Below are 72,089 nucleotides of genomic sequence, written 5' to 3' on the forward strand. Positions count from 1 at the left end.
AGGTGCGAGGACCCTCTTGTATCTGCTTTGTTTTTTATTATTATTATTCTTCTTCTTCTTCTTCTTCTCCCGAATGAATCGCATTTTTGAGGGCTTTAACATGCTCAAAAAGTCATGAAACTTTGCACACTCGTCAAACCTGGTGAAAATTTTCGTCTGATATAGGATTCAGAAGAGGGTGTGGCAAAATGGCTCGACAGCGCCACCTATACCAAGAAAATCAACAGCCTTCCAGCTATGTTTCACGTACATGCACGAAAATTGGCACACATATGTAACACACCAATACCTACAAAAAAGACTCTTGGAGCGAAATTCTAAACCCAACAGGAAGTCGGTTATTTTTAATATTATGAGCATATTTTGTGTAATTTTGGTCATTTCCATGTGTTGTATTTTAACGAACTCCTCCTAGAGAGTTCTTCAAATCAACACCAAATTTGGTATGCCTAATCTAAAGGCCTTTGTGATGTTAAATTGCGAAGATCCTGACTTTTCGTTGAAGGGCGTGTCCGTGGCGGCCTGGCGAATTTCGATGATTCGCCATGAAAAATGAAGTTGCTATAACTCACACATACAATGACCAATCTGCCCCAAACTTCACATGTTTGATGAGACTCCGAACCTGAACAGATTGACATGCCCATATTCAGTTATAGTCATAGCGCCACCTATTGGCAACAGGAAGTGACATATTTTACGCTGCGACGAACTACTCCTAGAAATTTTATGACATCAATGTCTTTTTTGTGGTCAGTCTAATCTAAAGGCCTGTGCGATGTTCAGTTGTGAAGATCTTGAGTTTTCGTTAAAAGGCTTGTTCATGGCGCCGCGACGAAGTTCGATGTCTCGCCATGCGAATAAAAGATGTTATAACTCAGGCATAAGATGTCCGATCTTCCCCAAACTTCACATGTGTGATAAGAGTCCTGGCCTGAACAGATCTTCAGGCCAATATTCCACCGGGTGTGGCAGAATGGCTCTATAGCGCCACCTATACACTTTCAACGGAGTGCGCCTCGAGCTATGTTTCACGTACATGTACAAAAATTGGTACACACATGTAACACTCCAATACCTACATAAAAGTCTCTTGGTACGAAATCCGGATCCCAACAAGAAGTCGGTTATTTTGAATTTTCCCTTCAAAATTGGTGTTGTTTTTGCCATTTTCAGGGGTTGTACTTTAACGAACTCCTCCTAGAGATTTATTCAGATCAACACCAAACTTGGTCAGTGTAATCTAAAGCCCTTTGCGATAATAAATTGCGAAGGACTTGAGGTTTCGTTAAAGGGCGGGTCCATGGCGGCCTGACAAATTTCGATGTTTCGCCATGAAAAGGAAGTTGCTGTAACTCAGACATACAATGTCCAATCTGCCCCAAACTTCACATGTTGGATAAGACTCTTGACATGAACAGATCTACATGCCAATATTCAGTTATAGTCATAGCGCCACCTATTGGCAACAGGAAGTTACATATTTTACACTGCGACAAACTACTCCTAGAAATTTTATGACATCAATGTCTTTTTTGTGGTCAGTCTAATCTAAAGACCTGTGTGATGTTTAGTTGTGAAGATCTTGAGTTTTTGTTAAAAGGTGTGTCCATGGCGCCGTGATGAAGTTCAATGTCTCACCATGGGAATAAAAGATGTTATAACTCAGGCATAAAATGTCCGATCTTGCCCAAACTTCACTTGTGTGATAAGGGTCCTGGCCTGGACAGATCTGAAGGCCAATATTCCATCGAGTGTGGCAAAATGGCTCAATAGCGCCACCTATACACTTTCAACGGAGTGCGTATACACTTTAAACGGAGTGCGCCTTGAGCTATGTTTCACGTACATGTACAAAAATCGGTACACACATGTAACACACCAATATCTACGAAAAAGGCTCTTGGTACGAAGTCCGAATCCCAACAGGAAGTCAGTTATTTGGAATTTTCTCTGCAAAATTAGTGTTGTTTTGGCCATTTTCAGGGGTTGTTCTTTAACGAACTCCTCCTAGATATTTATTCAGATCAACACCAAACTTGGTCAGTGTAATCTAAAGCCTTTTGCGATCTTAAATTGCGAAGATCTTGAGGTTTCGTTAAAGGGCGTGTCCATGGCGGCCTGACAAATTTCATTGTTTCGCCATGAAATAGGATGTTGTTGTAACTCAGGCATAAAATGTCCAATCCTCCCCAAACCTCACATGTTCGATAAAAGTCCTGCCCTGAACACATCTGAAGGCCAATATTCCATTATAATGATAGCGCCACCTGCTGGCAACAGGAAGATTGGCACATATATGGAATAAACATTGATATATTCTACTTATATTTATGAGTTTAAACGCATATTTCTCACCGTTCACCTATTAACTAAAGCCACTCGCTGCCGGTGAGCCCGGGTGCGAGGGCCCGTTCATCGCTGCTTGCAGCTTTAATTATTATTATTCTTCTTCTTCTTCTTCTTCTCCCGAATGAATCGCATTTTTGAGGGCTTTAACATGCTCAAAAAGTCATGAAACTTTGCACACTCGTCAAACCTGGTGAAAATTTTCGTCTGATATAGGATTCAGAAGAGGGTGTGGCAAAATGGCTCGACAGCGCCACCTATACCAAGAAAATCAACAGCCATCCAGCTATGTTTCAAGTACATGCACGAAAATTGGCACACATATGTAACACACCAATACCTACAAAAAAGACTCTTGGAGCGAAATTCTAAACCCAACAGGAAGTCGGTTATTTTTAATATTATGAGCATATTTTGTGTAATTTTGGTCATTTCCATGTGTTGTATTTTAACGAACTCCTCCTAGAGAGTTCTTCAAATCAACACCAAATTTGGTATGCCTAATCTAAAGGCCTTTGCGATGTTAAATTGCGAAGATCCTGACTTTTCGTTGAAGGGCGTGTCCGTGGCGGCCTGGCGAATTTCGATGATTCGCCATGAAAAATGAAGTTGCTATAACTCACACATACAATGACCAATCTGCCCCAAACTTCACATGTTTGATGAGACTCCGAACCTGAACAGATTGACATGCCCATATTCAGTTATAGTCATAGCGCCACCTATTGGCAACAGGAAGTGACATATTTTACGCTGCGACGAACTACTCCTAGAAATTTTATGACATCAATGTCTTTTTTGTGGTCAGTCTAATCTAAAGGCCTGTGCGATGTTCAGTTGTGAAGATCTTGAGTTTTCGTTAAAAGGCTTGTTCATGGCGCCGCGACGAAGTTCGATGTCTCGCCATGCGAATAAAAGATGTTATAACTCAGGCATAAGATGTCCGATCTACCCCAAACTTCACATGTGTGATAAGAGTCCTGGCCTGAACAGATCTTCAGGCCAATATTCCACCGGGTGTGGCAGAATGGCTCTATAGCGCCACCTATACACATTCAACGGAGTGCGCCTCGAGCTATGTTTCACGTACATGTACAAAAATTGGTACACACATGTAACACTCCAATACCTACAAAAAAGTCTCTTGGTACGAAATCCGGATCCCAACAGGAAGTCGGTTATTTTGAATTTTCCCTTCAAAATTGCTGTTGTTTTTGCCATTTTCAGGGGTTGTACTTTAACGAACTCCTCCTAGAGATTTATTCAGATCAACACCAAACTTGGTCAGTGTAATCTAAAGCCCTTTGCGATAATAAATTGCGAAGGACTTGAGGTTTCGTTAAAGGGCGGGTCCATGGCGGCCTGACAAATTTCGATGTTTCGCCATGAAAAAGGAAGTTGCTGTAACTCAGACATACAATGTCCAATCCTGCCCCAAACTTCACATGTTGGATAAGACTCTTGACCTGAACAGATCTACATGCCAATATTCAGTTATAGTCATAGCGCCACCTATTGGCAACAGGAAGTTACATATTTTACACTGCGACAAACTACTCCTAGAAATTTTATGACATCAATGTCTTTTTTGTGGTCAGTCTAATCTAAAGACCTGTATGATGTTTAGTTGTGAAGATCTTGAGTTTTTGTTAAAAGGTGTGTCCATGGCGCCGTGATGAAGTTCAATGTCTCGCCATGGGAATAAAAGATGTTATAACTCAGGCATAAAATGTCCGATCTTGCCCAAACTTCACTTGTGTGATAAGGGTCCTGGCCTGGACAGATCTGAAGGCCAATATTCCATCGAGTGTGGCAAAATGGCTCAATAGCGCCACCTATACACTTTCAACGGAGTGCGTATACACTTTAAACGGAGTGCGCCTTGAGCTATGTTTCACGTACATGTACAAAAATCGGTACACATATGTAACACACCAATATCTACGAAAAAGTCTCTTGGTACGAAGTCCGAATCCCAACAGGAAGTCAGTTATTTGGAATATTCTCTGCAAAATTAGTGTTGTTTTGGCCATTTTCAGGGGTTGTACTTTAACGAACTCCTCCTAGATATTTATTCAGATCAACACCAAACTTGGTCAGTGTAATCTAAAGCCTTTTGCGATCTTAAATTGCGAAGATCTTGAGGTTTCGTTAAAGGGCGTGTCCATGGCGGCCTGACAAATTTCATTGTTTCGCCATGAAATAGGATGTTGTTGTAACTCAGGCATAAAATGTCCAATCCTCCCCAAACCTCACATGTTCGATAAAAGTCCTGCCCTGAACACATCTGAAGGCCAATATTCCATTATAATGATAGCGCCACCTGCTGGCAACAGGAAGATTGGCACATATATGGAATAAACATTGATATATTCTACTTATATTTATGAGTTTAAACGCATATTTCTCACCGTTCACCTATTAACTAAAGCCACTCGCTGCCGGTGAGCCCGGGTGCGAGGGCCCGTTCATCGCTGCTTGCAGCTTTAATTAGGGCCCGAGCACCGATGGTGTGAGGACCCTCTTGGAATTGCTCCGTTTATTATTATTATTATTATTATTATTATTCTTCTTCTCTAAGATGAATCGCATTTTTGAGGGCCTAAACATGCTCGAAAAGTCATGAAACTTTGCACACACCTCAGAACTGGCGAAAATTTACGTCTGATATGGGTTTCAGAAGTGGGTGTGGCAAAATGGCTCAACAGCGCCACCTATACACGTTCAACGGTGTGCGCCTCGAGCTACGTTTCATGTACATGTATGAAAATCGGTATACACATGTAACTCTCCAATACCTACAAAAAAGTCTCTTGGAGCAAAATCCGAAACCCAACAGGAAGTCGGTTATTTCTAATATTATGAGCAAATTTTGTGTCATTTTTGTCATTTCCATGCGTTGTATTTTAACGAACTCCTCCTAGAGATTAATTCAGATCAACACCAAATTTGGTATGCCTAATCTAAAGGCCTTTGCGATGTTAAATTGCGAAGCTTTTGAGTTTTCGTTAAAGGGCCTGTGTGTGGCGGCCTGGCGAATTTCGATGATTCGCCATGAAACAGGAAGTTGCTATAACTCAGACATACAATGAACAATCTGCCCCAAACTTCACATGTTTGATGAAACTCCTGTCCTGAACAGTTTGACATGACCATATTCAGTTATAGTCATAGCGCCACCTATTGGCAACAGGAAGTGACATATTTTACGCTGCGACAAACTACTCCTAGAAATTTTTGACATCAATGTCTTTTTTGTCGTCAGTCTAATCTAAAGGCCTGTACGATGTTAAATTGAGAAGATCTTGAGTTTTCGTTAAAGGGCGTGTCCATGGCGCCATGTCAAAGTTCGATGTCTCGCCATGGGAGTAGAAGTTGTTGTAACTCAGTCATAAAATATCAGATCTTGCCCAAACTTCAAATGTTTGATAAGAGTACTGACCTGAACACATCTGGAGGCTAATATTCCATTGGGTTTGGCAAAATGGCTCGATAGCGCCACCTATACATTTTCAATGGAGTGCGCCTCGAGCTACATGTCGTATACATGTAGGAAAATCGGTAAACATATGTAACACACCAATAGCTACAAAAAAGTCTCTTGGTACGAAACCCGAATCCCAACAGGAAGTCGGTTATTTTTAATTTTCCCTGCAAAATTGGTGTTGTTTTTGGCATTTTCAGGGGTTGTATTTTAACGAACTCCTCCTAGAGATTTATTCAGATCAACACCAAACTTGGTCAGTGTAATCTAAAGCCCTTTGCCATGTTAAATTGCGAAGGAATTGAGGTTTCGTTAAAGGGCGTGTCCATGGCGGCCTGACAAATTTCGATGATTCGCCATGAAAAATGATGGTGCTATAACTCACACATACAATGTCCAATCCGCCCCAAACTTCACATTTTTGATAAGACTCTTCACCTGAACAGATCTACATGCCAATATTCAGTTATAGTCATAGCGCCACCTATTGGCAACTGGAAGTGACATATTTTACACTGTGACAAATTACTCCTAGAAATTTTATGACATCAATGTCTTTTTTGTGGTCAGTCTAATCTAAAAACCTGTGTGATGTTTAGTTGTGAAGATCTTGAGTTTTTGTTAAAAGGCATGTCCATGTCGCCATGACGAAGTTCGATGTCTCGCCATGGGAATAAAAGATGTTATAACTCAGGCATAAAATGTCCGATCTTGCCCAAACTTCACATGTGTGATAAGGGTCCTGGCTTGAACACATCTGAAGGCCAATATTCCATTATAACGATAGCGCCACCTGCTGGCAACAGGAAGATTGGCACACATATGGAATAAACTTTGATATATTGCACTTATATTTATGAGTTTAAATGCATATTTCTCAACGTACACCTTTTTACTAAAGCCACACGATGGCGGTTGAGCCCGGGTGCGAGGGCCCGTTCATCGCTGCTTGCAGCTTTAATTTATTATTATTATTATTCTTCTTCTTCTTCTCCCGAATGAATCGCATTTTTGAGGGCTTTAACATGCTCAAAAAGTCATGAAACTTTGCACACGCGTCAAACCTGGTGAAAATTTTCGTCTGATATAGGATTCAGAAGAGGGTGTGGCAAAATGGCTCGACAGCGCCACCTATACTAAGAAAATCAACAGCCTTCCAGCTATGTTTCACGTACATGCACGAAAATTGGCACACATATGTAACACACCAATACCTACAAAAAAGACTCTTGGACCAAAATTCTAAACCCAACAGGAAGTCGGTTATTTTTAATATTATGAGCAAATTTTGTGTAATTTTGGTCATTTCCATGTGTTGTATTTTAATGAACTCCTCCTAGAGATTTCTTCAAATCAGCACCAAATTTGGTATGCCTAATCTAAAGTCCTTTGCGATGTTAAATTGCGAAGATCTTGAGTTTTTGTCGAAGGGCGTGTCCGTGGCGGCCTGGCGAATTTCGATGATTCGCCACGAAAAATGTAGTTGCTATAACTCACACATACAATGTCCAATCTGCCCCAAACTTCACATGTTTGATGAAACTCTGAACCTGAACAGATTGACATGCCCATATTCAGTTATAGTCATAGCGCCACCTATTGGCAACAGGAAGTGTCATATTTTACGCTGCGACGAACTACTCCTAGAAATTTTTTGACATCAATGTCTTTTTTGTGGTCAGTCTAATCTAAAGGCCTGTGCGATGTTCAGTTGTGAAGATCTTGAGTTTTCGTTAAAAGGCATGTCCACGGCACCATGGCGAAGTTCGATGTCTCGCCATGTGAATAAAAGATGTTATAACTCAGGCATAAAATGTCCAATCTTCCCCAAACTTCACATGTGTGATAAGAGTCCTGACCTGAACAGATCTGCAGGCCAATATTCCACCGGGTGTGGCAGAATGGCTCGATAGCGCCACCTATACACTTTCAACGGAGTGTGCCTCGAGCTATGTTTCACGTACATGTACAAAAATTGGTACACACATGTAACTCACCAATATCTACAAAAAAGTCGCTTAGTACGAAATCCGAATCTCAACAGGAAGTCGGTTATTTTTAATTTTCCCTGCAAAATTGGTGCTGTTTTTTCCATTTTCAGGGGTTGTACTTTAACTAACTCCTCCTAGAGATTTATTCAGATCAACACCAAACTTGGTCAGTGTAATCTAAAGCCATTTGCGATGTTAAATTGCGAAGGACTTGAGGTTTCGTTAAAGGGCGTGTCCATGGCGGCCTGACAAATTTCGATGTTTCGCCATGAAAAAGGAAGCTGCTGTAACTCAGACATACAATGTCCAATCTGCCTCAAACTTCACATGTTAGATAAGACTTCTGCCCTTAACAGATCTACATGCCCATATTCAGTTATAGTCATAGCGCCACCTGCTGGCAACAGGAAGTGTCAATGTTTTACACTGCAAATAACTACTCCAAGAAATTTTATGACATCAACATTTTATTTTGGTCAGTCTAATCTAAAGTTCTTTGCAATGTTAAATTGTGGAGATCTTGAGATTTTGTTAAAGGGTGTGTCCATGGCGCCATGACAAAATTTGATGTCTCGCCATAGGAAGAGAAGTTGTTGTAACTCAGGCATTAAATGTTCAATCTTCCCCAAACTTCACATGTTCGATAAGAGTCCTGGCCTGAACACATCTGAAGGCCAATGTTCCATTATAATGATAGCGCCACCTGCTTACAACAGGAAAATTGGCAGATATATGGAATAAACTTTGACATATTCCACTTATATTTCTGAGTTTAAATGCATATTTCTCACCGTTCACAGATCTACTAAAGCCACTTACTGCCTGTGAGCCCGGGTGCGAGGGCCCGTTCATCGCTGCTTGCAGCTTTAATTCTCATTGTTTCCTTATGTAATTGGCATGATACATTCTTACCTGACAAATTAAATGTTACATTTGATTTATTCTGAACTATCCTAAATTCACTATTACTAGAATAATATGTGGATCCAGGACACACTGAAGGTCCATGAATGAATGGAGCAGTAGAAATGTCCTTTTGAGTCTATTACTGACTTAGCAAGTTGTATAAAAATATTTAAAACTACACTTTCTGTTATGATCAAGCACTAGACGGCCAATTTAATTTCTGTTTTTACTATCCTAGTAGGGACATTTGGTCCCCACGACGTAGAGAATACCTAGAAAACACACACTTCTGTCAATGGTAAAAAAATAAAGGTGACTAAGCTTTTTCAGTGGTTTTAAGTCATTAATTAAGACACAGCTGTATTCCTTGTGTTTTACATTTAAATGTAATCATTTAGCAGACGTTTTTATCCAAAGCGACTTACAAATGAGAACAATAGAAGCTGTCAGGTCAACAAGACAACAACAACGGTATACAAGTGCCATAAAAAGTCTCAGTTAGTCTAGTACAGAAATGCATAGCTGGGTGTTTTTTTTATTAGTTTTTTTTATATGAAAGATAAGAGAAGGAAAAGTGCTAGTATAAGTTGGTTAACATTTTGATATGGCATGTATGTTGTTCACATGCCTTATGCATTGGTCAATGCTGAAAACAAGAAGGAAACATTTTATTAATGTAGCTTTACAGATGAATACCTCACATTAACCAAAGGGGCAAAGGTACAACTAGCAGACTGAAAAGGAAATGCAAGTCAACCACAGATGTTCAAATATAAAACATTCAACCTGACTGGCATTACTCTAGACCAGTCTGTTGTTGTCGTCTAAGCTTGTATAAGTGACTAACATCAAGGTAAACATAATTGTCAGTTCCTGCATTTTTAAAGAATTGAAGCCATGACCTGCATGGATAGTGCCAAGCTAAGTTGAGCTACAGGAAGGCTAGCTTTCTGTTTAGTACAGATCTTGGAACCTCTCCTTACAGCTTTGTTTATTGTAATATGGTGTATTAAATATTGCTTATATGGCATGTGGCAGTTGTTATTAAAAGTGCTGATGATGAGTCTACTGTGGACTAAGTTCCTTGTTGTGCATAAAATATAAAAAATATGAATACATTAAAATTTTTGTTGTTTGAACATAAACACATGAACTGTCGTTCTATGAACATTTCTGATCATCAGTTATAGAAAACGAACCAAAATGACATGTGTACTGTCTAATTAGGTTGAATGAGTTCATGGTCTCAAAAGGATTTTTGCAACCCAAAATGGTTGAATTTACTGTGGCTTTTCTCATTTGCAATATTTTTTCTATATTTTTGTGTTGTCTTGCAGTGAAACCCCACAAATAATCGTTATGTATTAATGTTATTAGTGACAGAAAAAGTAGTTACCTCTAAATATTTTTATGCACAATTATTGAAATTATTGCACAAGCCAATAGTAACACCCAGCATGGAAACATAATTATGCTTTGGTTAGACAAAGATGCAAGAACACACTGATTAGTGCATATTTTATGTAAAGACTAATTGACGACGGGCCGTTGAATTATTAGAAAAATAATGCACACCTGAGTTCGCGTCGTGGCCTTTACACCTCGGGTGTGCATTATTATACTAATAATTTAACTGTCCGGAAGACAATTTTCCGTTTATACTAAGGTTACCACACCTCCATCATTGGACATCCATCCAATGATTTCTTTAAAGGGATTCATATTGTTTTTGTACTTAAATCGTTATTGTGAGTAGGGCTATTTCTTCCACATCTCATACACTGCCTCTTTTGATTGTTCCAAAACGTCATTTTAAAGCTGGTTATGGAAGCTTGAGCCGTTGATAGCATTCAGTTATTAATGAAGTTATTACAAAGAGAGTGAGAGCGACAGAGACACACACACACAGAGAGAGATAGAGAGAGAAAGAGAGAGCTTGTGTGAATTACACTAACCTCTGTGCATCTCTGAACACTCTGCTGCTGCAGCATCTCTAAACAGTGCTGTTATTACATCGCTAGTGTAATATGTCATGTATAGACTTTAAGTTGCTACACTATATGGGCTGATAACTGATAAAATCGAGCTGAAAACAGAAAAGAGCTGACGACACCTTTTTGTGCAAACTGTGTGTCTGTTATTACAGTTTTACTATGAGAAGTGATATGGAACATGTAATGCGGTCAGGAGAGATGCCTTGAACTATGTTTGCCATGCCTTTCCCAGAAAATAATTGCACACCTCAGAATGTTCGTCACCCAATCAGATTCAAGCATTCAACGGCCCCGTAGTATAATATTGTTTATTGTTGTTGTTGTTGTTGTTGTTGTTAGTAGTAGTAGCAATAGTAACAGTAGTGTTAAAATGTCAATGTATTCTCTATTTAAAGGGACCGAGAAACATTCTGCCTTGTTTATTTTGCATTTATATGTGCTTTGTATTAGGAAAGTGCTGACCCCCCAAAAAAGGAAAAAATAAAAACCTTATTAGCCCCTCCTTACTGTTACTGAGTCCAAACACACACAAAGATACGTCAAAAGATCTAACAGATGTCAACAAATCTCATTTCAGGTAAAATATTTTCTGAATTAACATCCAAGTTCTTTTTTATTATTTCGCTGTATTGTCTGTTTCAAACAACTGAATAGCGATGTTTTGACAGAGGTTATGTATTCATCAGGAATTTTTTTGTTGTTGTCTTTTTTAAATATACACAACTTCTTCTGTTCACATTTCTTAGTTAACTTGAAACATACCACAGGTGAAATTCAAAACTTGTCTAAAATGGAAAGCAGCAAGGTCATCTCTACAGACAAAGCTACAGTTTTTATCCAAATAAATCCACAGGAGACAAAAGACAGCGTTATTTTTGTTGATGGACAGCCGGCCATGGGAACAAATCTCAATACAACTCTTAAAGAATTTTTTAAACCACAACCAAAGGCACTGGGGGTAATGCACTTTGTGATGAATTATATATATATATATATATATATATATATATATATCTTCAAGATTGTTTAAAGTAAAAGAGATCTCTGATATTTAATACAATATTGGAATACAATATTTAATTAATTTAGTCTATGAACAAACATTGATACATCTTCTATTTTTGTGTATCGCAAAATACATTTTATGTCATCATGAATCATCTAACCTATATCTGCTCTCTAGACTGTACAGATAATGATTGGACTGATGGTCTTCTCACTTGGTATTCTACACACCACAAATTTCTACAGACACTCTGCTATAGTTGTCTATAGTGGCATCACCTACTGGGGATCTCTCATTGTAAGTTTCATTTGATGGATTTGTCTTATTTCCCTTTTAATTTTATTTTACATAATGAAATTCCTGTTTTTCTTTCTCAGTACATCAGCGCTGGCTCTCTGTCTGTTGCAGTGCAGAAAAAACGTAATCCATGTTTGGTATGTACATAGAAGATCACCCACCAATTTTAGCACATTTTAACTTTTATTTTGTCATGTTGTTTCTGAAAGTACTGATTTTGTATCAAAGCTGAAAGGCTGGGATGGTTGTAACACTTTTTGGTTTAACATCTGTAATTCATTCTTGCCCTATTTATGTCAAAGTTAGAATCAATTTTGTACATCATCAAAATTCATCAGATGCAAATAGCATCTGATTTTTAAATCAATTATACTTCAGTCCCCATTTATAAAAATACATTTTATTCTAAAACTAACACTTTTCATTATTTTGTTCTAAAAGATACAAAGCAAACAAGAAGAAACCATGAATACCAAAAAAAAAAACTAACAAAAAAAAAAACATTGGCTAACAATTAAAAAAAAGTCTGTTATTCATATACGTATATACATACAACATAAAATGTCACAATTGTCCGTGGCAGCTGTTCATTGTCCCATTTGTGCACTCTTTGTCCAGTAGAAGTAAATGGGAAAGCCATGTTTGTCACAGTTTCTCCCTAATCATCATCATCATCACAATCACAGTGTTCACCCGTCACTGACCTTCACTGCTTTGGATACTTATCTGTCATTCCTTGTAGTTTTCTCCCCTTGTTGTTCAGTAAATTCTACGTTTGAGTTCACCTCCTGTCTTGTTCACCTCCATTGTCTGTTACAATGTTACAACCCCCATTGTTTGCTCAATGATTCTAGATTTTATGCTTAAAAGTAATAATGCAAGCCTTTTTCAGTGATCTGTTCTTTAAGAAATTTTATGAAATTAGTCAATTCTGTTCCTGCAGGTGAAAGCCTCTCTTGGAATGAATGTGTTCAGTGCCATAACTGCAGGACTAGCCATTATACTGATGGGCATACAATTGAGAATAATATCAATGGAGCATCCACATTTTCATGCTGAGGTATTGCATGCATAATGTGCAATATTTTGTATTCATGTTTAATGTTTATTAATTAAAAAAATATGTTTTAAAGGCTGCTATTTATTGAAAAAGTTCATTAAAAAAATAAAAATTCTGTCATCTACTCACTCGTACATGACTCTAAACCTGTATGACTGTCTTTCTTGCATAAAACACAAATGGATAAATTCTGAACACTGGTCGCTCTGTAACAGATTTACAATGACTAGGTATTGGATATTTAAAGATATTACAAAAGAAATCCATATGATCACTGAACTATACTGCTGGTCAAAGCAGATCTTTGTGAGAAAAACATGCTGGGATTTTAGTCATTATTCACTGAAAATGATGACATCCTTGAGTAAATAAAGACATACATATTAGTCTGTTCCTAATATAAACTGAAGGAAATCTCCACATCATTTTAATTGGAAAACAGTCTTCAAAAGAAAGAAAGGCACATAAGTTTGGCAGAATTTTTTTTTTTCATGACCTGTTGATTGGATATTACGTTTGGAACTACTTTCATATATTTGTGCATGTTGAATGTTCTGCAGAAATTGCGGGTCGTTGGTATAATGCTGATATTCACCATCCCTCAGTTCATCATCTCCATCTGTATCTCAGCATTTGCCTGCAAAGCTACAAGCAACATCCAGTCTACAGTCATCAATGTTTTACTAAACTAGGTAAATGATTTAATGGCAGTGATGCTATTATTGCTATTAAAAGCTTGGGAATCAGTTTTATCATAACAATCAATAGTTATTTTATTTTTACCACCATTTATAACACTTCATCTCATATAAAATAAATAAATTGTGAGTCATAACCATTTATTTTTTTCATTTTGTAGTGATTTTATTGCATAATATAAATTGAAGGGGTGGGGGGGGGGGGGGGGGCTTGCTACTTGGACTGCGTTAGGCTAAACAAGACTTGTTGTTTGCACTTACATATTGTTGCTCTTTTGTTAGTTTTTGATTGCTCTTATTGTCCTCATTTGTAAGTCGCTTCGGATAAAAGCATCTGCTGAATGTAAATGTAAATAATAATAATATATATATTGTTTTTATATACAGCCAGTTATAAATATGAGTGTAGAACTAGTACCAGTTCTTACTCTGAAAAAAAAAAAAAAAAATTAGCAAATGCTTTATACAGTAAATGCAGATGTACTTACATTAATGCATTTAGCAGACTATTATGTCCAAAATGGCTTACAATACAGGGACATTTGTAATTTAAAAATTCTAAATTAATTTGTGGAAAAAAAAAAAAGAAAAAAAAAAGAAAAAGACAAAAAGATTTTGTGTGAGAGTCTGTGTGTGTTTGACTTGTGAACTGGTTTAGTGTATGTGTGCTTTTGATGCTCTGATCACACATTGTATTTATGCACAGACACATTTCAGTATATTTACATTTCCACACGCATTTACCATAATGTTGTGATATGCCTTGTGTATGTTACTATGTTTACTAACTGTAAATTGATCTGTGTATATTAGGTAAATGCAGTCAGGTCAAGGCAATTTTTTTTTTCTTTTTTTGATTATCTGCATGTGGTCCTTTTATATTGTAATTTGACTTATCTAAAATGTAAACAAGCTCTAAAAACCTCTAAACAAGCTGTTGCTGTTGTGCTGTCCACATACTGTACACCGTGAATTCTGAATTATTATTATTTTTTGGATCTGCTTCTTTTTTCATGCGTGTTTTGGTGTTTGGTATGAACTATATTAACTAATTGTTTATTAGGTGTCCTTTTGGAGTGTGAAAAGTATATATTTGGAAAGATACCTAAATTTAACTAAATAAAAGCTTGCAGAAAATACAGTTTTGTGCAAATCAGCCTTCAATATTATTGTTTTCTTTGCTAGATAGCAAGTTATTTAAATTATAAGTGATGTAAGCTTGATTAAAAATGTGTGATTAATCATTATTTACTGCACAAAAAGGGTTTGATTAATCACACACAAAAAAGATAAATAATAATAATAAAAAAATCTTTGATAGCTATTGTCTAAAAAAGGTTTTAGCACATCTGATCTCTTCTGGAAGCTGATTCCAACTGTGTTTGATATAATAACTAAAAGCAAAAGGATAACCTCTCTGAACTCTGGCAGGAACAGTGAGCGCTGTATGATGTTTCTTGTAACGTTTAACATGCTTTTTGTAGTTTACGGGACTCTCCATAGACGTAACGGTTTTCTATACTGTATATTCTATCCCCATACACTAACGTTACCCCTCCATGACGGAAAAATGCACGTTTAAAATTTCAAGTAAACACTCTTTAGTATTTTTTTAAGCCATTTGGTTTACAAGCAGTGTTGGGGTAGTTACTCAAAAATTTCTGTAAATTGTAATGAGATTACTTTACTAGTTACTGCTTTTGAAAGTAACTTCACTACTTATTACTTTACTTTAAAAAAACTTTTTTTTCCAATTTCCGTTTTAATTTTTTCTGTTTTATTCTTTTCTCAACTCCTTGTTAATGATTAAATTTAATTGTATCAATCAAAAAGCATGTCTAATTACTTTAAATCATAACACTTATACAGTTTCACAGCAATTCAGTAAAAGTTTAAAACAAATTACATGTTTTTTCTTCACCATATGTTAGATTTTTTTTTAGCATGTGTAATTATTTAAATGCATAAAAACAACTTCATTTATTAAATTCTTCTTAAAATAACCTTATGAAATGTTTTTTTTTTCCCATTAGAAATTCTAATGTGTATTTACATTTTTCTGGTTATCACATGAAGGCATAAAACATTCATTTAAATTTTCTTTTAAATATTGAAAATTAAGCAAACTTTTTTTTTTTTGGCAAACAAAGGGGATTTAATATTAAAAATAAAACATGGAAGAAATGTTAAGCAGGAGATGCTTTAAAGCACAAGAAATTGAGGTTTCCCCAATAACAGATGTAAACAAAGCAGTGCTGTGCTCACAAAGCTGCTTTATCAGGCATATAACATGCAAGCCTTCCTTCAGAAATACAGTGATATAAAAACACCTGTGTCTCTTTTTGATATTTAAACATATACATGTAAGGAATTATTATTATTATTGTTAAAAGTGCAGTACGTGCTCATGTTTATTCAACAAAGCCTTTAGGAAAATCGTTTAGTTTTAAAATCGTGGCGAGTCTCCAAAAATAAATAAATGTATGGGAATCACATCCCACATCGCAACCACCTGAGCCCAACTTCAGTCTACTCATCACCTTAACTATAACTGCATTTGTAGAAAGCACCGCAGCCAGACCGATATATACAAAACAGACCGGAAGTTAACTTCGGGCCAGGCCTGTGCACCTGATGAAACCGTCTATAAGATGAGATTTCAGCACTTGACAAACGGAGAGCGACTCCTACGTTGTACTTGAAACACAGCTGTGCGATTGCTTTACATGCAATGTTGGGAGATGCACGTCAAACAATAACGAACGATCATAAATTTACTCTTAGAAAACACTCTTAAGCGATAAGAGCAATCATTATCGGGAAACCCGTCCCAGAACTTTACACATTTGTAACGCAGGAAAGCACGTTCCCAGTAAAGAAGTGTAGTTACCAATATTATTAGTGTAATGCTTTACTTTACTTTGTTACCCAAAAAAGAAATATAATTACTGTTATCTGTTACTTTGTAACTCGTTACCCCCAACACTGTTTACGAGGGCACAGGAACTGTCCTCATAAACCATGTTTAGGTGCATTGTAATACATATGTCAGATATTTATAGTGAAAGTGAAGTGATATTCAGCCAAGTATGGTGACCCATACTCAGAATTTGTGCTCTGCATTTAACCCATCCGAAAATGCACACACACAGAGCAGTGAACACACACACACACTGTGAGCACACACCCGGAGCAGTGGGCAGCCATTTATGCTGCGGCGCCCGGGGAGCAGTTGGGGGTTCGATGCCTTGCTCAAGGGCACCTAAGTCGTGGTATTGAAGGTGGAGAGAGAACTGTACATGCACTCCCCCCACCCACAATTCCGTCCGGCCCGAGACTAGAACCCACAACCCATCGATTGGGAGTCCAACCCTCTAACCATTAGGCCACGTCTTCCCCTAATATAAATTTATAAACCATGTACAAGAACACGAACACACACACACACACTGGGGTGACCAGACATCCCGGTTCCCTGTTGCTGTAAAAGAACATCTATGTTTAGGAAACAGTCACGGCTCGTATCAAAATTTTATATGCAGTTAGTAGAGAGGGAGGGCAGTTAGGCGCATTCGACTTGAAGCTGCACAGCATGATCACTTGTTTGACATCAAAGTACTGCATTGCATTGGATCCGTGTGCTCCCTTATCTTTCTCGCGTTACTTTAATCTCATACAGTGATTCTTCTGTGCAGCGGTGCTTCAAGTCGTACGCGTCTATCAACTTTGTGCGATTGCTTCGGAAATCGGCAGGTCGTAAAATCGTGTCGCCCGCCTTTAATGATCTGAGAGGTCTGTTAGGTTTATATTCAGTGAGCATATCTGCAATGTATTTTGGTCCTAGGTTATTTAGTCATTTATAAACGTAAAATTAGACTGTACTTTTAATTAAGTACTGATCACAAATACTGGTTACTTACTAATATCGATATCTGATTATGTTGTATATCCTACACTTTCAGTCATTCATTAATCTGGGACCCGATGTTGCATTTGAGTCTCACATTGGCTGAACACCACATTGCCTCACGAGTCATGATTGCAAATTCGAAAGTCTCTGGTTTTAGTCAGAGGGTGTAGCTTGGCTAATACTTTTAAGTCAGCTACCTAATTATTGCTCTTGACAAAAAGTGTAGCTTACTTTTTTAATCTTTTTCCATACAACTTGCTAAATGAGAGACAGAAATGGCCATCTTGGCCAAAAATTTGAGGTAGCATCCACCTTCACATGATCTACTAGTCATAATGATTTCAAGAAAAGTTTAAAACAAATATAATATTTTGTGTGAATGCTATGGATTTATTTTAAATATTTTTATGTTGTTTAATGTCTCCCATAGTTTTTTTGTGGCTTCTTCTTTGGTTTTTGTTTTGTTTTGTTTTTTTGAAGTATCGGTTCATGCCCCATTTAGGCACCGGTACCGTTTTAATGCCTTTTAATCAATAAGGCACCGGTATCATAAAAAACCCCAATGGGAGGTCACGTGACGCTTTCATGAGCCAAGACGCACATTAGTTAAGCTCCGCGTATGTAGCCCTTATTTTACTGTTGTTCGACTTATTTTCTTTCATTAGGGGTAGTTTTTTCTGTTTGCCGTTAGTTTGTAGATGTCACACAGTCGGAAACTCGCTTATCTTTCACCATCATCCTTGCCAATTAAGAAGAAAACAAAATCAGCAGCCGCAGCAGGCCGAGCGGACATGGAAGACAACATGGCGATCACTATAAAGCGATTTGAGGACACTTTGAAAACTGAATTGGCATCAATGCGCACCGAATTCAATGCAAATGATGGTACAATGTTAAGCTTCTTCCCCGATTTCTCTCCCACGACGGCAAAGAAGCGGAGCTCTTTCAATATAATACGGAAGGAATTGAAAGAGGCAGGTCTGCAGACCTTTCTACAGTATCCAGCTACGCTGAAGATCGTCATGAAACACGGCGAGACTAAACTAATGCACTCACCGGACGAAGCGCGCCAGTTCCTAAGCTCGATTCCCGGTCCTCATTCTCCTGGGAAGGACGTGGCACAGGTGTTTGAGTGACTCTGATTCTAGTGTTTGAAAATACCAAGTTACTCTGATTCTGGTTTATTAATCTGGAACTTCCTGTGATGGTGGCCTACAGGCAGTGTTTTATTATTATTATTTTTTTTCATTTATATATATATATATATATATATTAGGGGTGTAACGGTTCACAAAATTCACGGTTCGGTTCGATACGATACACTGATGTCACGGTTTGGTTCGGTTCGGTTCGATACGTTTTAGATACAGCAAAATGTAAAAACATCTCAACTTTTCAGAATGCCGCAAGCGCACCGCAGGTCATGTGACAAGAACTAACCAATCAGCTTCATCCTTTCCCGTAACAACGTTGAGAGCTCAGCCAAGATGAAGGATCAGCTGATCATAGTTGTATATGGATTGCAATTTTGAAATAAATTTAGAAGCAGCGCTACTGCAAGCGATTTTTAGAGCTGCAAATCCATTTATCCTTCGCTGAAATTTCCGCGTCTCATGGAGAGAGCACGTCATTGTTGCTTAGCAAAGACAGACGCCTCATGAGCGCTTCTGCCCAAGCGCTTTGGAAAGGAGGAGAAAGACGCGCCTAGCGTTTTCCATGCGTTTTTAGGCACGATATGTGAACGGCCCCTAAGGCGCTCGCTCACTCAGCACGCGCTGAAGGCTCGTTGCAAAATGTCGAATGCCTTTAACAGACCAGAAATATAAGATCCTAAAATAACCAACAGGTCTGGTGTTTGGGTTGGATTCCCTGTAAGCTATAGTTTCTAAATGCTGCAGGGATAGTTTGCTGCGTGCATGTTTCTCCTTTTTTTCGTCTTTTCCCAGATAGTACTGACGCATATATCCCAGATATTCCCGCTGGTGTTTTATTTTTTATTTTTTTTTTCCCGCTGGTGTACCCTGTCATGTTGCAGATGTGACATACCGTTGTTTTTTTATCCACCACTCTCTTGCCATCACCATTATAGCTTAAAGGGAATCCAAAGTGCACCCAAACACCAGACCTGTTGGTTATTGGAGGATCTTCTCATTTCTAGTCTGTTAAACGCATTGGCTATTTTGCAACGAGCCTTCAGCGCGTACTGAGTGAGCGAGCGCCTGCTGAGTAGCCTAACATAAACATATAAGATGGTGTTTTTTTCTTCTTCGGGAGTGTCAGGGGCGTTGCCTGTTACGTTGTTTGGGTTATTGGGCTACCTTGTTGAACGCATATCATTATATTTCTCTCTCTCTCTTTTTTTTTTTTTTCAAATATAATTAATTACTCCAACGAACCGTTCGGTATACATAATGCGTACCGCGTACCGAACCGAAAGCGTCGTACCGAACGGTTCAATACGAATACACGTATCGTTACACCCCTAATATATATATATATATATATATATATATATATATATATATATATATATATAATTATTATTATTATTATTTTTTTCTCTCTCTCTTCCATGTGGGTTAGAAAACTTGACATCACTCATATACAGTTTTCGATGTAAATTATACAATAAAGTTTACCCCCTTGTTATGTAGAGCATGCATACGGGGTGTTTTTTTTTTTTTTTTTTTTACCCCACTCTATTACTCGCGTGAAATCGAAGTTAATCTGTTCACCTATAATAGGGCTAAAAGCGGTGCTCTAGAATATTGCATAGGCTGTCATGTTACTGTCATTGACTAAGACAGGGGAGGGTGACAGCCTGGGGTTTGTTCTTACCCCAGTCTGTAAAAGTTGTGTGGGATGGGTTTCTTGATGAGGGAGGGATGGGTTAAAGGCAGACATGAGATAATTCGTTTGCAGTGGTACTACTTTCTTTTATCTATTCAGTTCACTTACTCATTTGATAGTTATGACTGAAATTAATATACTAAGTTGAAATGTCAATGGTTTAAATGGCCCCCATAAACGTACAAGTTTTTTAGAACTTTTGCGATGAAAAAGGGTTGACATTGCTTTAATCCAGGAAGCTCATTTGCGAAAAGATGATGTCCATAGATGCAATAATAAATATTATGAGGTGGTCTCTTTTGCTGCGAGTGACAATAAAACTAAAGGTGTTTTGATCATTGTTAGAAGAAATTTTAATATTTCTATTTTGGCTAGAAATGGTGATAATGCTGGCAGAATAGCTTATATGACAACTATGGTTGGGAATAGGAAGTTAGCATTTGTCTCAGTTTACGCACCATGTAGTCCAGATCCAACCTTTTTTTCGGAATTATCTACCTGTCTCACTGATCTCACAGACTTCGAGATAGTAATGGGAGCAGATATGAATGCTGTAATGTCCAATGTACTTCATAGATCTGGTGGCAACTTTTCTTACTCCCAATCTATATCTACTGAGCAACTTAATCAATGCATAGCCTCTTTTTCATTAGTAGATGTATGGCGATTATTCAACCCATCCCAAAAATCATTCACATTTTTCTCAGGTAGACACAAAACATATTCACGGATTGACTACATTTTTGCTTCCTCTTCCTTGACCTCAATGCTACTTGAAGTCGACATCTTTCCCCTTTCTCTTTCAGACCATAGCAGTAATTTTTAGAAAATTTCAATTACCCAGAGACCTTCCCGAGCCCCCAGATGGCGCTTTAATTCTAATTTATTAAAAAATGAGTTTTTTTGTGATCAATTCAGATGTAGATTATGTGAATTTATTGACATCAATAAAGGCTCTGTGGATGATCCATGGATATTGTGGGAGGCGATAAAGGGCTTCATAAGAAATTTTTCAATATCATTTGCTTCCTTCCGACAGAAAATTCACCGTAAGAAAATTTCTGACTTAGAATCCAATCTCCGATCATTAGAACACGCAAACCAACATACTTTTTCTGATTGTACAGCAACTAAAATTGAAACTGTTAGGAAAGAACTTAATTTATTATACAGAGAGAGAGCCGGATTTCTTATTCAAAGATCTAGACAAAATTATTATTTTCAAGGTAGCAGACCTAGCCATTTATTGGCTCTAAGACTATGTAATAGTGAGAAATTTGCTAACAGTACAGCGGTGAAATCTCAAACTGGTGAGGTTCTGACTGACCAGAAGAGCATAAATGACACTTTTCGTTCCTTTTATCGTGATCTGTATAGTTACAACTCTAAATGTGAATCTGCATCTTACACTTCTTTTTTATCTACTCTTAATCTTCCACATCTGGCAGAATCAGATTCTGAGTCTTTAGCTAGGCCTTTATCACTTATTGAATTAGAATCATCGATTAAAGTTATGAGTAAGGGGAAATCCCCAGGCCTAGATGGTATACCAGTTGATTTCTACTTGACGTTTTGGTCCGATTTGGGGCCACTTATGCTAGATATGATGCAGTACTCGATCGATCATGGTTGCTTCTCACAAAATATGAACATGGTCATTATATCTCTCCTATTAAAAAAAGATAAAGACTCTACTTTATGTTCTAGTTACCGCCCACTTTCTCTAATTGGTACAGATATAAAAATTTATGCAAAAGTTTTAGCCAGTCGTCTAGAAGGCTTTATGACTAAATTTGGTAATCATGACCAAACAGGGTTTATTAAATCTCGCTCTGCTTCAGATAATCTGAGAAGACTACTTCACATAATCTCTTCATCTGATCAGTTGATTTCTCCCTCTACTCTTTAAATGCAATGAAAGCATTTGACCATTTGGAGTGGAACTATTTGTGGGCAGTACTTGATCATTTGGGTTTTAACTCTGTCTTTATAAATATGATTAAAATCCTCTATGCTAATCCTTCAGCCATCATTCTTACTGGCCAGATTAGTTCACAATCATTTCCCATTGCAAAAGGCACCCGCCAGGGTTGTCCTCTTTCACCTTTACTGTTTGCTTTATCTCTAGAACCTCTTGCTCAAGCTGTACGTCAGTCAGAACTTATACGTCCAATCTCTGTTAAGAACACGTTACATTACATATCTTTATTTGCAGATGACATACTGCTATTTTTAGATAATCCAGCTCTATCAGTCCCCCATGTTTTAAATTTATGTAACCATTTTAGTAATTTATCAGGGTACAAAATTAATTGGACAAAGTCATATTTGCTCCCTCTTAATTTTTGTGTTGGGTCTGCTACATTTTTTGGTTTTATTCCAGTGGTGCATTCTTTCACATACCTAGGTATTTATCCATCCTTGAAGGATATTGTCTCAAATAATTTGAATAAAAACTTGGCTAAAATTACCTCAGATCTGGCAAATTGGACACATCTTCCTACTTCTTTCCATGCAAGAATATCTGTTGTCAAAATGAACATCCTTCCTCGTGTTAATTTCTATTCCTCTATGATTCCTCTATTTGGAATGGTAAACGCCCCCGAATTACATTATCTACTCTACAGCGTAACAGGTCAGATGGTGGCTGGTCATTTCCAAATTCTAAATTATACGCTGATTCCTTTACTCTTTGTGCACTGTCAGCCTGGTTTAAACCAAATGTGTCAACCTCATGGTGGTCTATTGAAGAATCTCTTATTTCTCCCCACAGTATAGAACATTTGGTTTTTGCTGGTGTCTCACTCAGACAATGTAAACTTCATTTTGGCCCTATCATAACACATTTTATCTCTACTTGGAGAATGGTGACCAGGAAGACAGAGTCAAACTTGAGGTGGCATCGTCACTCACCCTTGTTTCATAATAATAATTTTTTATCCGGCAAAAACCCATTTTACTGTCCACAATGGATTAAATGTAAAGTAATTTCCTTTGGTGACATTTTTGACGACAAAGGTCTGATATCATTGTTAAATCTTTTTTCTATCTTCTTTTTGATGTATAATTTATTTTGAATTTGTGTATAATTTGATTTATTTCGTTATCTATTTATTTATTTTTTAATTTTTTGTGCTTGAGTATTGCACTTTGCACTTTTCGGCACTGCAGGGTCTTGTTTCTCTCTGCACAATGTGGGTCTGCCTGGTGGGTTGGTGGGTGGGGGGTATGGCCGCAGTCTAGATTGGTGTTTCATATTTTGTATTGTACTGGAATGTCTGCTTAATAAAAACAATTGTTCACAAAAAATAAAAAAAACCCCAGTAGATACACAACCCTAGTCTTGAGATCACATTGCGTGGTAACAAACACCCCAGCTTCACACTTACATAGACACAAAACAATAAACCACATGAGTGTCAGGATCACGTCATCAAATGAAGAAATAGACTAACCAAAGTGACAGGTCCCTGAATTTTTTTTTTTATTGTAAGTCGCTTTGGATAAAATATTCTGCAGAATGACTAAATGTAAATATATTTTACATTTCCACATTCAACTTTAACATGTCCAATGCTTCTTTCTCACCACATCATTGGCTCCCTGTCGGTTGCTGCGCAGAATAAACTTAATCTTTGTGCAGTATGTAAATTTAATGAGCTTAAATCAGTGAGAGAGAACTCTTCTGTTGTCACATTCTTCATAATGTATTCATACACTATTATGTTGTGCAATTGCTGTGTAATTACACCACTAAAAGTACAAAGCAAGCATTTATCACCTGTTACTTGAGTAAAGACCTACAATGGACCTACTGTACAGTTTGTGGTAAAATGGACATTAATTTTGTTTTCATCCCTAAACACCAAATAGCAAGAACAAATAAATAAAATCAAAAACCAAAGAAACGCTAATTTCCTATATAACTTTTGATGCCTTTATATTTAAAAAAAAATCCCACAAGAATTTTTTTTTTCTCCAGTATTAAAAAAGAAAAGAAAAAAAAAGGTGGCTTTTAACCAACATTGTACTGCACTGATGCATTTGCGCAAATAGATTAAAAGGCAAACGCAAACCTTTCCATGCTAAACTCTTTACCACATTGGTATCAGCTTCGGTAAGCAAAATGAGAACAATGTTCTAGTGTTAAAAGAAGAAGAAGAAAAATATATATATATATATATATATATATATATATATATATATATATATATATATATATATATATTAGTGGTGGGCATAGATTCATTTTTTTAATCTAGATTAATCTCACTGTGATCTTGAAATTAATCTAGATTAAAATGGCTCATTCGAATTCTGTCGAAGGCATTCAGAATATGTATGCTACCCAAATAAAACTGACAAACAGTAAGTCTTTGAGAAGGGGTTTATCAAGCTAGGTGGTGCATTAGAAAAGGGGCTCATCTCCTGTTTCCAAAATGCATCACAAAGTGCTTGAAAAAGCTGTAAACTAATTCCACATTGCACAAGGTGCAAACAACCTTACGCCTATTTCACACATACTCCGTTTGCAGTGTGTATGCGTTTTTAACGCACCCATGTTAATGGATTCCAGTTGAGTTCCAGGAGCGCTGCGTCTGCAGCAGTGCAGCGATCGTTTACGTACCGAGTAGCGGACTGCAAACGCGTCCTGTGTGAAAGCACATCAAGTCTGTGCTGCACCACATACGTAACGCACACGGACTGCATACGTACTGCAGACGGAGTATGTGTGAAACAGACGTGAGCAGGGCCCCGGTGAAGGTTGTACCAGTGGGCCCTGTTTGAAATTGTTTAATTTGTATGTTCATTTATTTTTATTTATTTGTGCTATTTACACAATGTTTAAGTTTTTTTCAAGTTTGTAGGTGTCAAAGTACAGAAACCAAATAATTAAATGTAAAATATCACTGGATAGTCTTCAATGTAAAAATTAAATATACAATCAAACCTACATTTATTCAAACACCTTCAACATTTCTCACATTATTACAGTTTTGCTATATATATCCAAAATTATATCTGGTGTCTGAATATTTTTTTGTTTGACTGTTAAAACTACAAAGTAATTTAGTAAAGAGCAGTTAGTGTTTTTCTTTTTCTTTTTCTTGGATTAACATTACAGCAGCCAGTAGCTAAATTAGGCGTGGTCACTTTAAGAGAAGATGAACGCATCCAATATAATACACATCCGATATTTTTCCCCAACTGTTTACTTTCACTTAAGAAATAACTGACAGTTTTTTTCGAGCATAATTTCCAAGGTGGTTATTTTGACACATTTTGTATGTATTTCTCGGCACAAGAGCAAAAATAAGCAAATTTGATGTTCAAGTGTTTTGAGATGCCTTTCTCTGCATGAGCCCTGAACACCAGAACACCGCAAGTACTGAATTGGGCTCTTTCACATCTTTTTGTTTGCTCAAACTGCGATTTGTTTTTGTTCGTTCAGGTGCAGGAGGGACTTTGAAGAGAACTTTGCAGAAGAGAGCTTGGTTTCGGTGTTGCTATACGTGATACACGGATCTCTCTCATGCACACCGAACACAGCGTGCAAGTAACCAGCTACTCTGTTCAGCTTTTCAGCGTCTTGTGTTTGGATACTTCTTACTGGCCAGATTAGTTCACAATCATTTCCTATTGCAAAAGGCACCCGCCAGGGTTGTCCTCTTTCACCTTTACTGTTTGCTTTATCTCTAGAACCTCTTGCTCAAGCTGTACGTCAGTCAGAACGTATACGTCCAATCTCTGTTAAGAACACGTTACATTACATATCTTTATTTGCAGATGACATACTGCTATTTTTAGATAATCCGGCTCTATCAGTCCCCCATGTTTTAAATTTATTTAACCATTTTAGTAATTTATCAGGGTACAAAATTAATTGGACAAAGTCATATTTGCTCCCTCTTAATTTTTGTGTTGGGTCTGCTACATTTTTTGGTTTTATTCCAGTGGTGCATTCTTTCACATACCTAGGTATTTATCCATCCTTGAAGGATATTGTCTCAAATAATTTGAATAAAAACTTGGCTAAAATTACCTCAGATCTGGCAAATTGGACACATCTTCCTACTTCTTTCCATGCAAGAATATCTGTTGTCAAAATGAACATCCTTCCTCGTGTTAATTTCTATTCCTCTATGATTCCTCTATTTGGAATGGTAAACGCCCCCGAATTACATTATCTACTCTACAGCGTAACAGGTCAGATGGTGGCTGGTCATTTCCAAATTCTAAATTATACGCTGATTCCTTTACTCTTCGTGCACTGTCAGCCTGGTTTAAACCAAATGTGTCAACCTCATGGTGGTCTATTGAAGAATCTCTTATTTCTCCACACAGTATAGAACATTTGGTTTTTGCTGGTGTATCACTCAGACAATGTAAACTTCATTTTGGCCCTATCATAACACATTTTATCTTTACTTGGAGAATGGTGACCAGGAAGACAGAGTCAAACTTGAGGTGGCATCGTCACTCACCCTTGTTTCATAATAATAATTTTTTATCCGGCAAAAACCCATTTTACTGTCCACAATGGATTAAATGTAAAGTAATTTCCTTTGGTGACATTTTTGACGACAAAGGTCTGATATCATTGTTAAATCTTTTTTCTATCTTCTTTTTGATGTATAATTTATTTTGAATTTGTGTATAATTTGATTTATTTTGTCATCTATTTATTTATTTTTTAATTTTTTGTGCTTGAGTATTGCACTTTGCACTTTTCGGCACTGCAGGGTCTTGTTTCTCTCTGCACAATGTGGGTCTGCCTGGTGGGTTGGTGGGTGGGGGGTATGGCCGCAGTCTAGATTGGTGTTTCATATTTTGTATTGTACTGGAATGTCTGCTTAATAAAAACAATTGTTCACAAAAAATAAAAAAAACCCAATAGATACACAACCCTAGTCTTGAGATCACATTGCGTGGTAACAAACACCCCAGCTTCACACTTACATAGACACAAAACAATAAACCACATGAGTGTCAGGATCACGTCATCAAATGAAGAAATAGACTAACCAAAGTGACAGGTCCCTGAATTTTTTTTTTTATTGTAAGTCGCTTTGGATAAAATATTCTGCAGAATGACTAAATGTAAATATATTTTACATTTCCACATTCAACTTTAACATGTCCAATGCTTCTTTCTCACCACATCATTGGCTCCCTGTCGGTTGCTGCGCAGAATAAACTTAATCTTTGTGCAGTATGTAAATTTAATGAGCTTAAATCAGTGAGAGAGAACTCTTCTGTTGTCACATTCTTCATAATGTATTCATACACTATTATGTTGTGCAATTGCTGTGTAATTACACCACTAAAAGTACAAAGCAAGCATTTATCACCTGTTACTTGAGTAAAGACCTACAATGGACCTACTGTACAGTTTGTGGTAAAATGGACATTAATTTTGTTTTCATCCCTAAACACCAAATAGCAAGAACAAATAAATAAAATCAAAAACCAAAGAAACGCTAATTTCCTATATAACTTTTGATGCCTTTATATTTAAAAAAAATCCCACAAGAATTTTTTTTTTCTCCAGTATTAAAAAAGAAAAGAAAAAAAAAGGTGGCTTTTAACCAACATTGTACTGCACTGATGCATTTGCGCAAATAGAGTAAAAGGCAAACGCAAACCTTTCCATGCTAAACTCTTTACCACATTGGTATCAGCTTCGGTAAGCAAAATGAGAACAATGTTCTAGTGTTAAAAGAAGAAGAAGAAGAAAAAAAAAATATATATATATATATATATATATATATATATTAGTGGTGGGCATAGATTCATTTTTTTAATCTAGATTAATCTCACTGTGATCTTGAAATTAATCTAGATTAAAATGGCTCATTCGAATTCTGTCGAAGGCATTCAGAATATGTATGCTACCCAAATAAAACTGACAAACAGTAAGTCTTTGAGAAGGGGTTTATCAAGCTAGGTGGTGCATTAGAAAAGGGGCTCATCTCCTGTTTCCAAAATGCATCACAAAGTGCTTGAAAAAGCTGTAAACTAATTCCACATTGCACAAGGTGCAAACAACCTTACGCCTATTTCACACATACTCCGTTTGCAGTGTGTATGCGTTTTTAACGCACCCATGTTAATGGATTCCAGTTGAGTTCCAGGAGCGCTGCGTCTGCAGCAGTGCAGCGATCGTTTACGTACCGAGTAGCGGACTGCAAACGCGTCCTGTGTGAAAGCACATCAAGTCTGTGCTGCACCACATACGTAACGCACACGGACTGCATACGTACTGCAGACGGAGTATGTGTGAAACAGACGTGAGCAGGGCCCCGGTGAAGGTTGTACCAGTGGGCCCTGTTTGAAATTGTTTAATTTGTATGTTCATTTATTTTTATTTATTTGTGCTATTTACACAATGTTTAAGTTTTTTTCAATTTTGTAGGTGTCAAAGTACAGAAACCAAATAATTAAATGTAAAATATCACTGGATAGTCTTCAATGTAAAAATTAAATATACAATCAAACCTACATTTATTCAAACACCTTCAACATTTCTCACATTATTACAGTTTTGCTATATATATCCAAAATTATATCTGGTGTCTGAATATTTTTTTGTTTGACTGTTAAAACTACAAAGTAATTTAGTAAAGAGCAGTTAGTGTTTTTCTTTTTCTTTTTCTTGGATTAACATTACAGCAGCCAGTAGCTAAATTAGGCGTGGTCACTTTAAGAGAAGATGAACGCATCCAATATAATACACATCCGATATTTTTCCCCAACTGTTTACTTTCACTTAAGAAATAACTGACAGTTTTTTTCGAGCATAATTTCCAAGGTGGATATTTTGACACATTTTGTATGTATTTCTCGGCACAAGAGCAAAAATAAGCAAATTTGATGTTCAAGTGTTTTGAGATGCCTTTCTCTGCATGAGCCCTGAACACCAGAACACCGCAAGTACTGAATTGGGCTCTTTCACATCTTTTTGTTTGTTCAAACTGCGATTTGTTTTTGTTCGTTCAGGTGCAGGAGGGACTTTGAAGAGAACTTTGCAGAAGAGAGCTTGGTTTCGGTGTTGCTATACGTGATACACGGATCTCTCTCGTGCACACCGAACACAGCGTGCAAGTAACCAGCTACTCTGTTCAGCTTTTCAGCGTCTTGTGTTTGGATACTTCTTACTGGCCAGATTAGTTCACAATCATTTCCTATTGCAAGAGGCACCCGCCAGGGTTGTCCTCTTTCACCTTTACTGTTTGCTTTATCTCTAGAACCTCTTGCTCAAGCTGTACGTCAGTCAGAACGTATACGTCCAATCTCTGTTAAGAACACGTTACATTACATATCTTTATTTGCAGATGACATACTGCTATTTTTAGATAATCCAGCTCTATCAGTCCCCCATGTTTTAAATTTATTTAACCATTTTAGTAATTTATCAGGGTACAAAATTAATTGCACAAAGTCATATTTGCTCCCTCTTAATTTTTGTGTTGGGTCTGCTACATTTTTTGGTTTTATTCCAGTGGTGCATTCTTTCACATACCTAGGTATTTATCCATCCTTGAAGGATATTGTCTCAAATAATTTGAATAAAAACTTGGCTAAAATTACCTCAGATCTGGCAAATTGGACACATCTTCCTACTTCTTTCCATGCAAGAATATCTGTTGTCAAAATGAACATCCTTCCTCGTGTTAATTTCTATTCCTCTATGATTCCTCTACCCCGGCCTGCTGGCTATTGGAAAAAACTTGATTCAGTTATCTCTAAATATATTTGGAATGGTAAACGCCCCCGAATTACATTATCTACTCTACAGCGTAACAGGTCAGATGGTGGCTGGTCATTTCCAAATTCTAAATTATACGCTGATTCCTTTACTCTTCGTGCACTGTCAGCCTGGTTTAAACCAAATGTGTCAACCTCATGGTGGTCTATTGAAGAATCTCTTATTTCTCCACACAGTATAGAACATTTGGTTTTTGCTGGTGTATCACTCAGACAATGTAAACTTCATTTTGGCCCTATCATAACACATTTTATCTCTACTTGGAGAATGGTGACCAGGAAGACAGAGTCAAACTTGAGGTGGCATCGTCACTCACCCTTGTTTCATAATAATAATTTTTTATCCGGCAAAAACCCATTTTACTGTCCACAATGGATTAAATGTAAAGTAATTTCCTTTGGTGACATTTTTGACGACAAAGGTCTGAAATCATTTTTAAATCTTCTTTCTATCTTATTTTTAATGTATAATTTATTTTGAATTTGTGTATAATTTGATTTATTTTGTCATCTATTTATTTATTTTTTAATTTCTTGTGCTTGAGTATTGCACTTTGCACTTTTCGGCACTGCAGGGTCTTGTTTCTCTCTGCACAATGTGGGTCTGCCTGGTGGGTTGGTGGGTGGGGGGTATGGCCGCAGTCTAGATTGGTGTTTCATATTTTGTATTGTACTGGAATGTCTGCTTAATAAAAACAATTGTTCACAAAAAATAAAAAACCCCAATAGATACACAACCCTAGTCTTGAGATCACATTGCGTGGTAACAAACACCCCAGCTTCACACTTACATAGACACAAAACAATAAACCACATGAGTGTCAGGATCACGTCATCAAATGAAGAAATAGACTAACCAAAGTGACAGGTCCCTGAATTTTTTTTTTTTTATTGTAAGTCGCTTTGGATAAAATATTCTGCAGAATGACTAAATGTAAATATATTTTACATTTCCACATTCAACTTTAACATGTCCAATGCTTCTTTCTCACCACATCATTGGCTCCCTGTCGGTTGCTGCGCAGAATAAACTTAATCTTTGTGCAGTATGTAAATTTAATGAGCTTAAATCAGTGAGAGAGAACTCTTCTGTTGTCACATTCTTCATAATATATTCATACACTATTATGTTGTGCAATTGCTGTGTAATTTCACCACTAAAAGTACAAAGCAAGCATTTATCACCTGTTACTTGAGCAAAGACCTACAATGGACCTACTGTACAGTTTGTGGTAAAATGGACATTAATTTTATTTTCATCCCTAAACACCAAATAGCAAGAAAAATAAAAATAAAATCAAAAACCAAAAAAACGCTACTTTCCTATATAACTTTTGATGCCTTTATATTTAAAAAAAAATCCCACAAGAATTTTTTTTTTCTCCGGTATAAAAAAAAAAAAAAAAATGGTGGCTTTTAACCAACATTGTACTGCACTGATGCATTTGCGCAAATAGAGTAAAAGGCAAACGCAAACCTTTCCATGCTAAACTCTTTACCACATTGGTATCAGCTTCGGTAAGCAAAATGAGAACAATGTTCTAGTGTTAAAAGAAGAAGAAGAAAAAAAAAATTATATATATATATATTAGTGGTGGGCATAGATTATTTTTTTTTAATCTAGATTAATCTCACTGTGATCTTGAAATTAATCTAGATTAAAATGTCTCATTCGAATTCTGTCGAAGGCATTCAGAATATGTATGCTACCCAAATAAAATTGACAAACAGTAAGTGTCACAGTGTCTGGGATGTGTTCCCTGGGGTTCCACTAGATGTCCTCCTTTCTCACGGTGTCTGTCACCAGATCACTTCCTGTTCCCTTATTTGGTCACCTTCGTCCTTGTTGTGTAATTGATTGTTTCCCCACCTGTCTCCTGTTTCCTCATTATCCTTCTGTGTATAAATACCCAGTCTGTCTTAGTCTGTGTTACGGAGTCCTTGTTTAATGTTACGTATTATTCATGTCCGTCAACTCTCGTCTTGCCTTGCTTTGTCTTGCCCTGTGTTCATGCCCTGTTTATGTCTGCTTTGGATTATGTTTGGTTTTGACCTCTGCCTGGACTGTTTACCCCTCTGGATTTTCCCTCAATAAACGACTTGCCTGCATTTGGTTCTATCACCGTGTTTTCTATAACACTAACGTGACAGAAGGACTCCGTCCCCAACAAGAGCCAGCGGTATGTCGACTTATGTCTCCTCCCCAGCCACAGTGCGGGAGAGGAATGGATTTGAAGGGACTCGCCTGGTGGTGTTCCGGGGAACCAGAGGAGGTCGCCGGGGAGGGAGTGGTTGAGAGGAGACTCAGAACCGCGCTCAACCCGGGCCGCCCTTCGACCCGGGGCTCCTGTGGAGTGAGTTAGAGCCACCGTCTCACTATGGCGAGCGGAGAGGTGAGAGGAAGCGCACACCCGCCATGGTGGCGCCGCAGCACAAAATGGCCGCCGACTCATTCTTGGAGTATTTCTCCAGGCTGTCACAGATCCTGGAGGTTCCCAAAACGGGGCACGTCAAAGCTGCTGAGCCAGCACCACAAACCAAGATGGCCGCTAAGCCAGCGCCACAGCACAAAATGGCCGCCAGCCCAGCATCACAGCACAAGTTGGCCGCCAACCCAGTGCCACAGCACAAGATGGCTGCCAGCCCAGCGCCACAGCCCAAGATGGTCCCCAGCTTAGAGACACAGCACAAGATGGACGACTCAACGTCTGAGTCGCCAGGGCCATCGACTCGCCATCGTAGAGGACGGAGGGCGAGGATACAGGCTTCTACCGTTTCTCAAAGCCTGGGGGATGTTGTCGAGGCAGTGCCCGTTGCTGTTCCTGAGGCCGAGGCGGTGCCCGAGGCCGTTCCCGATGCAGTTACCGAGGTGGTGCCCGAGGCTGTTCCGGAGGTCGAGGCGGTGCCCGACGCTGTTCCGGAGGCCGAAGTGACACACGATGCCGATGCGGTGCCCGAGACTGATCCGGAGGCCGAGGCGGTGCCTGATGCCGAGGCTGTTCCTGAGGCCGAGGCTGTGCCCGAGGTCGAGGCAGTGCACGTTGCTGTTCCAGAGGCCGAAGCGGTGCCCGAGGCCGTTCCCGATGCAGTTACCGAGGCGGTGCCCGAGGCTGTTCCGGAGGTCGAGGCGGTGCCCGACGCTGTTCCGGAGGCTGAGGTGACACCCGATGCCGAGGCGGTGCCCGAGACTGTTCCAGAGACCGAGGTGGTGCCCGACGCTGTGGTCCAGGAGGACATTCCCGAGCAGACCGCTGCCGTCCCCGAGGCGGTGCCCGAGGTGGTGCTCGATACTGTTCCGGTGACCGAGGTGGTGCCCGATGCCGAGGCGGTGCTCGATGCTGTTCCAGAGACCGAGGTGGTGCCCGATGCCGAGGCGGTACCCAATGCTGTTCCAGAGGTCGAGGCAGTGGCCGATGCTGTTCCAGAGACCGAGGTGGTGCCCGATGCCATTCCCGATGCAGTGTCCGAGGCCGCTCCCGATGCCTTGACCGAGGCGGTGCCCGAGACCGTTCAAGAGACAGTGCCCGAACCCAAGGTGTCTCAGGTCTTCACAGACAGTCCAGAGTCGAGTCATGTTTCAGTGGACTCTCCAGAGTCGAGTCAGATTCCCGTGGACTCTCAGGAGTCGGGTCAGGTTCCGGTGGACTCTCAAGAGTCGGGTCAGGATTACGATGATCCTCCAGAGCCAGGGCCAGTCACCGGGGACCTCTCAGAGACAAGTCAAGTCACTGAGTGGGCTGCTGCTCCACCCTGTTGGGCTCTGGCATCAACCACAGGAGCGTGGTGGTCATCGGCTCCGCCCTGGTGGACTCTGGCGGCGACCACGAGGACGTGGTGGTCATCGGCTCCGCCCTGGGGGACTCTGGCGGCGACCACGAGGACGTGGTGGTCATCCGCTCCGCCCTGGGGGACTCTGGCGGTGACCACAAGGCCGTGGCAGTCATCCGCTCCGCCCTGGAGGGTTCTGGCGGTGACCACTAGGACGTGGCAGTCTTCCGCTCCACCCTGGAGGGCTCTGACTTTGACCACAAGGCCGTGGTGGTCTTCCGCTCCGCCCTGGAGGGCTCTGACTTTGACCACAAGGCTGTGGTGGTCTTCCGCTCTACCCTGGAGGGCTCTGGCCTTGACCACATGGCTGTGGTGGTCCTCTGCTCCGCCCTGGTGGGCGCCTCAACATGCCCTTTATGGACTTCTGTTTTGTGTATTTGAGTTCTGTGATGTTCCTGTCTGTTCCCCTTAGTTTTTCTTAAGTTAAATTAATTTTATTTGTATAGCGCTTTTTATGATACAAATCTTTGCAAAGCAACTTTACAAGAATATTTATTTTCTACAATATTTAGTAGTGGCTTATAAGTGGTGATAAATTTATGTGCGTATGTCAGGAATTTTCATAAAAATATATACAAGACAGAGTCAACCAGACGATGAACACCATTAACTGCAATTATAATGTGATTGCACAATAGGTAGCAATATTTGTTAGTTCTGTTTGTTTTAGGTTTAGCATCATCTGAGATCCTCTGAAGGGTATCCTCTCTTCTCAGGTGTTCTGCATCCAGACTGGAGCTTATGTAAATCCCGTGGCAAAACAGATAAATAAATAGAGACATAATTAGTGAAACTGCTGTTTCAGCAAAATAAAATGAATTAGTTTAACCCAAGCTAAAGAATAAGAATGCGCATTTGATCAGATACAACTGCAGTCACAAATTATAGGATGCAAATTATAGGATGCATATAAAGCTTGGCGAAAGAGATCTGTTTTTAATCTGGATTTAAACAGAGAGAGTGTGTCTGAACCCCGAACATCAGAAAGGCTATTCCAGAGTTTGGGAGCAAAATGCAAAAAAAGCTCTACCTCTTTCAAAATTTTCCTACAGATATTTTTTTTTGCAGAAAGGAGCTCAATTGAGCAGACAACTTTTTCTAAAATTTTAGAAATAAATGGAAGATTTGAAATAGGCCTATAATCTTCCAGTTCACTAGGATCTAGTTGTGGTTTCTTAATAAGAGGCTTAATAACTGCCAGTTTGAATGGTTTTGGGAAGTGACCTAAAGATAACGATGAGTCAATAATATTGAGAAGCGGTTCTTCGGCTACAGGTAACAGCTCTTTCAGTAATTTAGTGGGTACAGGATCTAATAAACATGTTGTTGGTTTGGATACAGTGATAAGTTTATTAATCTCTTCTTGTCCTATAGTTGTAAAGTTTATCTTTGGATGCGATGGATAGAAACTACATTTGCTGTTGTATTTCTATGTGGCGAGTGGGGCGGGGCCGAGAGGCATGGGAACGAGGAGTGAGGCCAGGTGTAGTGATTGGAGATGAGCTACACCTGCGCCCCACCGCCGGTCTTGAGTCCCACGTAGGAGATGGAAGGATATAAAACTGGAGTAACGACCGTGAAGGACGAGAGAGGACCAGGCCTGGGACATTTTATGTTTTGGTTTTTATTTGCGCGCACCAGTCGTCCGCGAGGGGCTGGTGCGCCGTTTTGTATTTACTTTTAAAATGTTTTTGATTGTGCACCGGTTCCCGCCTCCTTCTTCCCGATGAATATGGAGATTTGCATATTGTTACATTCTAATATTATCTATTTCATCAGTGAAGAAATTCAGTTTCTTTCTTGAGAGAGTGAGTATTACTGTTATACCATGGCAAAGTACGTTTTACTCTAACCTTTTTCAATCAATGTATTAGAGAAAATAGTGCCCATGTTGCCAGTCATTTTGTCTAATTCATGTGTATTTTTGGGTACAAATAGCAGCTGAGATAAATCAGGAAAGTTATTTGCAAATCTGTCTTAGTTGGCTGGAAAAATAGTTCTGCCCAGATGTTAACGCTGAGCCATATAGTTAATGTCAGGGATATGCAGCATGCACGTTACAAGGAAATGGTCTGTAACATCATCACTTTGAGGTACGATATCTATATCAGTTAGATAAATTTCATGCAATATAATTAAATCAAGTATATGATTAAAAGGATGAGTGGGCCTGGTGATATTTTACTTGACTCCAAAAGAGTTTATTAGGTCAGTAAACGCAAGTCCTAATGCATAATTTGTATTATCAACATGAATATAGTAATCTCCCACGATTAGGCTTTTTTAACTGTAACCAAAAGGTCTGAGGGTAAATCTGCTAATTCTTTTAGGAATTCTTTATACGTATTGTAGCAGAAATGAGTCGAACCAGACAAATTAAAGAGTCTATCAGAGCTGTGTGCATTGAAACGAGAGCCGAACTCCTCAGGAAGTCATAAATCAGTTCTAGTGCCACAAGAACCAAGCAAGATAACCAACCAACCAACTTGTTCACACAACAGCTTTCAACATTAACACCAATAGAACAATTATTAACAATTTTAATTCGAAGAAGAGATTGTCAAATTTATTGTTCGTGATTGAAATGCAACGCTGGACATCACATGTAAACCCAGGAGATCAAGTTAAATACTTGCATTGACTTCCCCCACCCAGCAGAACCAGACTGAAATTCCTAAGGGGGAAGGGCTTTAAACCTTTGTCTTCACAGAAAAGTCCCTTTGCCAGAGAATGGCAAAGAAACTGCTTTTTGTACATTATATATGGACCAGAATGAACTCAAAAGGACTTATAAATTAATCATTCCATTGCTTAACTCCATATTCATTTATGTGTAACCCACACATTTGACTATCATGTATAATCACTTATTGTGTATGTCTTTTGATAACTATAGGATACATAGTCATGTCTAGTATTGATATAATCGAATTTTCTTGCTTGATATTGTCCTGACAATCATTTATTTGTAAAATATATCATAATCGTGTTATAGGAATCATGTCCAAAATTAGATCCTGCGAGGCAGGAACCACATGCTTGGTAAGATAAACAAATGATTTATGATACCCCCGAGCCAAGACCATATCTGATTGGTCAAGGCAACATTTGAGGGGTGGCCAAGCAGGAAGTTTAAATACTTTGGACACCATGAAATTTGGCTTTTAGTGTTGCTTTTAGTCCCTAGCTGCTGCCATTAGCCATGTCGGCTTTTAGTTCCAGCCTTGCTCGTGCTATCAGTCATGCTATTAGTCATGCCTGCTCTTAGCTTTTAGCTTGTAGCTTTGCTACCTAGCTTTAGCTTGTAGCATCTAGCCATGCGGTTAGTCATCATTGTTCTTTGAGCGTGGTTCCAGCGTGCCTGCCTGCTGCTACTATGCCACGATGAGAAGGAACACAACCTAGTCTCGTCAAACTTTATTTCTTTTCTTTTCCATTTGAGAGTTTCGTGTTCTGAGTTAAGTTTTGTAACGTCGAGTCTCCGACGCCTGACCTCGGATGCCCGTTCAACTTCGACCAGCGCACACGACTCTGCACTTTCAGCCAACGCCCAACAACCACGGGCTTCCCAAGACGTCCCTTCACTACTGAACTTCCAGCCAATCAACGACACCGGGATACCCCTTTCAACGGGAGTCCCTTTCACAGAAAACGAAGGCAACGTATCCCCAGATATTTGTTGTGCTGGTGTATCTAATATAATTTTAGTCACATTGAGGAACTCGATGCAAGGGCTAATAACGTGATTGATGGTTGTTCATGTCTATGCAATTTAACGTATTGCTGTAAACTTGGAATTCCATATTTCCATTCTCTTAAACTCATCTTTTCCTAACTTTCGATCTTCCTGCAACCTGTGTGAATATGTGAGTGCGTGCGTTTATGTGTTAGATTAGTTTATAGGTCTTAGATTTATCTAATAAAGCCTTATTCATATTGAAAAGAGAAGTATCTTGTATTTTGTGCTTACAAGCTAATGTCTTAAACTGCCGATCTTGTTACTGTGCTAATTGATAGTGTTTTCATTATAGTTTGGATATTAGTATCCAGCGCAGATTTGATGTTAAACTGCTCGTTCACTGAACCGCAGGCGCGTCTCCGTGAACAGCCGTGAAACAGTGATTCTGTTATTAAAATCTTAAATGATTCCCTTTGAGCTAAATTGACCTGTTTCCGTTACAGTATAAATGCACACACATTCGTTTCACTAATTTGTGAATTGAGTGTAGATTTCAAAAGACTTGATGTGAAACTTTGTGAACACTTCCTGTCTGTTGTACTGCAGAGTGGTTTGTGATTGTAGCTCCATGTAGCTTTGTTTTTTCAGTTGTGTCTTATTATTGTATTACTGTTGTTTAAACTACTAAAAAATATTTAAATTCTCTCCATATTTCTAATATTATCCACCAAAAAAATTTGACATTTTTCACTTTAAATTTAAATCTCTAGCACAGCACATTAGTCTGTTAGCTTGTCATTTGCAATTCCATTTGTGCTTCGTGTTTCCTACTGTTTCTCTATCTCTCGCTCCATTTCTTTTCTCTCTCAATCTGTTTTTCACAAATTCATCAATCAATTGTGTTATGTCCAGTGACGTATTCAATTGTGTTGTCTGTATTGTTGCATGGTTCTTTTGTTGTTTTCCTCTTGCTCCGTGTCTCCTGCTTCTCTGGCTCCTCCCACTCTTTCCACTCGGGCAGGTAGCTGATTGTCTTTTCCAGCTGCATCTACTTACCAACCGAAGGAGAAGCAGTATAAAAGCTAAGCAGGAAATACAGTAGATGAGAACTTTTCTCCAGAGCATGCCCTTTGTCCAGCCTGGTCTCGTGCAGTTTGTTGTAGCCTTTTGGGGTTCTGTGTTAGCCTGACTACGTCAGACTTCCTAGTTCCGCTCAATTTCGTTTTGCTTCTGTACTCAGTCTGATACAGCGTCAGAGCTTTCTGTTTGCCACCAGTCTGGAAACAGCCGGGCCAATCAACGAACAGAGGGCGGGCTGAGAGCCGTGACGTAGATGCGTAGATTAACTTCGCATAATCTGCAAAAGTCGTTTACAGCCATGTTCACTCCGGTATTTCGCTCGCATCATCATGTGTTTACAACAGGTTTACAGTGGAAGTCCAATAATCGATTTGAGTTTGATGCATGATGTCTGTGCTTCGATGCGGCTGTACAGGCGCATAACATACGTCATAACTAAACGTATCTGATTGGCTTACGGTAACCAATGATTTTAAACTTCAGACAAGCGCCCCCTATCGAGAGAGAAAACACTTCTCTATTGTGCCATTCCAGACTCTGTCTACGAAGCAAAGTGAAGTAGCAGAGTCTGGTATTACCAGGCTAGTTCTGTGTTGTAATCTTCATTAATCTGAACTGAAGTACTGTTGATTTAACTCTGTTGTTTGATTGTTACCATTTTTGGAAGCTGTAGGGAGATGGATGCCTTTTTTCTTTTGTCCTGTACATATTTTTCTCCTGGTTTGAGGATTAGATAGGGAGTGAGTGTATAACTTTGTTGTTGATTTTATTTTCATTTGACAGTTTTAGAAAGAATCTAATTTCCAGAATAGACACCCTTTTGTTTGTTATTTTGGCATTATTCCCACTCCTGAAGTGTTGCTTCCCTCTTAATGTTATTTATTTGAGAATTGTTAACTCCCAGAATTCACGAAGCTGTTAATAAACCTTTTTGACAGCGACGTTGTTGGTGTTGCTATGCAGTGGCAGGGACTTGGGTAAATGCTCTTCCCAAATACTTAATATTGTTACGTTACCGTTAAACCCCTAGACGCATAAGACGTAACATATTTTGGGGGCTCTTCCGGGATCGTCTCCATAAAGCTTGTGAGGTGGCAAAAGCTCAACTGGTGACCGCACAGTCCAAGATGTAGTTGTTTTATGACCAAACCAGTGTAAAACGTATCTTCCAACCTGGTGGTTTAGTTTTGCTTCCTGTTCCAGGCTCAGCGCTGCATGCTACGTTTACAGGCCCTTATGCCATTGATAAGAGACTTTCTGACACAGATTATGTGATCTCGACTCCAGATCGTAAGAGAAAGAGTAGAGTGTGTCATCTGAACATGTTAAAGGCTTATGTCACAAAAGAAACCTCCAAAGCTTGTGTTGACAATGTTACATCTGTAGTTGCTGCTACCGTGCTGTCTGCACCATATTATCCTGTGGAGGATAACCTGATTGTACATGAAGACCGAATGTCCTGTACACGTCTAGACAATTCAGCGGTCCTGAATGACTTGGATGCATATCTTGCTCATTTGCCAAATGACAAGCGAACAGATATCATTGAGTTAATGAGTAGATACCCTACCCTGTTCTCCGATATCCCCAGCCAGACTACCGTCCTCATGCATGATATTGATGTAGGTAGCTCTGCTCCTATAAAACAACACCCCTACCGTGTAAACCCTCATAAACGTGAGATAATGAAGTCAGAAGTTGAATACCTGCTGCAACATGGTTTTGCTAAGCCTAGCCAGAGCCCCTGGAGTTCCCCGTGCTTGCTCATTCCAAAGTCTAACTCAACCCATCGTTTTTGTACTGACTACCCCAAAGTGAATAGTATCACCAAGTCTGACTCTTTTCCTCTTTCCCGAATAGAGGATTGTGTTGATCGAGTCGGTTCTGCACATTACGTCACAAAGTTAGATCTCCTAAAAGGTTACTGGCAGGTGCCACTCACACCACGGGCCTCAGAAATATCCGCTTTCGTTACCCTGACAACTTTCTGCAGTACTCTGTTATGGCTTTCGGGATGCGAAATGCATCTGCGACCTTCCAGCGCTTAATGCAAAAGGTACTGTCGGGAGTAACCAATTGTGAGGCCTACTTGGATGATGTGGTGGTCTATTCTGCTAGTTGGGAGGACCATCTGAATAGTCTAAATCAATTTTTCTGTAGGTTATCTGGGGCATCATTGACCTTGAACTTGACTAAGTGCGAGTTTGGTAAGGCCATAGTTACTTACCTTGGTAAGAAGGTTGGCCAAGGGCAGGTGAGGCCAATTGAAGAAAAGGTTGCTGCCATACTTAATTTCCCCACTCCTACTAACAAAAAGGAATTGAGAAGATATTTAGGTATGGCTGGTTACTACAGGGGGTTCTGTAAAAACGTTGTTTCTGTGGTTGCTCCATTGACAGATCTACTTAGTACCTCTAGGAAATTTGTGTGGAGTCCAACATGTAACTGTGCATTCAGTGCTGTTAAAGACTTGTTGTGCCATGCCCCCATTCTTTCTGCTCCAAATTTTGGGTTGCGCTTCAAATTGCAGGTGGATGCTAGTTCCTCTGGGGCAGGGGCTGTACTACTGCAAGACGATCTAACTGGTTTAGAACATCCTGTGAGTTATTTCTCCAAGAAATTTACCAAGTGTCAACAACAGTACAGTACAATTGAGAAAGAGGCCTTGGCCTTACTGTCAGCGTTGCAGCACTTTGAGGTCTACCTGGGGGGTAGTTGTACTCCAGTGGTAGTATAAACTGATCATAATCCCCTAGTATTCCTGAGTGAAAGTGAAAGTGACATTCAGCCAAGTATGGTGGCCCATACTCAGAATTTGTGCTCTGCATTTAACCCATCCGAAATGCACACACACAGAGCAGTGAACACACACACACACACTGTGAGCACACACCCGGAGCAGTGGGCAGCCATTTATGCTGCGGCGCCCGGGGAGCAGTTGGGGTTTCGATGCCTTGCTCAAGGGCACCTAAGTCATTGTATTGAAGGTGGAGAGAAGGTGGAGAGAGAGCTGTTCATGCACTACCACCACCCACAATTCCATCCGGCCCGAGACTCGAACTCACAACCCTTCGATTGGGAGTCCGACGCTCTAACCATTAGGCCAAGACTTCCCAATGATGCGGTGGTCCTTGATCATCCAGGAATATAACCTCGAGATTCAAAATCAAAAAGGTACAGAGAACGTGGTAGCTGATGCACTGTCTAGTAAATTCGTGTGTTATAATGAGAGGATTCGTGAGCACGCAAATTTCAGCACTGCATTGCTCAACGCTGCAGACAAGTTATAGCAGAAATAGAAACTCTGCATGTCAAGTCAAGTCACCTTTATTTATATGGCACTTTAAACAAAATACATTGGGTCAAAGCAATTGAACAACATTCATTAAGAAAACGGTGTAAATAATGCAAAAATACAGTTAAAGTCAATTCATCATTGAATTCAGTGATGTCATCTCGGTTCAGTTTAAATAGTGTCTGTGCTTTAATTTGCAAATAAGTCAACGATATCGCTGTAAATGAAGTGACTCCCAACTAAGCAAGCCAGAGGCGACAGCAGCAAGGAATCAAAACTCCATCAGTGAGAGAATGCATAGACCCTCTGATCTGGATACAGACTGGATCTGGTGGCTACGGTGTCCTCGGAATAAGAGAATAACAGACTAATATTAGTGTAGATGCCATTCTTCTAATGATGTAGCAAGCACATCGGGTGTTACGGAAAGTGTTTCCGGTTCTGGTTTACCTAATTAATTCAGCCTAAAAATCCTTTAACAGATTTTGATATTATGTACAGTTGTAGACTTGAACCAGTTAATCGCTTACATTTTATATTAATTAATGCAAACAAACCAGATCTGCCGCTAGCAGTCAAACTGCCAAAAGAACATATTATGCACTTTTACTATTATAAAACCATGGTTCAGTTTTTATGATGGCTGGTGTACTGTAAATCTCTGAACACGTCCAGTGTGTGCATTCCATAAATACCCTGTGTCCGGAAATCTCTGTGCATCTCAAGTGTGTGGTAATGTGGGACTCAGCACACTTGCCTCGGAAATTTTCATACATGGGTACGAAAATACACGAGAACCTTAAGTTTCACTGAAATTCCCCATGTCAGATTTATCCTGGAAATTCCTCTTTTCACGCATTGAAAGCTGTTCAGTACAAACACACCCGAGATGAGCAGGAAAAATACTGCAAAATTGCAGAAACTGGGGTGACGTCGAGTCTCGCAATGTGTATGCATAGTCATCTTGTTCTGTATCCTGCCATCTTGGTCTATATAATGATTTATTGGATGGTTGCCCTGCGAGCTTAAAGGCATCATGTGATGTCATTTCAATTTTTTCTTTCTCTTTGGGGTGTTACAAGCTCTTCAGAGACCCAAGTGCTATCGCTGCGGTGAAGATGGGCATTTTGCCAACAAGTTTACCTCTCCCGAGAACTATCCCAAAGTTATTCTGAAACTGCTGCAAGCTCAAATAAAGTCCAAGCAGAACCACAAATCTGATAACGAAACAAGAACCAAGCCCACAAATGCAAGTGTCAAGAGAAGCTCGGTAAATGTACAGACCAACAGTTTGCCCAGGGGACTCGTGGGACTGCCTTCCACTGCTCAATTCAGGATCAATGGCAACCCCTGCACTGCGCTGATGGACAGTGGATCTCAAGTTACCATCAACTTGGACAGCTGGTATGCCAAACACCTGTCACACATCCAGTTAAACTTTGTTGATCAGTCTAGCCATATGGGACCTAAGTGAGTCAGAGAGCAGTTACCCATACAAAGGTTACATTTAGGTTGAGTCCAGGAGCTGCCACAAAAATCCAACAAAGTTAAGTCTGTTACTGTCCTGACCCTGGTGTACCCTGGTCCACGTTGCTCTGAAACTATACCTGTCCTGATCGGCACAAATGTCATGGGGGTTCAGCCCTTCAAGTCCAGAATAAAGAAAGAAGAACTGGTGAACGTCAACTCAGTCAAAATCCAAGTTCAAGAGAAAAAACACCCATTCCTGCAGGGATGTCCATAAAAGGCAACAAAGACTTGCCTGTGGCTGAAGTTAAGTGGTCTGGGCCTGGTCCTCTCAGCGTCCCTCCTGGCACTGAATACGTTGCTATCTGCAAAGTTAAAGAGAAACAAGACATCAGAGACAGCATACTTGAATGATCATTGAACTAGCCCACTCACCTGCTCTTCCTCCAAGTGTACTTGTCCAGCCAACTGTTTTGTTCTTTAAGATGCTAGATCCTAACAACTTCCTGGTGCTCCTGCGTAGTGAGTCTCTAAAGCAAACTGCCATTCCAATTGGCACTGACGTCGCTGACATTGTGACAGATGCACCAAACCCTAAAGCCGAATCTGTTCCAGCTATGGATCCTTCTCTGTTTGACTTCAGTGAGTCACCCATCAACAAAGAGTGAAAAGAGAGGCTGAGTCAATAGCTTGCCAAACACTCCCATGCATTCTCTATTGAAGATTGGGATATCGGTTTGGCTAAAAGGGTAGAACATCACATCCGCTTTACCAATAATACTCCCTTCAAAGAGAGATCATTGTTTTTGGCAAGTCTCTGGGGGAGAATGAGCAAAGACTCCCCAAAGTCACCGCTCGTCTTGAAGAAGCTGCACTCAAGTTGGCCCTCAACAAGTCCCAGTTCTGTCGCACACAAGTCACCTATGTTGGGCACATCGTCTCTGAGCATGGAATCGCCACAGACCCGGACAAATTGAAGCTGTGACACAGTGGAAGCAGTCAACGACCTTCCTTCTCTGCAGTCATTCCTGGGGTTCTGCGGCTACTACCGCAGGTTTATAGAAAACTCCTCCATCATCGTACGACCACTTACAGAGCTGTGCAAAAGGTATCCTCCCAACCAAAAGAAGCGAAAGTCTACGTCTTCATCAGGCAAGACCTACTACAAAGTCAATGAGCCTTTTGGTGACCGGTGGGACCAGTCATGTTCAGAGGCATTACAAAATATCATCCACTGCCTCACAAACACATTTTCTGGCCCCACCAAGCCTTACATACTTCACACTGATGCCAGTTTTCATGGACTCAGCACTGTCCTCAACCAAGAGTACCCTGAGGGCTTAAGACCTGTTGCTTTCGGAAGCTGCAAGCTGAGTGCCTCTGAAAAGAACTATCCAGTGCACAAGCTCGAGGTTTTGGCACTTAAGTGGGCAGTTATGGACAAGTTCCACGACTACTTGTATGGAGCCCCGTTTACAGTGAGTACCGATAACAACCCCCTAACTTATATTCTCACAACTGCCAAACTCAATGGGACAGGGCACTGCATGCTCTCAGCACTCGCCACATACCATTTCGCACTGCAGTACAGGCTTGACAGCAGCAACATCATCGCCAATGCCCTGTCACGCAACTCTCTTCCAACCACAGAAGAAGGCTGGCAGAGTGTACCAACTGAAAGTGTTCAAGCTCTGTGCAAGCACATCAAGTGCCATGAAACTCAGACAGAGTCCACAACTATTGCTGAGTTACTTAGAGTGTCACCTGATGGCATACCAGATTGTTTTCCCTTGCCAGTTCAGTTGGATCTCGGTTCTCTGAGTCAGCTAAATCACCAAGACCTGGTTCCCGCTCAAGATGTTGACTCCACTATCGCTTCAGTCAAACAGTCACTTCATGGTGGTCCATCATTCCCCAACCCCGACAATCCAACTTCTGTCCTGTTGAACAAAGAAGCAAGCAAGCTGTTCATTCAAAACAATCTGCTCTACAGAAAGGTTGAGAAAAATGGAACTGAGGTAAAGCAGCTGGTACTGCCCAGAGAGTATGTCCCGATGGTCCTGAGATCTCTGCATGATGAGTCTGGTCACTTGGGCATGGGCAAGACCATTGAACTTATCAGAAATCGGTTCTATTGGCTGCAAATGGGAGTTGAGGTTGAGCAGTACATCAAGAACTGCGGCAGATGCATCACTCGCAAAACCCTTCCTCAGAGAGCTGCTCCCTTAAAACAGATCACCAGTCAAAGCTCTCTAGACCTCGTCTGAATCGATTTTCTGTCACTTGAGCCAGACTCCCGGGGTTTCACCAACATCCTTGTAGTGGCAGACCACTTTACTCGATACGTTCAAGCTTTTCAAGCCAAAGACCAGAAGGTGGTCACCGTTGCCAAGATACTGTGTGTACACTACTTTGTACGGACTTCCTGCCCGCATACATTTGGATCAAGGCCGCGATTTTGAATGAAAACTGATCCAAGACCTACTGATGATGTTGGGTATTTGTAAGTCAGGAAAATCGCCTTACTACCCTCAGGGAGATCCGCAACCAGAAAGATTTAGCCGTACGCTCTTGTCAATGCTTGGCACACTGTTCTCAAAACAACACAACTGGTTATTCACCTTACCTGCTAAGTTCGGCAGAGAAGTTCGCTTACCAGTAGACATCTGTTTTGGCGTGACCGATGACAACCAAAAGACAAAGTCCTACCATCAGTATGTTGCTTAGCTCAAGAAAGATCTCCAAAGAGCCTACAGTCTTGCAACAGAATCATCAGACAAGAACCACCAAAGAAACAAAAAAGCACATGACAAACACGTCAAAGAACATGTCCTTGACAAAGGCGAAAGGGTGCTGCTGAGAAACTTTGGGGTCACAGGCAAGCACAAATTGAAATGCAAGTGGCGATCCTCACCATATATTGTTATGGAGAAGCTTACCCAACTTACCTGTCTACAAGATCAAGCCAGAGAGAGACATGGGAGCAGAAAAGACTATTCATTGTAATCATCTGTTACCCATTGGTTATCTTGTGAGAATCCCTGTTGACATGTCCAGAACTGACCACAAAGCAATCCAAGCCAATCATCAACGAACCTGAAAGACAAGCTCAAGACCTGGCTGACATAGAGCCAGTGGTCAATAATCTTCCATACATGCATCCCAACTCTGATCCAGAAGTCAACGTTCTAGAAGAGGGAGCAGCCATCAACCCCAATCGGACACTCAAGCTGGGATTCAACAAATTCAAAAAGAGTCACACATCCTTCGAGTCACCACTTGTTCTAATCTGGCCTTTACCCTTGACTTTAAGACTATTAGAGTCCTCTAAGGTTTATTTTGAGGGCATCAAAATTGTCTAGAAGTGGGAGGGAGTAGCCCAATGGTAAATTTGGGTATAATAATTTAATTGAAGACTGGAAAAATATTGCCTGGTCTGATGAGTCTCGATTTCTGTTGAGACATTCAGAAGGTAGAGTCAGAATTTGTCGTAAACAGATTGAGAACATGGATCCATCATGCCTTCTTTACCACTGTGCAGGCTGGTGGTGGTGGTGTAATGGTGCGGGGGATGTTTTCTTGGCACACTTTAGGCCCCTTAGTGCCAATTTGGCATAGTTTATATGCCGCGGCCTACCTGAGCATTGTTTCTGACCATGACCATCCCTTTATGACCACCATGTACCCATCCTCTGATGGCTACATCCAGTAGGATAATGCACCATGTCACAAAGCTTGAATCATTTCAAATTGGTTTCTTGAACATGACAATGAGTTCACTGTACTAAAATGCCCCCCACAGTCACCAGATCTCAACCCAACAGAGCATCTTTGGGATGTGGTGGAATGGGAGCTTCATGCCCTGGATGTGCATCCCACAAATCTCCATCAACTGCAAGATGCTATCCTATCAATATGGGCCAACATTTCTAAAGAATGCTTTCAGCACCTTGTTGAATGAATGGCACGTAGAATTAAGGCAGTTCTGAAGGCGAAAGGGGCTCAAACACAGTATTAGTATGGTGTTCCTAATAATCCTTTAGGTGAGTGTACATTATGTGGGATTTTACCTTAACCTGGATGAATTTTGAGATTTTAAGTTTTCAGTCGATATATAATTTCTGATGATTTCTAAAATATGATAGAGAAAAAAGCAACAAAGAAATCTTTTATTAAACAAAGGTCAAAACTCAGTTATAATTTAGATTTTTGAGGATGCACTCTTGTCATAAATTAATCGATTAATTTTCCTACATAATTTTTAACAAAAGAAATATTGTTAAAATAAATATTTGGGAGTCTTAGACCTTTCCAACGATATATAGTTCCTCAAGATTAGATTAGATTTAATTGTAATATAGTGAAGTAAATGTAGGCATCCCACAGAAGGGACGGGTAACAGTTAACAGGTTAAACAAATCATCTGCGGGCGGCAGATCATTTGCCAATCCCTGCTCAAACTTTGGAACAATCTACTTAACATTGTTAGGGAGACATATGGTGGACAGATGGTGGGTCAGCATCTAAAGGCAGCCTTGGATCTACAGCCCTGGATGTCAGAGGATACCATGTCAACCAGATGAGCCCCAGAGATAGATCCCCTGCAAAGACCTTGTCAACTAGGTGGTCATCAGGACAAGACCACGGGAACCAGACAAGTCCTCTGCACAATCTGACCTTTGTTGCAACCTGGAATCATATCAGGTTCCTTTCTCCATTTGTGTTACTGATGGAGATTTGATTCCTTGCCACTGTCACCTTTGGCTTGCTTTGTTGGGGATGCTTTGATTTCTGTCAATATTGTTGGCTTGATTGCACAGACACTTTTGGAGGAGAGCTGGAGTTCATTCTTTGTACCCTGCTAACTCAGTTAGCTGGATTTGATTGTTGACGATTTTGCTTGATCTTGGATTCACTTAATCATCAATAAACTAACCTTAGCTGAAAAACTTTTGATTGGATCTTGATTTCCTGTTATTATCCTCTATTCTTGAATGTCTTTTGATTTTAACCAAAAAAAAAAAAAAAAAAAAAAAAAAAGGGATTCCAACAGAGTTTAACCATTTGTTTTACTGTTATAACATTCAACTGTGGGACCAATGTCTGGAATCAAAAAGTTGATGCTATTGTTGGTTAAAACCAGGTTGATTTTAGTAAACAAGAAGCCTTCCCTGGGCATGAAAAACAACATTAACAACAACAACAACAAATCACATTAATGGTAAGTAATAAGAGGTAAATTCATCCTCTGCATCTGATCTCAGTATCCTCACAGCTACCTGCCTCTAGTGACAAACGTTTTACTAAAAAAAGTAAATTAGTTAATTATTTTGGTGTTGGTTTTACGACAACCATACCCGGGATAGAAGACAATTATCTATATAGTTATTTGTAGTATGTTCATGCAGTGTGGCAATCAAAACCTCTGAATTGTACAATACTGCAGTCTGGCTCATGTCAGATAAAGCTACTCTGCAAATCTTTGACAAGAGTAACATTTCAGTTAGCAGAATGGAAAGGAAATATCAACCACAATGGTAAACTGCCTGACATTTAACTGATGTGAATCTAGGGCAGTGGTTTTCAAACCGTGGGTCTCAAGATTTCAGGGTGATACGGAAAATGTACATATGAATGTAACAAAGATTAATAGTCAGGGAAAAGGAAGCGGGAACCGGCAAATGTAACTTTAATAAAATACAAATAAACAACAAAATTAAAGTAAACAGCAACCACCTCACGATAGACTGTGTTTGTGCTCTTTGCATTTTCCACATTGATTCTGTTACTTTGCTTATTAATATTAAGAAACATTTTTTTTTTAAATAAAGCACTACATAAATAAAGGCATAAACAATTTAAGGCCCTTCTCAATCACTTTCTGATGAATGAATATTCAACTAGAATTATTGTGTGTTCTGATCATAGACACATCTCTTGGTTCTTGGTGCCATTCACTCATATAACAAATCTTCAGACAAGTCTGCAAAACTTTAAGCACATTATCCAATTTATTGAAATTTTAAAACAAACTTTTTACAAAATGCTACACATCTGTACATTAGACTCATTCATACATAATTTGTTCACCTGGGGGTGGAGATCTCAATGTTTTTAGTGTATTATTTTTAACCCCTTTGCATTTCTTTTTTTATATTGCTACTGCTAACATACCTAATTTGATCACTTATAAATTAAAACAATGTTTTGAGAAACTTTTTTCATCCTTTCATTTAATATATACTTTAATATAGCTTTAATTCTATAACACTTTATATATCAGCAGTAGTAAGAAATTCAAAATCTGCTGGAAAGCAGTTCTAGATGCTCTATACTTGATAGTGTCATTATACAGCCCAAGTCAGTTCAGTCTTGATTGTTCACATCAGTAACTTTAAAGTAGGGGTGTCCCTGACTAAGGATTGTCATAGTCAAATCTGAATTTTAGAATCTTGCAGATATTCGACTGATAGTCAAATCATATGTTTGGGGGTGGGGCAAAATACATTAACAAGAGACAAGTCAGACAGTCGACTATCATAATTACTGATGTTAACACACAGGGAAAATGTATAACGAACACCTTGCAGATATAAATTGGGTAAATAATGTTTCATGTTTTGATTAACAGATAGCTAACACTTAGCGTTGACATTTTACAATTGTGCTCTCATTATAACGTTAGCCTAAAATGTTAGCAGTTAATGTTCTGCATTTCTGTTTTGAGCTGCTCGAGCTGAAGATGACCAGTAGAGTGACGCATTTGATAGTAAGTTTTTAATCAATGGGATACAACTCATAATTTCATATAGAATACGCTTTGTTATTTATGCAACAATGAACAGAAACACGGCAGCTAAACTCAAAAAATGAATAGCATTTCAGTATAATGGTCTTCTCATTATAATTATATGTATATAACAGTTCCATTCATAGTTAATAATATTCTGCACTGTAGTTTGGCCTGCTTTGCGCTATGCGTTGAAGAGATATCACTGGAGTACTACAATGAAGCGCTAGACTCAAAACCAAATACATCTAAAATCAGGTAAATAATATATCCATGATATATATACACCAGATGATATGTTATGAAATCATTTGTACCCTACCTGTTCGAAAAAATCCAGCCTCTGCCTGTGTCAGTTTGAGTCTTGGTAAAGTTTTAAATCCCCGCCACCAAGATGATCCTCGAGATTAGATTATGGCCACGGATTATGGAAAGTGAAACATAAACCTATAGAGGTGTTAGGATATGTTCACACACTTTAAAATATTAATTTTATTTTTTTTCTTTCTTTTGAGATTCTTACAGCTTTATCATAATAGGCTGTATTTTAAATTATTGGGAGAAAACCAGTAGTACTATGTGAAATCAGACATTTCTTTCCCATATAGTCAAAATGGCACAATCAATAACACCCCGCAAATATTCGACTGTTAGATTGGTAGTCGAATTTTTACACATACAGTAGTACATGTAGGTTTCAATGCTGTGACAAACTTTTGCATCTTGTGTGCATGTTTTGTGGTCTTTTGTTCAGTTTAGAGGCAATAGTCAGGAAATTTCAGTAATTGGAGGCAATAATAAAAAAAACCACTATAATCAAAGATAATGTTGCCATCAGTCACAATATTTTAGGAGGAAGGACATCAACATAATCCTTAAAAGTATCAACAAACTCATATGACTTAAGCTCCTCCTTAGCAGTTCTTCACAGTCCGCACACACAAAGATACACCAGAAGGGTTGTCAGACATCCATCACCACAACTCATTCCACTTCAGGTAAAGATTTTCAGTGATCTTTTTAATTATAAAGCCTATATGTCTATACACATCTTGATATACATAATTTAAAAATAACCAATAACTTTTGTGATCTTTCGATTGTTTTACTATAAGTTGTCTATTCATATACATTGATACATAAAATTCCATTTGAAGATTTTGAGATTTGTTTGGGCATTCAGCTACAAAAAATAGTACTAATATAATTAATTACTTTGAAAATGTTAATAATCAAAAGAAATGTGCAATAATACAAAATGTTTGTGAAAAATGTTAAATTTGCATTCTGATCTTTCAGAGAAAAAAAACCTCCAAAGGTATCCTTGTCAAAAATACAGTATGTATTTACATATCTACTGACTACTGATTGAAACCAGTCAGCTGTGCACAATTTCAAGATCATTTTCGATTTATAAATGTCACAGCTGGTAGACAGCTGTACGTACGTGTTTTTGTGTGCACGTTCATTTTGTATCGCACTTATGTACTTTTGAGAAAATAAATTAGAACAAATTTAGGATGGTTTATACACAACATTTTATAAATGAGGCTGCTGGAGCAGTGAGCAGCCATTTGCTGTGTGGCACTCGGGGAGCAATTGGGGCACCTCAGTCATAAGTATTGAGGGTGGAAGAAAGTGCTATACATTCACTCCTCCCACCTACATTACATGACAGTATTGAAAATAGAACCCCCAACCTCTTTGGTTATAAGTCCTACTCTCTAACTATTTAGCAACAACTGTCCCAAAAACTCCACAAATAAGATTATTAAATCATATTATTAATTAATGATTAATGATTAATTACAGGTGAAATCCAAAAGTTTTCTTAGAATGGAAAACAGCAATGTCATCACATCTGACAAAGCTACAGTTATCATCCAAGTAAATCCACAGCTGGGACAAGATACTGTTATCATTGATGATGGACAGCAGACCAGAGGAACATATCACAATACAGGTCTTAAAGGATTTTTCAAAGCACAACCAAAGGCACTGGGGGTAATGCATTTTATGAATTCTTCTAGATCATCTAAAATTAGAACAGTCTTTTTTCATTAGACATTTTGCAAAGATGTGTCTTGGTCTGACTCCCTTTCATGCATTAAACATCAATATATCTTATATTTTTGTGTTTCCAAACATAAATGTTGTGTCATTATGGATAAAACACATCTGCTCTCTAGACCGTACAGATAATGACTGGAGTGATGCTCTTCTTACTTGGTATTGTGCTCACTGCAAATTTGGACAGATATGGAAGTATTATTGTCATTAGCGGCATCACTTACTGGGGATCTTTCATTGTAAGTATCATTTAATGGGTGTGCTTTATTTCCCTTTTGATTTTAATTTCCACAATTAACTTCTAATATGTAACATGTTTAACATGTCCAATGTTTTTTTCTCAGTACATCAGTACTGGGTCTTTGTCTGTTGCAGCGCAGAATAAACTTCATCCGTGTGTGGTATGTACATATAATGTGCTGAAATCAGTGGGTGATAACTCTTCTGTCACTTCTTTATTTGTACATCATGACATTGCTCAACTAGCAGCAGTCCAGAAATCATCTGTTAGTAGTAAGACTCTCATTGTGTTTAGACTGATAAAAGATTAGACATCAGATACACAACTGACCTTGCCTTACTCATTATTTTCAATAGTTAGAACCACAACGCCCTTTCAATCATCTGTTCTTTAAGTGAAGACTATATGCAGTCAGATACAATGACCACTGTGATCTTTTCATCTTTAAGCAAAAAATAGCAACAAATACCACAACGGTATTTATTTATTTATTTATTTTTGCTGACTTAATATAGCGGCATTTATATTTACTTGGTTTTAAACGAAAAACTATTTATTTTCACACAAATTATGTTGCTTATATGTTAATTAAAAAAAGATCACCATATATTTTGGGAATAAAAAATACCTCAGTGGCCTGAGACTAGTATATTCTGTTACTACAAGAGAAATACCTGTTAGTACAGCCAGTGAGAAACAAACTGTGTAGCTGTTGTTTCTTCTGGGACATTAATTTAAGCTGGTTTTATTTTATTTTAAATGAGACATTTATGCAAAACAGGTCTTATTGTGCTCATTAATACTTTATAAAGTTGTACAAGTGTATTCCATTAAAATTCTTGTCTTGTTTAATGCTTTTCTTTCTGTAGGTGAAAGCCTCTCTTGGAATGAACGTGATCAGTGCCATTACTGCAGCGATATCCATTCTTCTGATTAGCATAGGTATAGGACATTTTCCATGGTGGCATAGTTGCTATGACAATAGCTACAATAGCTACAATAGCTACAACAGCTACAACAGCAATTACTGTCAACAATCTAAGGTACTAAATGTACAATGTGCAATATTTTGTTATGTGAATTGACATCCTGATTTTTTAGATTATGCCATCAGAATAAACTCAATATAACTGGTGGGATGTTATTTGTGAAACTGCTTTCATATGTGGGAATGTTGAATGTGTTTAGACATATTCTCTGGGGATCCTTGGAATATTGCTGGTGTTCTCCATCCTTCAGTTCATCATCTCCATCTGTATCTCAGGATTTGCCTGCAAAGCCACCTGCAATACAAACTCGACAGTGGTCAATGTGGCATTAAAATAGGTAAATTTGTGGCGATGATGCAGTTGCTATATGCTTTTTTATGGTAGATCATGCTAAACTCTTGTGCACTAACATATCTTGTCTGTTACTGCAGGGATACTGAGCCACAGTGAGGAAATCCTATCATCCAAAAGTTGCGAGGAATAATTTATTTCCTTTATTTTTCATTTTTGAGAGAATACATATTTTATAATTATTGGAAAATTGACCTCCAAACCCTGTTCAAACACACATGAAGTTAATGAATCTATCAAGCTAGTCTGCAGGATTTCTTTCTTTCTTTCTATTATAATGCAAACAAGATATGTTTTAATATTTACATGTGAAAAATAGGTCTCAAAACTGTATTCTTAAATGTACACTCTTAAAGGTGCATTAATGACCCATAAACTGTTTAATACATAAATATGTATTACAAACAAACCTACAAACACAAATGAATAAACAACCATTCCTAAATATATATTATAAACAAAACAACAAACACACCGGTACATAAACACCAATAAATATCATGCATTTATATACATACACGTTAATTTAATAAAAATAAAATAAATAATTAGGCATTGTGTTTTATATCGGTTTTGGCATTATGATACATTACACAGTTTCAGTAAATGTCAGGGTGTCTCTCAACTTTGAAGCATATTCAGTGTTGAAGTTAAAGAATAGAGGTGTGTTCACATTGTGTACTTCACAGACCTCCTCCTCCACTTCCATCATGATTTCTTAAAGAAACTCTGCATCCAAGGCATGTCCCTTTACAAACAACACAGGGTTGGGTGTATCTGGTTCCTAAACAAGGAGAAAATAATGAATAATGTTATACTATAACAATATTCAGTAGTTAATGTGAAATATGATAGATTATATATATATATATATATATATATATATATATATATATATATATATATATATATATATATATATATATATATATATATACACATACATATACATACATACACATACACAGTACAGACCAAAAGTTTGGAAACATTACTATTTTTAATGTTTTTGAAAGAAGTTTCTTCTGCTTATCAAGCCTGCATTTATTTAATCAAAAATACAGAATATAATAAAATAAAATACTATTAATAATAAAATACAGAAAATACATTGTGATATATTATTGCAATTTAAAATAATTGCTTTTAAATTTATCATACTTTAAATTATCATTTATTTCTGTGATGCAAAGTTGAATTTTTAGGAACATTATCACATGATCCTTTAGGAATCATTCTAATATGATGATTCATTATCAAAGTTGGAAACAGTTCTGCTGCTTAATATTTTTCTGAACATCTGATACATTTTTTAGGATACTTTGATGAATAAAAAGTAAAAAAAAAAAAAAAAGAAGCTATGTTTTTAAAATATAAATATTTTGTAATGACAATATACACTACTGGTCAGTACTTTGGGGTCAGTAATCTTTTTTTCTTTCTTTTTTTTTTAATAAAATCTATCTCTCTCTCTCTCTCTCTCTCTCTCTCTCTCTCTCTCTCTCTCTCTCTCTCTCTCTCTCTCTCTCTCTCTCTCTCTCTCTATATATATATATATATATATATATATATATATATATATATATATATATATATTTTTTTTTTTTTTATAAATGCAGTTACTTTTAACCTTTTATTCGTCAAATATATTAGACAGCAGAACGGTTTCCAACACTCATAATAAATCAGAATATAAGAATGATTTCTAAATGATCATGTGATAGACTGGATGTTACATGTGACACTGAAGGCTGGAGTAAGGATGCTGAAAATTCAGCTTTGCATCACAGGAATAATTTTTTTTTAAGTATATTCAAATAGAAAACTATTATTTTAAGTTGTAATAATATTTCACAATATTACAGTTTTTTCTGTAGTTTTAATCAAATAAATGCAGGCTTGATGAGCAGAAGAAGCTTCTTTCAAAAACTTTAAAAATAGTAATGTTTCCAAACTTTTGGTCTGTACTGTATATATAAAGTTCCATTAAATAATCCCATTCTAAATACAAATGTTTAGAAGAAATCATAACCAAAAGAAGGGGTTGAAAAAGAACAAATTATAGATTTAGATATTATGGATACAAATACTCTCACCTCACTGAAGTGGAAACAGAAGGACAGCGGCAACCACTGACACATTTAATAGAAAATTTGTTGAATTGAATATGGCATACTATGTTTCTGATCATTGTGATTCTTAGCTTTACTATTCATGCAAATCAGTGATTTATTACCTTTGTGTGCCAAATAAATACAGATTTGTTTTTCTTCATCCAGCTCAGTAACAGTATCTCCCCCAGCTGATCTTCTCTGGCTCTCGCTGATCTCTGTTTGTGTCTGTGACTCTTATCCAAACTGACCTTGACCTCTTTAGATACAAATCTTGACCAGATAGATCCTCCATCTGCAAAATAAATAAATAAACATATACATGAAACATTCTCACAGGATAATAGAAATGTAAATATTGAAGTGTCACTTTATTTTTAGCAAACCTCTAGAATGGTTGCAATATTTGTGATGGACTCTTGCTAAAATTATCTGTTTTCTTTGCTGAACCTGCAGCAAATGTTTTCTTCAACATTAATCAAATGTGATCTTTCTGTTTTGAATTAGTTTTTAAGCACATCCTCTGCCAGTCTTTTCTCTCAAGAAATATTATTTAGTAACAAGGGCTGAAGACAGTTTGTGTTCACCTATTGCATACCTGAAAATAGAAAAAAAAAATTTTTTACCTAACATTTTTATTTGTATTTTTATATGTGCCTTTAATCAACCAGACTTGAATTATTTTTGATCTTGTTTTCTTTGTCCTGTCAAAGAAAAATCTCTGGTCTTTGTTGTTGCCAAAAACAAGCAATATGTTGTCTTGAGATTGATCCAGGTAGAATATATACAGAACAGTCCTACAAAAATGAAAGGTGCATGTTAGTATGGTAAAAACAGCTCAATGATTTGCAAAGATATAGTTCGGGAAAGCATATGTGGTCACCTGACCTGACCATCACTCCTAATTGAGCATCCCATTAAAAATAGGAATGCAATAAAGTTGCTTTGTAATAACAACCAAATGCATAAATATAAGAAAATGTCAAAGTCAATAAGTTCTTCTGTACATCCCATTAAACAATTACAATGGTAAATAATAATTTATGAAGGGTGTCCACATTTTTTAAAACACATTCTAGAATAACTTACTTGTGGTGTCTGTGGTCTTGCTGGTATCTCAGTCTTTAGGTTTTCTTGTAATCTTATAAATGTAACTTCATCCTTCATTTTTGGGAATATTTAAGCTTTTGTAGTCTTAGGTTAATTAAAGTGTCTCCATCAATTTCATTATTTGTTAAAACAACAGGAGTCATAAAATTATATGTATAAAGTTTTATTTGACATACTACCTTAATAGGGAGAACGGTGTCTCTTTTGAGGATTGCTGATAATAGTGTCCTGTTGTTATCCAGGTTTAGTTTTTAAGGAATAAAGTAACGCAAGCAATCAGTGTAGCTCACAGCAAGCTCTGTTGGTGAAAATAATCAATACACGAGTGCTCTGTTAACCAGCAGGCTAAAATAAAAAAAGCATTATTCAACACAATTAATAAACTTACCAAACCTCCATCTCATGTTGCTCTAGCTTCTGATGAACTTTGCACTTCATTCTTGGCTCACATGCTCGAAAAGACAGATGCCGTAAACCAGTGCCTCTTTAATGATGCCAGTAACATTAGTCATCTGCCGAATCAACCTTGTCAATCCCTGCCTTTTTTCTCTCTGTCTACTCCTTCTTCTGTCTCTGAGTTAATCTTGAAATCCAACCCTTCATCTTGTCATCTTGACCCTGCTCCTACTACTCTACTGAAACTTTGCCATTCAGTTATTTCTGCACCTATCTCTCACTTCATCAATGCTTCTCTTACCTCTGCTTCTTTCCTCTGTCACTCAAAACTGCAGCTGTTACCCCTGTTCTCAAGAAACCCAACCTTGACCCCTCAGTTTTAACTAATTATCGTCCCATTTCAAATCTCCCCTTCATAGCTAAATTACTGGAAAGTACTGTTGCCTCCCAGCTTCAGTCTTTTCTAGTTGAAAATAATCTTCTTGATCCTTTTAAATCTGGTTTTCGCCCTATGCATAGTACTGAAACTGCTCTAGTTAAGGTACTAAATGATCTGCTTCTCTCTGGTTATTCTGGTTCTCTGTCTATGCTTTTGCTGCTCGACCTCAGCTCTGCCTTCGATACCGTCTCCCATCAACTACTCATTTCACGCCTTTCGGATGTGGGTATTTCTGGTGCTGCTCTTTCCTGGTTCTCCTCTTATCTCTCTGACAGACTGTTTTACATTTCACTTCAGAATTTTCGCTCACCCACTGTCCCCCTGAAGCAAGGTGTCCCTCAGGGATCCGTTCTTGGGCCATTATTATTTATAATCTATATAATCCCTCTTGGTCAGATCCTCCGCCGTCATGGTTTTAATTATCATTTCTACGCTGACGACATTCAATTATATACTACCTGTACATCAACTTTATCTTTCACAACTGACAAAATCTCTGCCTGTGTACATGAAATAAAAGATTGGCTTCATTCAAATTTTCTAAAACTTAACATGGACAAAACTGAGATTATTTTCACTGGACCTTCATCACTCACTAATAAAATTCCTACTAACTTCTCCTGTGAGATCGCCGGCTCTCTTATCAAACCATCTAGTACTGTTAAAAATCTTGGTGTAATTTTTGATTCCTCTCTATCTTTTCACTCTCACATTAATTCCATCACTAAATTGGCATTCTTTCATCTACGTCGTATCGCTCAGCTCTGTCCCTTTATCAGTATCTCAGATGCTGAAACTGTCATCCATGCATTTGTCACCTCACGTCTTGATTACTGCAATGCACTTTTCATCGGCCTATCAGCTAGCTCCGTTTCCAAATTACAATACATTCAAAACTCTGCTGCCAGACTACTCACCCACACCAAGTGTTCTGCACATATTTCCCCAATTCTGCATGATCTTCACTGGCTTCCTGTGGCTTACCGTATTAAATTCAAAATTCTCCTTCTCGCTTTTAAGTCTCTGCATGGCCTTGCTCCCCCCTACCTCTGTAACCTGCTTCTCCCTTACACCCCAACTCGCTCTTTACGATCCACTGATTCCAGCCTTCTCGTTGTCCCTCGGCATCGCCTTGCTTCAATGGGGGGCAGATCATTCAGTGTTGTTGCACCCAAAATGTGGAACTCTCTCCCCCCATCACTCCGTTTTGTTAACACTATCTCTGAATTCAAATCCATGCTCAAAACACACCTATTTTCTGAATGTTATAGGTCTTAGTGTTTTTTTTTTGTTTTTGTTTTTTTCCCTCTCTCTCTGCTGGTTGCTGCCCCATCTACACAATTCTCACTTACTGTACTTGCACTCTCATTTGCCTATTGTTGTTCTGTCTGCTCTCTTTGTCAATTGCCTTTATTGTTGTTTGTTTATTGTAACGTGTCCTTGAGCTCTGGAAAGGCGCTATATATAAATAAAACTTATTATTAAAATCTTTACAGATATCTTAAAATAAAACATCTGAGAAAAAGGTCTTGAGGTGCTTTACAACCCATTCTCACTCCAAAGGCATCAAAAACCGAAGCATGGTCAAGCGCCCCTAGCGTCACATTTATGACGACAAATGTGCCTGTCGGCATCACAATATTGATGGACTACGACCTTAATTGCTTTCAGTGGGAAACTTTTGGTGTCAGAATTTCGACGCGAGGGCATGAGATGTTTATTTCTATGAAATCACGTTCATGAAGTCTCATTCATCATACATCGCGATACTTGCCACCAGTTTACAAGTGGCACAGGTTGGGTGAGTAATCGTAAATACTGACTTATGAGGACATAACCCATGTCCCCATTTTTCAAAACGCTTATAAATCATACAGAATGAGTTTTTTTGAGAAAGTAAAAGTTTCCTGTGAGGGTTAGGGTTAGGTGTAGGGTTGGTGTAGGGCCATAGAATACACAGTTTGTACAGTATAAAAACCATTACGCCTATGGGAAGAAACCACTTTTCACAAAAACAAACGTGTTTGTGTTGTAGAGCACACATTGAGTGCTCATTCCCAGAGACCTATATCACAACACCTTTAATATTCACAGACACTAGTCCATATCAAGATTTGATTAAACATACAGTCTTACTTTGATTTAATAATTTAAAAATGGCAGAATTCCGTGACGTTCTGCTTTATACAGCAAGTTCCATTTGTGACTGAATTCCGCGATTCAATCCCTGTCGCAAACACAGACAGTGTGAATTTATGAATGAAAGTGTGAAAGTTCTGACACAAAACGAAGTGGGTAACATACTATCACGTAGTAGCTACACCGCTGTTAACATTAGCGAAATAAAGTTCTTCAACCTGATATTTATCATCTCATTGTTCAACATAACTATGCTAGCACTGTGCTTTCATTATAGCTTCATTTCTTGATAGACATAATACATTTTTACCTCTTTCCTCCTGTGTCTAATAGCGACTCCTGGTTCCCTCACTTCGCGGCACTCAAAGTTTTCGAAACAAATGTAAAATATAGTCTCTTGGCGCTCTGCGTCCTCTCGTGCTGCAGTCGGACATTGGAGATTCGCGCTCGTAAATTTTCAAATTGGCCATAACTTTTAATTCGTTGCTGCCAACTGGGGTGCCAAGGCTTTCTTTTAGGGTGCATTTGCCACCCCATGCCACCCCGTAGATCCGCCCCTGAACGTGCTTAAGACTTTTGCACAGTAGTGTATTTATAAAGTGCATATGATTAAATTAAGTATATTTAAATAAGTGCAATTAAAGTATGTGTTCGTATATATGTGTTAAGGGCTAGATTTTCGCTGGAGGAAACAGCTGTTGTGTGATGAGTGGTGACAAACGAAAACTTTACTGTAGATGAGAAAGCGACTGCTGCTTCTTTGCTTTGACATGACTATTGAAGCTAAGGTCCGTCTCCAGAATCACACCAAGATTCCTGACTTAATTTCTAGTTGTTAGACCCCTATTTCAAGGTATGCATTCACCTTGAGAACTCAGGGCCCTATTTTAATGATCTAAAAGCAAAGTGTAAAATGCACGGCGCAGGTGCACTCAGGGCATGTCCAAATCGACTTTTGCTATTTTAGTGACAGGAAATCGGTTGGCGCGCCCAGGTGCATGGTCTAAATGGGTTGTCCCTATTCTCTTAATGAGTAATGGGTGTGTGATGAGCGGGGCAGGGCCGAGAGCCATGAGAACAGAGCGAGGCTGGTGGAGTGACTGGGAAATGAGCGACACCTGCTCCACTCAACGGTCTCAGGTCTCACGGAGGAGATCGGAAGGATACAAAAGAGGAGCAACGACAATGAAGGACGAGAGAGGACCAGGCCTGGACTTTATTTTGTGTTTTGCTTTTGTTGGTGCACGACAGTCATCCACAAGGGGACGAAAAACATTGATTTTATTAATTATTTTATTAATTATTAATAATGGTAATTATTTTATTAATTATTAATAATTTAATTAGCCTACAAAAAAAAATATGCATTGCAAATAATTTTTTATATTTGGCATGTTTGTGTGCTGGTGTGTCCCTGTGTTTAATAAGCAGTGTGTGCGCGCTTTAAATAACGAAAATACATTGCGTCAGACCTTAGACTATGTTAGAACTAGGGGTGTGCATGGATAGTCGAACATTCGAATATTCATTCTGCTCTAATTATTCGATAAATAAAAATGATATTCAATTAAAAAAAAAAAAGAAAAAAAAAAGTTCACAATAAAACCTAATTTGGTCAATTTCTGTGATTCTCCATGGCATATTTAAAGATGTATGCAAGCAATATAATGAATGAATAAAAATTGCACCACAAATTGCACCTAAAAACGTGTGGAAAATGCTAGGCGTGGCACTTTCACCTTCTTTCTTTGGCATTTGCCAATGACGCTCTCTCTTGAAGACGCTCTCCATGAAGACGCAGAAATTTCAGCAAAGGATAAATTGATTTGCAGCAAAAAAAAAAAAAAAAAAAAAAAAAAAAAGGCAATCCATATACAGCTATGATCAGCTGTTCCTTCATCTTAGCTGAGCTTTCAACGTTGTTACGGGAAAGGATGAAGCTGAATGTTTAGTTCTTGTAAGGGGCCGTTCACATATAGGGCCCTATTTTAACGATCTGAAACGCAAGTGTCAAAGCGCGAAGCGCAAGTAAGTTTGTGGGCGGGTCTCGGCGCTGTTGCTATTTTCCCGGCGGGATAAATGGCTCTTGCGCCCGGCGCAAATCTAAAATGGGTTGGTCTGAAGTAGCTTCATTATTCATAGGTGTGGTTTGGGCGTAACGTGAAATAAACCAATCAGAACTTCATCCAACATTCCCTTTAAAAGCAGGTGCGCAAGTTCCATTATGGATTGCTATTATTATGACGTATTTACCAGGCGCACGCCAGGAGCGGTTCACAGCCGAGGAGACTGATGTTCTTGTAAGAGCAGTGAAAGACAGAGAAGTTGTGTTGTATGGGGATGGGAGAAACCCACCCAAAATAGCGTCGGTTAAACAGGCGTGGGAGGAAATAGCCACAATTTGTCAGATGTCCTTATATACACGTCTTTCCACTATTTGGCCAACAGGTCTGATCCTTAATTAGCCTATTAAAATTAGCCTGAATAATTTGTAAGCTAGATTTATGCCTATTTTTTCACATCTTCGTGGCACACCACAATGATTTCCGTCATCTCACGTGTTAATATTTTTTAGTGTAACAATTTATGATTTGCAACTGTTGCATCTGTGTAGATTACATGAGCAAAGTGTATGCGCGTTGTGCACGCTATACATTATAGTCAAGCATGCGCCCTTAAAATAGCATAATGAACAACGCGCAACGCGCCACTGACTTTAGACATGGTTTTTTCTGGTCAGTGGCGCAATTGTTTAATGGAACAGCAAAATAGCACCAGGGATTGTTTGCGCTGGAACACGCCTCCTTTTTTGCGCTGAACCGCCCAGGGAGCGCAAGTTCATTCACTAGTTTAGCGACGTGCTTCTGTGGAGGGAAAAGCGCGCTTTGCGCGGGTGCAAAATAGGAATGACACATGCGTCGGTGTACAAAGTCAATTGCGCTGGGTGCAAGATAGGGCCCATAGCGTCTTTTGCACGCTCAAGTTTGTCATTTCCAATGTGGGCGCGCGGCAGCCGCGCTCATAATGGAAGCGGCGCGGTGCGACGCGCTCGTTTTTTCCAGGTGCGTCCGCACACCATCGAGTAAAAAACACCTCAACTTTTCTGAATGCCGCAAGTGCACCACGGGTCATGTGACAAGAACTAAACAATCAGCTCCATCCTTTCCCGTAACAACGTTGAAAGCTCTGCCAAGATTTTAGTGCTGCAAATCCATTTATCCTTTGCTGAAATTTTCTGTGAAATGCTGAAATGAACGGCCCCTAACATGACCTGCTGTGCGCTTGAGGCATTCAGAAAAGTTGAGAGGTCAATGCAGTGTGAATGAGTACTGCAAAAAAACGGGCGCGTCGCACCGTGTGCGCATCGCGACCGCATCGCTTCCATTATGAGCTCTCATACCGCACGCCTACATTGGAAATAACGAACTTAAGCGCCCAAAAGACGCGATATGTGAACGGCCCCTGAGAACTGCGGTCTTCTACAGTACTTCAAAAATGCCGTGGAGAATCACAGAAAAGTGACTGAATTCAAGAACATTGTTACGGCATCTCTCAAGCAACGAATAAACACCGCTAACTTGGAGAATGCAGGGAAAACTCACTCAATGCAATGCAATGGATGATTACAGAGAGTCCAGCCGAGACAAGTTGGAACAGTTTGAGTAGGGCCTTTGTTGATGCTCTCTAACTTCCTGCAGCTGTCATCTGGCGAAGGAGGATGATAAGTGAAGTCCGGTGCTTGGCTGTCAGCTTAGCAGTGTGCAATCCACTCAACACAGGAATGACTGCCACTATAGTGCCATCTCGCCAACACACAAAGCTTCAGTGAGCGTGCTGAACTCATAGTTCACAGCAGACATGGTTGAGCAGAACGACACTAATGCTCGGCTCTGAAGCAAAAAGCTGGTATGCTTTGCACCTGCTGCCTTCTTATACTCACGTTATGATCAGCAGCAGCTGGATTCAATAATTGCATGCCAATGTGCATTTGCTCTTTTAGTTTACACTTAACATGGCATCGAGAGTGACTGACTGAAAGGGAACTACCTTTTCTATTATTTTGTCTATAGAAGGAAGATTTGATATTGGTTAACAGTTTAGCACACTTTTGAAAAGAGATGTGGGAAGTGTGTCAAGATAGCAGGTAGATGATTTTAGGTGCAGTACTTTTTCTTCCAAAATGTTGCTATCAATTGCTTCAAATATAGACATATCTTTGATATTTCGGCCGAATCTGTCTGACCACTGCATAACTTGTGGATGTGCTTATCGCCTACCTGATATTAATGATCTTCTCAGACAAGAAGGAAGCAAATTCATTGCATTTGTAGTCGGAGAGAATTTCACTGGGAGTCTGACTTGGGGGGTTTCTCTCAACAGTAGCAAAAAGAGTGCGAGTGTTGTTTAAGTTACTGTTCATAAGGTTTGAGAAGAAACTTTGTCTAGCTGTGGCTTGTTCCACATTAAAAGCATTAAGGCTATTTTTATAGATGCTACCGTGAATTTCAAGTTTCATCTTCCACCACATCCGCTCAGCTTTTCTGCATTGTCTTTTCGTACTATGTACTGTATGGAAGTAAAATAATCACATTTGTCTTTGAAACAAAAAAGCATGCTGTATAGCACTAACTAGCATTTTAACATGTCTGTTTAAACTGTGAATATTTAAATTCAAAATATTCCACACACCTTTTCATAATTAAAAGATCAATAATTCATATTCACGTTCACGTCTATAGTCATCAATGTTTAACTAAACTAGATACATTTTTGAATGGCAGTGATGCTATTATTGCCTTTAAAAGCTTGGAAATCTGTTTGATCACAACAATAAATAGTTATTTTAATTTAGATAATCCTTTCTGTGGAAGTCATTGTTTTTTAAAGAATTATCCCGCTCCACTAAACAAAAAATAAATAAAGTTAGAGCCAAAATGAAAAGGAAATTTGAGTGCATCATATATATTGAAGGAGTGAGTGGGGGGACCTTGCTACATGTACTGCGTTAGGCTAACCGAGACTTGTTGCTCTTTTGTTCGTTTTTTATTGCTTCTATTGTCCTAATTTTTAAGTCGCTTTGGATAATAGCATCTGCTGAATGTAAATGTAACTAATAATAATAATTATATTATATATACATATATATATATATATATATATATATATATATATATATATATATATATATATATATATATATATATATGGAAAGTACTTAGTGTGTTTGCTTAATAATAAATGGTGACATTCTAGCCTATATACTTCTACTGTTTTTATATACAGCCAGATATAAATATAAATGTAGAACTAGTTCTTACTCTGAAAAAAAGCTACATTATAGCAAATGCTTTACATATACAGTAAATGCAGATGTACTTACATTTATGCATTTAGCAGACTCTTACAGTATGTTAAAATGGCTTACAATACAGGAACATATGTGTGTGTTTGAATTGTGAACTGGTTTAGTGTACGTGTGGCTTCGAGGCACTGATCACACATTGTATTTATATTATATTGACACATTTCAATATAGTTTTATTTCCACACACATTTACCATAATTTAGTCATATTCTTTGTGTGGTGGCCATCGTGAATTATAGAATTTTCATGAAAAGTCACATGTTTAAATGATAAAATGCAGCACTTCTTCCCCCCCCCCACCTTCTGTGTGCTATATTACACAATACTGATTGCTCAGGTAAATAGTAAGTAGCAAACAAACTGTGTAAATCATTGCTAATAAATGGTAGAAACAAACTGAATGCATGTAGCGGTTGGTCTTTTGCTGTAGAGATTTTCAATTTACTACATACAGCAGGCACTCTGATTCCATGTATGGGGCGCATATATTTTATTCATATGACACACAAACACATGTTGACAAAACCTGTTTAGTTCCAAAACTCTGCCCCATTCACATCGCCTCTGCTCCTGCAATGAGCAGCGCGGCCAGATCTGCCCCACGCACGTGCCGAGTGTGCACAGCTCGGACTACATTGTCATTGCATCTCCCCACCCTGCCTCCACGTTGCCCCCTAACTGTCCAATGAATACTTCAACCTTATTTAACACACCTAGTAGCATTTGACAAAGTCTCCACTACAATACTCCACACAGTCAGAAGACAAAGCTACATGTCTAGCGCGGTAAAAATCTCCCGCCTCGTTCCCCGCTAATTTCGCGATGAACACTCCGATCCCGGCAAACATTGTTCACACCACTGACATTGGCCAAAGGAAAGGATTCACAGTTTGTGCTTGGTGTAGGGCTATACTTTCACTTTCAGTATCACTGTCACTTTCTGTGTCAGGGTCCACAAAAAGAAGTCCCAACACTTCATTGTGGGTTTATTGAAGCTTATTGATGCCATTAGATAATAATAATAATAATAATAATAATAATAATAATAATAATAATTTAATGCCAATACTCGCTGACGTTGACAATATTGGGCTTATAAAATGGCTCACTCTCACACTAGCTCCACTTTTGTTCGCACTGATTCAATGTACTCTAGCTCAAAGATTTTGTATAGAAGCCAAAAGGGTTAATTTGCATGTGTTGTGAGGATTTGCAGCACATTTCATTAATGCATGTGTTGTGAGGATTTGCAGCGTTTCTTAATTTGCATGTGTTATGAGGACTTGTTCACGAGTCAAGAACCACTTGCATCAGTTTTCGGATCACCAGTAGTTCTTTCGGACAGTTCGATTCAATAAACTGGTGGAAGAAAACGGTTCACAGGTTATTTTGTGCTCGACGTAATGATGCCCTTCACTCAAGCCTTCGGTTTATCCACGCTCATAACATTAGCACAGAATCAGTTCAGAATCAATCACCAAAAGAATAAGTTCGGTTCAGATGTGTGTCGGTCTGCTTCACACTGAATCACACATACGCAGTATCATCAGCTCCTCTATTCTCGAATTGGACGCGTCCGACAGAAACAGTTCTTGACTCGAGAGTCAATCTTTCATTCATTATCTGGCTCGGCTAAGTGTTCATCTTCAGTTCTCTCTTCACAGCAGTTCAGTCAGTGTACTGTTTGAATAAATGAATTACTCCATGATATTGGTTTGTTTGAACTCACATTAAAAAAAGTAATTAAGTAATTTGTGGATTAATGCTTATTGGAGACGTGAACCGTTTCAAACAATTCAGTTCGATTTGGTGAACTGGTTCAAGAAGATCCTGTTACATCGAATGATTCGTTCGCGAACCGGATGTCATACACTGCAGTGAACGCACTCACAACAGACCTGGAAGAGAAGACAATGCTGAATAAAGTCGTATTATTTTCTATTTTTGGACCAAAATGTATTTTCGATGTTTCAACAAATTCGAACTGACCCCTTATGTCACATGGACTATTTTGATTATGTTTTTCTTACCTTTCTGGACATGGACAGTATACCATACACAAAGTTTCAATGGAGGGACTGAGAGCTCTCGGACTAAATCTAAAAAAATCTTAATCAGTGTTCCGAGGTCTCACAGGTTTGGAACGATATGAGGGTGAGTTATTAATGACATAATTTAGATTTTTTGGTGAACTAACCCTTTAAACCTGCAAGGCTTCAGTGACGATTCAGTGCCTACCGTTTCAAAGCACAATGCAAAACTGTGACATTCATCCACTGACGCTCTTTAATCAGCAACGCTAAATCCGGAATTGCATATACTTTCTTGCCGGCAAACCCGCCAATGTAATAGCCTGCTGATTTTAAGTTTGAATATGATGAAAATGCTTTTGTTTATTTATTTGTAGATGCTTTTCCCCAAAGCGACTTAAAATTGCGGAATACATAAAGCGATTCTTCTTAAAAGAGAACAAAGTAGTAGCCTAGTAAATATTAGGATTTTATTTTTAAGTTTATTTACTATAAAATAAATACATTTGTATTTAATACTAGGACTGCTTTTTATTTGTAATAATATTAATCACACACTATAATTTAGTTTATTTACTACTATTTTTTTTTTTAAGAAACTAAACAATTAAAGCGCAATAATATTATAACTATGATTAATTACTTTTTTATATTTGCAGTTAATGGGTCACGCTATATGCAGTGTGAGGACCACACCAAGTCTCCAGGTTCTCTTATGAGAACCAGGCTGAAAAAATTATGTGCACCCCTGCACTGTAAAAAAAAATCCTGTTAATTTACAGTAAACAGCTGGCAGCTAAATATTCCGGCTTTGAGCTGTAATTTTACAGTGCATGTACTGTAATATGGAATGACAGTTTATTACTGTAAAATATATTACAGTACTGAACTGTAAAAAAAATATTATGTACAGTGTAATACTGTAATTTATTGGTTAGTATTATACAGTTTTTTATGTATTAGGTTATATTAAAAATGTTTGTTATTTATGATTTAAAATTTGTATTCTAAAAAGAAAATTTCTTAAATACAAAAGATGGCCTTAAAACTTTGGACTTTTATTAAAGCCAATATATAAAATACATTTACATTGTTTCCACTTAACAAATATGTGGACATTAAAATAATGGACAAAATACAATTCTCTGAACATGTACTGTAAAACAGCAATACTTTTTTCTGCAATGTACATGCACACTGAAGAGCAGCATACTGAAATCCTGTGAATTTAAATATGTTGTTGCAAAAAGTGCTGTCTCTTCAGATTTCACATAAGAATTTAACAGCAGAACACTGCACTGACTTTGCATTAACACTCAATCGCAGAATACCGCACTGACTTCAACTGAACACTCAAATGCAGAACAATGTACTGACTTTGCATTAACACTCAACTGCAGAGCAAAGTAGCGACTTCAGCTCTGAAACAGGATGTTGAACATCAGCTGTACTGGCTTTGTATTACTGCACAAAACCCCACTCAAAGTCCAAAAGATTTTTTATCAGGTTGGCCATGTGGACATTCACAGTTGCAGTCTTTTTATGGACAAGTTTCCCCGTCTTTTTGGAGATCACCTTCACCTGGCTGGTCTTTGTCCCTCTCTCTGGATTCAAACCAATGAAGCGCCTAAAAAGCAACGTAGAAATAACATATATTAGGCTTGGTAAATCATGATGAATTTTATATAAGACTATTCGAAGAGGTTTACTCATGATAATAACCTCTGTGTATATTCATTATGAAAGAATGATCTCATTTCAGAGTCCTGACTGACACCTGTGACGAATGTAAAAAGCCACCTCGGAATCAAATGAAACTGACATATTTTTTCTCAACTGTAATGTAACTACTAATTTTATATCTTTATTATTTTACATTAAGTGCACACAACATGTGCATGAACTAACTGCATGATTTGTATTTTGGACATTTCTGCCATATGAGTGTAACAATGTGTATTGATAAAGCACTACATAAATAAAAGAGACTTGTATTAAATATGGATAATATATTTTTTCCAAACATAATATGTATGAGAACAAACATTAAATTATGGTGGTGCATGGTTTATGTTATTGACAGTTCTCTGCTTTCTGTTAATCATTGCACAATTTATATTAAAGGGCTAATTCACTTTGAAATTAAATTTTGATATGTTTTATCTTACCCCAAGGGCATCCAAGATGTAGGTGTCTTTGTTTCCACAGTACACAGCAAATTTCTGGAGTTGAAAATTTAGGAGTTAGGCATAAAAGTGTGAAAGAGTTAGATTTTTGGAGTTTATTTTTTAACTCTGACTAAAGTTTGTGTTATGGGATACTCCTTGGCTGTGTTTTATTTTGGAGTTCATTCATCGGTGTTAAGGAGCGTGTTTTAACACCATGTCTGGAGTTAAATGTTAAGAAAGTGCGCCATGACACGACCCTGGTTCAGCAGCACGAAGGACTGATGGAGTTTTGTACTTCGTCGTGACTCGTGAGGTATGTAAAAGCGTATTTATATACATATTAAAAATATATATTTCAAAATGTTTGATATTTTCTGACGGAGATACGTTTTGTCGTAGCTGTTACGTTCTGTATTGTAATGTCGTGGCGAACTGTTGACCGTTAAGTTAACTCGGAACATGTGGCTGATTTGTGCGGTGTTTTTTTCTTTGTTTTTTTTTTTCTGATGTGAACGAGCTAACATTAGCATCTTTCCTTTCACCATGTTTCTGAAAATGTGTGTTTTTCCGTCAAACTGAAGAGGTGACTCCGCTCAAAAAAACCTTAGTCGACGAGGTAATATCTTGTATCCAGCAGCAGCCTTATGTCTGTAGCATTGCCTAATGTTTTAATAAACTGCAGGGTACCCTGCTAATAAGATACATTTTGAGCCGTGAAAGTGTAGGCCTGTACTTTTTTGAATTGTAACAGCTATGATAAATACGTCTGAGAGCGCGTGGTTTTCAGCTTACACTTACACACACACACACACACACAGTTTCTCAATCACACTAACATTAGTTGTTATGTTAAATAACATGTTTTCTCTTTAATTTCAGGTCAAGATGTTGATAAAAGTGCAACTTGGAGGGAAGAAAAAATATATAAAACTGGAAGAAGTTTGTTTCTCAGATTTTCTTAGTGCAGGTAAGTTCTAAATTTAGTATTTAGTTAATAAAGACTAAGTAGCATTAGTTTTGTAATTTCTTTTGTAAATAACCTGTTGGTATTATGGTTTAGTCCAACAGAAGTTTATGATATCAGAGAATACAACATTGAAAGTCACAGATGACCAGGGCATAGAGGTGGATGAGGATGTATTCCCAGAACTTGCAACAACCAAAGAAATGTGTTTTATCATCCACACTGATGATGGTAGGACATTAAAATAATGTTTGTTTTGTTTTATAGATATTTTCTGAGTTTGTGTCTTGACTCCGAGACAAACATGTGTGCATTTCAGAACTTCTGTTTGCTGAAACATCCAAGAATTCTGTTGACTTCTCAGACCTGACAGAGTTTGGTGCCTCTTCAAATCAGACAGAATATGTTACGCTCACTACTTGTGGTAAGCAGAGATATATATAATGTGATTATTTGGTCTGACCCTGGATATATCCACTATGGTACATAAAAAAGTTTTGCTGAAGCAACTCTTCGATTGTATATGCCTTATACTGTGTTGTTGTGATCTTCAGATTTGACTGTCCTGCAGCAAGGGGTTGTTGAAGGACCCTCCTCCCCAAGTCTGACAGATACATTGTCTGTCTCAAGCAGATTAAGCAGCAGTGATTCTGGATCTCAAATGCTTCAACCTTTAACGGACAGTTTCAGTGCAAGAAATGTATATTTTTTTTTTTACTTCCATACAAATAGATCTTATGCTGTAGACATAATGTTGTAAAAGAAATGCATTTTGAAAGTATTCAATGGTATGTATGGTTATTTGATTAAGATTAATGTTTTTGTTTTAAAAAAAAGTCCAAGTGTGGTTGTAATTTTTCTAAATGTTTTCTTTTAGAATATAAAGCAAATTCTTACTTCAAAGACAGCAGGGATGACTGTGATCAAAGAGTATGAAGACACTGGGAGTTTGAAAGATTCCACAAGGCGGTTAATGGTGAACATAATTGTAGCTCACATGCATGAAAAAGAAGGGTAAGAACCTTCAAGACCTGGCTTTATCATTTAAAAAAAAAAAAAAAATCAAACGATTCTTAACACATTAGTTTCATCTTTGCAGGAGAACTGTTAGTAAAGCAACAAAGGAGTTCCATGCCCTTGGGATTGTGTCCCTGTTCCCATCTTTGAAAGACCCATACTCTAAAAAAGGATATGTAAGTTTGCCTACCGAACCATAAACATCTTATACGCTCTTGAGTCACTGTAATTGTATTATTTTGTCTAA

At 38.4% G+C, this 72,089-nt stretch overlaps 3 protein-coding genes across 3 annotated transcripts in view; all 3 read left to right on the forward strand.

Moving 5' to 3' along the window:
• Positions 1-11,514: 11,514 nt before the first annotated feature.
• LOC113087597 (high affinity immunoglobulin epsilon receptor subunit beta-like) lies at positions 11,515-43,669 on the forward strand. Its single transcript, XM_026255595.1, has 5 exons — positions 11,515-11,682; positions 11,908-12,027; positions 12,108-12,164; positions 12,971-13,037; positions 43,278-43,669. The coding sequence occupies exons 1-5, from the start codon at positions 11,515-11,517 to the stop codon at positions 43,667-43,669; spliced, it is 804 nt and encodes a 267-aa protein (XP_026111380.1).
• A 7,730-nt stretch (positions 43,670-51,399) lies between these two features.
• LOC113069132 (membrane-spanning 4-domains subfamily A member 4A-like) lies at positions 51,400-54,716 on the forward strand. Its single transcript, XM_026242131.1, has 7 exons — positions 51,400-51,450; positions 52,265-52,456; positions 52,642-52,761; positions 52,867-52,923; positions 53,633-53,806; positions 53,952-54,089; positions 54,184-54,716. The coding sequence occupies exons 2-6, from the start codon at positions 52,289-52,291 to the stop codon at positions 54,087-54,089; spliced, it is 657 nt and encodes a 218-aa protein (XP_026097916.1). The 5' UTR covers positions 51,400-51,450; positions 52,265-52,288; the 3' UTR covers positions 54,184-54,716.
• A 15,660-nt stretch (positions 54,717-70,376) lies between these two features.
• The window catches only part of LOC113087613 (uncharacterized), a 3,288-nt gene continuing 1,575 nt past the window's right edge, over positions 70,377-72,089 (forward strand). Inside the window, exons 1-6 of the mRNA XM_026255596.1 lie at positions 70,377-70,828; positions 70,922-71,056; positions 71,145-71,249; positions 71,380-71,525; positions 71,703-71,839; positions 71,925-72,018. Of these exons, the coding sequence (XP_026111381.1) occupies positions 70,747-70,828; positions 70,922-71,056; positions 71,145-71,249; positions 71,380-71,525; positions 71,703-71,839; positions 71,925-72,018 (699 nt within the window). The 5' untranslated portion in view covers positions 70,377-70,746. The remainder of the gene's footprint in view (positions 70,829-70,921; positions 71,057-71,144; positions 71,250-71,379; positions 71,526-71,702; positions 71,840-71,924; positions 72,019-72,089) is intronic.

Source organism: Carassius auratus, chromosome 5, assembly GCF_003368295.1.
Source record: "Carassius auratus strain Wakin chromosome 5, ASM336829v1, whole genome shotgun sequence".
Classification (NCBI taxonomy): domain Eukaryota; kingdom Metazoa; phylum Chordata; class Actinopteri; order Cypriniformes; family Cyprinidae; genus Carassius; species Carassius auratus.

Bases quoted from the DNA above. Each gene is read 5' to 3' on its own strand.
- LOC113087597 (XM_026255595.1), top strand. From the start codon at position 11,515: ATGGAAAGCAGCAAGGTCATCTCTACAGACAAAGCTACAGTTTTTATC. The intron at 11,683-11,907 runs GTAATGCACTTT...TCTGCTCTCTAG, and splicing joins CACAACCAAAGGCACTGGGG to ACTGTACAGATAATGATTGG. The intron at 12,165-12,970 runs GTATGTACATAG...CTGTTCCTGCAG, and splicing joins AAAAACGTAATCCATGTTTG to GTGAAAGCCTCTCTTGGAAT.
- LOC113069132 (XM_026242131.1), top strand. From the start codon at position 52,289: ATGGAAAACAGCAATGTCATCACATCTGACAAAGCTACAGTTATCATC. The intron at 52,457-52,641 runs GTAATGCATTTT...TCTGCTCTCTAG, and splicing joins CACAACCAAAGGCACTGGGG to ACCGTACAGATAATGACTGG. The intron at 52,762-52,866 runs GTAAGTATCATT...TTTTTTTCTCAG, and splicing joins CTTACTGGGGATCTTTCATT to TACATCAGTACTGGGTCTTT.